The sequence below is a fragment of the Ranitomeya variabilis genome, chromosome 1, assembly GCF_051348905.1.
Source record: "Ranitomeya variabilis isolate aRanVar5 chromosome 1, aRanVar5.hap1, whole genome shotgun sequence".
Taxonomy (NCBI): Eukaryota; Metazoa; Chordata; class Amphibia; order Anura; family Dendrobatidae; genus Ranitomeya; species Ranitomeya variabilis.
In genome coordinates, this window is record NC_135232.1 from 277,789,296 (window position 1) to 277,861,384 (window position 72,089).

Genomic DNA, 72,089 nt, shown 5'->3' on the forward strand with positions numbered 1-72,089 from the left:
GACCAGATAAGTTATCTTGCTATATTCTGCTATTAGTAAGCTGGCCTCTCTTTGCTGAACCTGGTTCATTTCTGTGTTTGTCATTTCCTCTTACCTCACCGTTATTATTTGTGGGGGGCTTGTATCTTGCTTTGGGGTCCCTTTCTCTGGAGGCAAGAGAGGTCTTTGTTTTCTTCTCCTAGGGGTAGTTAGATTCTCCGGCTGGCGCGAGTCATCTAGCGTTCACCGTAGGCATGATCCCCGGCTACTTCTAGTGTTGGCGTTAGGAGTAGCTATTTGGTCAACCCAGTTACCACAGCCCTATGAGCTGGATTTTTGTATCTTGCAGACTTACACGTTCCTCTGAGACCCTGTCCACTGGGGTCATAACAGTATGCCAGGCCAGTATTAAATGTTTAATGCATTGCAGAAGTGGGATTATAAGAAAGAAAATTTTGAGGTTTTTTTTTTCCCTCTCTCATTTTTTTTTTTCTTTTCCCCTTTACCTCAGAGTGGCTTAAGCTTGCTGCAGACATGAATGTCCAGACCTTGATTACAAGTGTGGACCAGCTTGCCGCTCGTGTGCAGGGTATACAAGATTATGTTACCAGAAATCCTAGGTCTGAACCCAAGATTCCGATTCCTGAACTGTTTTCAGGAGACCGATTTAAGTTTAGGAATTTCAGGAATAATTGTAAATTATTTTTGTCCCTGAAACCTTGTTCGTCTGGAGACTCTGCTCAACAAGTAAAAATTGTTATTTCATTCTTACGGGGTGACCCTCAGGATTGGGCTTTTTCGTTGGCGCCAGGAGATCCGGCATTGGCTGATATTGATGCGTTTTTTATGGCGCTCGGTTTACTTTATGAGGAACCAAATCTTGAGATTCAGGCAGAGAAAGCCTTGCTGGCTATGTCTCAGGGCCAGGACGAGGCTGAGGTGTATTGCCAAAAATTTCGGAAATGGTCCGTGCTGACACATTGGAACGAGTGTGCACTGGCCGCTAATTTTAGAAATGGCCTTTCTGAGGCCATTAAGAATGTTATGGTGGGTTTTCCCATTCCCACAGGTCTGAATGATACCATGTCCCTGGCTATTCAAATTGACCGGCGGTTGCGGGAGCGCAAAACCGCAAATTCCCTCATGTTGTTGTCTGAACAGACACCTGATGTGATGCAATGTGATAGAAAAACCGCAAATTCCCTCATGGTGTTGTCTGAACGGACACCTGATTTGATGCAATGTGATAGAATCCTGACTAGAAATGAGAGGAAAATTCATAGACGCCGGAATGGCTTGTGCTACTACTGTGGTGATTCTACACATGTTATCTCAGCATGCTCTAAACGTATATCTAAGGTTGTTAGTCCTGTCACCGTTGGTAATTTGCATCCTAAGTTTATTCTGTCTGTAACTTTGATTTGCTCACTGTCATCTTATCCTGTCATGGCGTTTGTAGATTCAGGTGCTGCCCTGAGTCTTATGGATCTCTCATTTGCTAAGCGCTGTGGTTTTATTCTTGAACCATTAGAAAATCCTATCCCTCTTAGGGGTATTGATGCTACGCCATTGGCAGAAAATAAGCCGCAGTATTGGACACAGGTTACCATGTGCATGACTCCTGAACACCGCGAGGTGATACGTTTTCTCGTTCTACATAAAATGCATGATTTGGTTGTTTTGGGGCTGCCATGGTTACAGACCCATAATCCAGTCCTTGACTGGAAGGCTATGTCAGTGTCTAGTTGGGGCTGTCGTGGTATTCATGAGGATTCCCTGCCTGTGTCTATTGCTTCTTCTACGCCTTCGGAAGTTCCGGAGTACTTGTCTGATTATCAGGATGTCTTTAGCGAGTCCAGGTCCAGTGCATTGCCTCCTCATAGGGAATGTGACTGTGCAATAGATTTGATTCCAGGCAGTAAATTTCCTAAGGGAAGACTGTTTAATCTGTCGATACCTGAACATACCGCTATGCGTTCATATATCAAGGAGTCTCTGGAGAAAGGACACATCCGTCCGTCTTCTTCCCCTCTTGGTGCGGGATTCTTTTTTGTGGCTAAAAAGGACGGATCTTTGAGGCCTTGTATTGACTATCGGCTTTTAAATAAGATCACTGTCAAATTTCAGTATCCTTTGCCGCTGTTGTCTGACTTGTTTGCCCGGATTAAAGGTGCCAAGTGGTTTACCAAGATAGACCTTCGTGGTGCGTACAACCTTGTGCGCATTAAGCAAGGGGATGAATGGAAAACCGCATTCAATACGCCCGAAGGTCATTTTGAGTACTTGGTGATGCCTTTTGGGCTCTCTAATGCCCCTTCAGTTTTTCAGTCCTTTATGCATGACATTTTCCGGAACTATCTGGATAAATTTCTGATCGTTTATCTGGATGATATTCTGGTTTTTTCTGATAATTGGGACTCGCATGTGGAGCAGGTCAGGATGGTCTTTAAAATTTTGCGTGAAAATTCTTTGTTTGTCAAGGGCTCAAAGTGTCTTTTTCGTGTACAGAAGGTTCCCTTTTTGGGGTTCATTTTTTCCCCTTCTGCTGTGGAGATGGACCCAGTCAAGGTCCGAGCTATTCTTGATTGGACTCAGCCCTCGTCAGTTAAGAGTCTTCAGAAGTTCTTGGGTTTCGCTAACTTCTACCGTCGTTTTATCGCTAACTTTTCTAGCATTGTGAAACCTTTGACGGATATGACCAAGAAGGGCTCCGATGTGGTTAATTGGGCTCCTGCTGCCGTGGAGGCTTTCCAGGAGTTGAAACGTCGGTTTACTTCGGCGCCTGTTTTGTGCCAGCCTGATGTCTCGCTTCCCTTTCAAGTTGAGGTGGATGCTTCAGAGATTGGAGCAGGGGCCGTTTTGTCGCAGAGAGGCCCTGGTTGCTCTGTTATGAGACCTTGCGCCTTTTTCTCTAGGAAGTTTTCGCCTGCGGAGCGAAATTATGATGTGGGCAATCGGGAGTTGTTGGCCATGAAATGGGCATTTGAGGAGTGGCGTCATTGGCTCGAGGGTGCTAAGCATCGTGTGGTGGTCTTGACTGATCACAAAAATCTGATGTATCTCGAGTCTGCTAAATGCCTGAATCCTAGACAGGCCCGCTGGTCATTGTTTTTCTCCCGTTTTGACTTTGTTGTCTCGTATTTACCAGGTTCAAAGAATGTGAAGGCTGATGCTCTTTCCAGGAGCTTTGTGCCTGATGCTCCTGGAGTCGCTGAACCTGTTGGTATTCTTAAGGATGGTATTATCTTGTCAGCTATTTCTCCTGATCTGCGACGTGTGTTGCAGAGATTTCAGGCTGATAGGCCTGATTCTTGTCCACCTGACAGACTGTTTGTGCCTGATAAGTGGACCAGCAGAGTCATTTCCGAGGTTCATTCCTCGGTGTTGGCAGGTCACCCAGGAATTTTTGGCACCAGAGATCTGGTGGCCAGATCCTTTTGGTGGCCTTCCTTGTCTAGGGATGTGCGGTCATTTGTACAGTCCTGTGGGACTTGTGCTCGAGCTAAGCCTTGCTGTTCTCGTGCCAGCGGGTTGCTCTTGCCCTTGCTTGTCCCTAAGAGACCTTGGACACATATCTCCATGGATTTCATTTCTGATCTTCCGGTGTCTCAGGGCATGTCTGTTATCTGGGTGATATGTGATCGCTTCTCCAAGATGGTCCATTTGGTTCCTTTGCCTAAACTGCCTTCCTCTTCTGATCTGGTTCCTGTGTTTTTCCAGAACGTGGTTCGTTTGCACGGCATCCCTGAGAATATTGTGTCAGACAGAGGATCCCAGTTCGTTTCCAGATTCTGGCGATCCTTTTGTAGTAGGATGGGCATTGACTTGTCGTTTTCGTCTGCTTTCCATCCTCAGACTAATGGACAGACGGAGTGAACTAATCAGACTTTGGAGGCTTATTTGAGGTGTTTTGTCTCTGCTGATCAGGACGATTGGGTGACCTTCTTGCCGTTAGCTGAGTTTGCCCTTAATAATCGGGCTAGTTCCGCCACCTTGGTTTCGCCGTTTTTCTGCAACTCTGGTTTCCACCCTCGTTTTTCTTCGGGTCATGTGGAACCTTCTGACTGCCCTGGGGTGGATTCTGTGGTGGATAGGTTGCAGCGGATCTGGAATCTTGTGGTGGACAACTTGAAGTTGTCACAGGAGAGGGCTCAGCGCTTTGCCAACCGCCGTCGCGGTGTGGGTCCCCGACTACGTGTTGGGGATTTGGTGTGGCTTTCTTCCCGCTTTGTTCCTATGAAGGTTTCCTCTCCCAAATTTAAACCTCGTTTTATTGGTCCTTACAAGATATTGGAAATTCTTAATCCTGTATCCTTTCGCCTGGATCTACCTGTGTCGTTTGCTATCCACAACGTGTTTCATAGGTCCTTGTTGCGGCGGTACGTTGTGCCTGTGGTTCCTTCTGCTGAGCCTCCTGCTCCGGTGTTGGTTGAGGGCGAGTTGGAGTACGTGGTGGAGAAGATCTTGGATTCTCGTCTCTCCAGGCGGAGGCTTCAGTACCTGGTCAAGTGGAAGGGCTATGGTCAGGAAGATAATTCCTGGGTGGTCGCCTCTGATGTTCATGCGGCCGATTTAGTTCGTGCCTTTCATGCCGCTCATCCTGATTGCCCTGGTGGTCGTGGTGAGGGTTCGGTGACCCCTCACTAAGGGGGGGGTACTGTTGTGATTTTGCTTTTTGCTCCCTCTAGTGGTCATTAGTGATTTGACTCTGGAGCGTCTGTCTTTTCCTATATCCTCACCTGGGCCGTTAGTTCAGGGGCGTTGCTATATAAGCTCCCTGGACCTTCAGTTCAATGCCTGGCACCGTTGAAATCAGAGCTAATCTGTTGTGCTCTTGTCCTCTGATCCTGGTTCCTGTTTTTCAAGCTAAGTCTGCTTCTTTGCTTTTTGCTTTTGTTTTGTTTGGTATTTTTGTCCAGCTTGTTCCTATCTGTATCCTGACCTTTGCTGGAAGCTCTAGGGGGCTGGTGTTCTCCCCCCGGACCGTTAGACGGTTCGGGGGTTCTTGAATCTCCAGCGTGGATTTTTATAGGGTTTTTGTTGACCAGATAAGTTATCTTGCTATATTCTGCTATTAGTAAGCTGGCCTCTCTTTGCTGAACCTGGTTCATTTCTGTGTTTGTCATTTCCTCTTACCTCACCGTTATTATTTGTGGGGGGCTTGTATCTTGCTTTGGGGTCCCTTTCTCTGGAGGCAAGAGAGGTCTTTGTTTTCTTCTCCTAGGGGTAGTTAGATTCTCCGGCTGGCGCGAGTCATCTAGCGTTCACCGTAGGCATGATCCCCGGCTACTTCTAGTGTTGGCGTTAGGAGTAGCTATTTGGTCAACCCAGTTACCACAGCCCTATGAGCTGGATTTTTGTATCTTGCAGACTTACACGTTCCTCTGAGACCCTGTCCACTGGGGTCATAACACGATCCGCTGCGGATCCGCGGCCGATCCGCTGCGGATCCGCGGCCGATCAGCTGCCGATCCGCTGCCGATCCGCTGCGGATCCGTGGCCGATCCGCTCTGTGTGCACATGCCATAACCCTACCCCTATCCCTAACCCTACCCGTAACCCTAACCCTACCCCTAACCCTACCCCTAGTTCTAACCCTAGTGGAAAAAGAAAAAAAAATATTTTCTTTATTTTATTATTGTCCCTACCTATGGGGGTGATAAAGGGGGGGGTTATTTATTATTTTTTTATTTTGATCGCTGTGATAGAACCTACCACAGCGATCAAAATGTACTTTGCCGGCCGGCAGATGCGGCGGGCGCACTGCGCATGCGCCCGCCATTTTGGAAGATGGCGGCGCCCAGCCAGGAGGCGTACGGACACCGGGAGGATCGGTAAGTATGAAGGGGTGGTGGGGGGGTGGATTGGAGCACATGGGGGGTGATTGGAGCACAGGGGGGGTGATCGGAGCACAGGGGGAGCGGACAGCAGGACGGGGGAGCCGGCAGGCGGACGGAGGGGACCGGAGGACTAACGGAGGACTGGGAGGGGCGATCGGTGGGTGTGGGGGGGTGACTTCAGGTTTTCCAGCCATGGCCGATGATATTGCAGCATCGGCCATGGCTGGATTGTAATATTTCACCAGTTTTTTAGGTGAAATATTACAAATCGCTCTGATTGGCAGTTTCACTTTCAACAGCCAATCAGAGCGATCGTAGCCACGGGGGGGTGAAGCCACCCCCCCTGGGCTGAAGCACCACTCCCCCTCTCCCTGCAGATCGGGTAAAATAGGAGTTAACCCTTTCACCCGATCTGCAGGGACGCGATCATTCCATGACGCCACATAGGCGTCATGGGTCGGATTGGCACGGGTTTTCATGACGCCTACGTGGCGTCATGGGTCGGGAAGGGGTTAAAATAGGGTACCCTAAAAAAATGATGTATGGTCCCCCAATAATTAACCCCTTTTCCCCCAAGGGTGGTTTGCATGTTAATGACCAGGCCAATTTTTACAATTCTGACCACTGTCCATTTGAGGTTATATCACTGGAACACTTCAACAGATCCCGATGATTCTGACAAAGTTTTCTCATGACATATTGTACTTTATTATAGTGGTAAAATTTATTTGATATGACTTATGTTTATTTGTGAAAAAAATGGAAATTTGGCAAAAATTTTGAAAATTTCACAATTTTCCAACTTTGAATTTTTATGCCCTTAAATCACACAGATATGTCACACAAAATACTTAATAAGTAACATTTCCCACATGTATACTTTACATCAGCACAATTTTGGGACCAACATTTTTTTTGTTAGGGAGTTATAAGGGTTAAAAGTTGACCAGCGATTTCTCATTTTTACAACACCATTTTTAATTAAGGACCACATCACATTTGAAGTCACTTTGAGGGGTGTATATGATAGAAAATACCCTAAAGTGACACCATTCTAAAAACTACACCCCTGAAGGTGCTCAAAACCACATTCAAGAAATTTCAAGTGCTTCACAGGAATTTTTGGAATGTTTAAAAAAAAAAGTTAACTTTTTCTCACATAAAATTTACTTCAGATCCAATTTGTTTTATTTTACTAAAGGTAGCAGGAGAAAATGGATGGCAGATGTTGTTGTGCAATTTGTCCTGAGTACACTGATACCCCATATGTTGGGGTAAACCACTGGTTGGGCTCATGGCAGAGCTCGGAAGGGAAGGAGCACTGTTTGACTTTTCAACGCAAAATTGTCTGGAATTGAGATCGGACGCCGTGTCGCGTTTGGAGAGCTCCAGATTTGCCTAAGCAGTGGAAACCCCCCACAAGTGACACCACTTTGACCCCCTAAGGAACTTATCTAGATGTGTGGTGAGTACTTTGAACCCCCAGTCACTTCACAGAAGTATATAATGTAGAGCCGTAAAAATAAAAAATAATATTTTTTTCACAAAAATGATCTTTTTGCCCCCAATTTTAAATTTTCCCAAACGTAAAAGGAGAAATTGGACCCCAAAAGTTGTTGTGTAATTTGTCCTGAGTATGCTGATACCCCATATGTGGGAGTATGTAAGATGGGGGAGCCAGGGCTGCTGTCATGGCCGATGACAATCCCCTTATCACTCTCTGGCCTTCCCCCTCCATACAAACATGTGTAACTTTCTGAGTACCCCGATGCTGTTCCTCAACGCCATCTGGACTTGCCCTGTATTGGGATGTATTTCTCACAGACAGTTCCATAAAATAAAAGTCACAGTCTGGTTTCAACTTTTCAACCTCAACTCTTTTACTCAGCACTTCATCCAGGGCATATTCAATACACACACAGGAATCCTTATCAGGCAATGCTTCCACTTTCCCTTGCCTTCTCTCACGTATGCTATGCTTGTCCCCGGGATGGACCTCATCCTTCGGTCTCTTAACGTACTCACTGTCCTGTATTCTTGCCTCCTGTGGGGGGGTTCTCCATCGTTTCACCCCAGATCTGAAAACCACTACCCAGGCAAAAATCTGCCACATTTCGGGTGACCAGGTCTTGTGCTGCTTAGCTTTTCTTTCTGATGACAACTGCAGACCCACTAATTCTGCACTGTCAATGCTGCTGCTGTGTATGTTGTAACTCTCTAGCCCCTGAACCCTGTCAGCTGGGTTCACACTTCTTAGAAGAACGTTGCGGGGCATGGTGTTGCCGTGGGCTAGCCAGCTCTGTGTTACACACGAGCGCCCCGGCCCCAACTGAGTTAAAACAGGAAGCCCTCACTATCTTATTCCCACCGTGCCCCTCCTATGCTAACTATTTTCTATGATGTCCCCATCTAGTGGCCAACTTGGGATACTACCCCCCTAACACTATACTGGCCCAGGGCACTAGCTTTCCTTAGCAAACAGTGTGCAAATACATGGCAAAACATATTATGCATTAGACAGAGCACTACACATAAGGTGTAGTAGTACTCATATACACAGTGGTAATACGCTTTATGCGGAGCAGTACCACCATGTGTGAAACATATGCAAAACATGAAAAACATGGTAAAGATATACAATATATACAAATGGGTTGGAATGAAAAAGGAACACTGTAAATACCACATCCCCTACAAGTAAACCACTGTTAGGGCTCATGGCAGAGCTCAGAAGGGAAGGAGCACCGTTTGACTTTTTCAACGCAGAATTGGTTGGAATTGAGATCAGACACCATGTCGCATTTGGAGAGTCCCTGATGTGCCTAAACACTGGAAACCCCCCACAAGTGACCCCATTTTGGAAATTAGACCACAAAAGGAACTTATCTAGATGTGTGGTGAGCACTTTGAACCCCCAATTGTTTCACAGAAGTATATAATGTAGAGCTGTGAAAAAAAACAAAAAATTTTTTACACAAAAATGATATTCTAGCCCACAATTTTTTATTTTCCCAAGGATATCTGGAGAAATTGAACCCCAAAGGTTGTTGTGCAATTTGTCCTCAGTACTCTGATACCCCATATCTGGGGGGAACTACCGGTTGGGCACATGGCAGAGCTTGGAAGAGAAGGAGTGCCGTTTTTAAATGCAGACTTTGATGGAATGGTCTGAGGGTGTCATGTTGCAGTTGCAGAGCCCCTGATGTACCTAAACAGTAGAAACCTCCTACGAGTGACCCCATATTGGAAACTAAACTAGACTAGACTAGATTTGTTATAGATCAACTTGGCACACACGTGATGAAATGCAAGGGAGGTTTAATTAAGGAGAGTACATACAATAGACGTTTCGGTCATAGACCTTCATCAATGTACCTCTCTCAGAGAGATAACTTGTAAGTGGATTTAAGGGGATTAACCCCGTTTGGTCGTCTGGTACAATTCAGTGCAGTAAAAACGCCTAATGTGGCACTACAAGTGTGGTGTCTGGACGCGGTGTCCACCGCTCGTCCTGAGTGACGAGCGGTGGACACCGCGTCCAGACACCACACTTGTAGTGCCACATTAGGCGTTTATACTGCACTGAATTGTACCAGACGACCAAACGGGTTTAATCCCCTTAAATCCACTTACAAGTTATCTCTCTGAGAGAGGTACATTGATGAAGGTGTATGACCGAAACGTCTATTGTATGTACTCTCCTTAATTAAACCTCACTTGCATTTCATCACGTGTGTGCCAAGTTGATCTATAATGATATATGGTTTGGGCACCTACTTGCGCACCACTCCTAATAGTAGTGCCTATGGCTATCTTTCATAGACTAGATTTGTTGTGAGAACTTTGAACCCATAAGTGTTTCACTAAAGTTTATAACGCAGAGCCGTGAAAATAAAAAATCATTTTTTTTCCAATTTGTCCTGAGTATGCTGATACCCCATATGTGGGAGAAAACTACTGTTTGGGCACACGTTGGGGCTCGGAAGGGAAGTAGTGACGTTTTAGAATACAGACTTTGATGGAATGTTTTGTGGGTGTCATGTTGCGTTTGCAGAGCCACTGATGTGCCTAAACAGTAGAAACCCCCCACAAGTGACATTATTTTGGAAACTAGACCTCCCAAGAAACTTACCTAGATGTGTTGAGAGAACTTTGAACCCCCAAGTGTTTCACTAAACTTTATAATGCAGAGCCGTGAAAATAAAAAATATTTTTTTCCCACAAAAATGAGTTTTTAGCCCCAAATTCTTATTTTCACAAGGGTAAAAGGAGACATTGGACCACAAAAGTTGTTGTGCATTTGTCCTCAGTACGCTGATACCCTATATGTGGGGGTAAACCACTGTTTGGCCGCACGGCAGAGCTCAGAATTGAAGAAGCACAGTTTGACTTTTCAATGCAAAATTGTCTGGAATTGAGATCGGATGCCATGTCGCATTTGGAAGCCCCTTATGTGCCTAAACAGTGGAAACCCCCCCAATTTTAACTCCAACCCTACCCCAACACACCCCTAAACCTAATTCAAACCCTAACCACACCCATAACCTGAACACACCCTTAATACCAATCACAACCCTAACCACAACCCTAAGCCCAACACAACCCTGACCCCAACACACCCCTAACCCTAATCCCAACCCTAACCATAACCCTAGCCACACCCCTAACCTTGACACTCCCCTAACCCTAATCCCATCCCTAACTCTAATCCCAATCATAAACCTAATTCCAACCCTAACCCTAATCCAAACCCTATCCCTAACTTTAGCCCCAACCCTAACCCTAATGGGAAAATGGAAATAAATACATTTCTTTATTTATTATTTTTCCCTAACTAAGGGGATGATAAAGGGAGGTTTGATTTACTATTTATAGTGGGTTTTTATATCGGTTTTTATGTTTGGCAGCTGTCACACGCTAAAAGACACTTTTTATTGCAAAAAATATTTTTAGCATTACCATATTTTGAGAGCTATAATTTTTCCATATCTTGGCCCACAGAGTCGTGTAAGGTCTTGTTTTTTGCGGGACAAGTTGACATTTTTGTTGGTACCTTTTAGAGGCACACAACGTTTTTTGATTGCTTTTTATTCCGATTTTTGTGAGGCAGAATTAACAAAAATCAGCAATTCATGAATTTCTTTTGGGTGGGGCCTTTATACCGTTCCTTGTGTGGTAAAATTGATAAGGCAATTTTATTCTTCGGGTCAGTTCCGATTACAGCGATAACTCATTTATATCTTTTTTTATGTTTTGGCGCTTTATACAATAAAAAATATATTACATAAAAAATAATTGTTTTTGCATCAATTTATTCTGAGAGCTATAGCTTTTTTATTTTTTTGCTGATGACACTGTATGGCAGCTCATTTTTTGTGGGACAAGATGATGTTTTCAGCGGTACCATGTTTATTTATATCCGTCTTTTTGATCGCATGTTATTCCACTTTTTGTTCAGCAGTATGATGATAAAGCATTTTTTTTGCCTCTTTTTTTTACGGTGTTCACTGAAAGGGTTAACTAGTGAGACAGTTTTATATGTTGGGTCGTTACAGACACGGCGATACTAAATATGTGTACTTTTATTGTTTTTTTTGTATTTACATAAAGAAATGTATTTATTGGAAAAATATTTATTTACCGTATATACTCGAGTATAAGCCGACCCGAGTATAAGCCGACCCCCCTAATTTTGCCACAAAAAACTGGGAAAACTTATTGACTCGAGTATAAGCCTAGGGTGGAAAATGCAGCAGCTACCGGTGAATTTCAAAAATAAAAATAGATGCTCCGTACCATTCATTATGGCCCCATAGCTGTACCATAGAAGGCTGTGCCATATAGTGCTCTGCACCGTTCATTATTGCCCCATAGCTATGCCATATAGTGCTCTGCACTGTTCATTATTGCCCCATAGCTGTGCCATATAGTACTCTGCACCGTTCATTATTGCCCCATAGCTGTGCCATATAGTGCTCTGCAGCATTCATAATTGCCCCAACGCTGTGCCATATAGTGCTCTGCACCATTCATAATTGCCCCATAGCTGTGCCATATAGTGCGCTGCACCGTTCATTATTGCCCCATAGCTGTGCCATATAGTGCTCTGCACCGTTCATAATTGCAACATAGCTGTGCCATATAGTGCTCTGCACCGTTCAGAATTGCCCCATAGCTGTGCCATATAGTGCTCTGCACCATTCAGAATTGCCCCATAGCTGTGCCATATAGTGCTCTGCACCATTCATTATTGCCCCATAGCTGTGCCATATAGTGCTCTGCACCATTCATTATTGCCCCATAGCTGTGCCATATAGTGCTCTGCACCGTTCAGAATTGCCCCATAGATGTGCCATAGAAAGCTGTGCCATAAAAAGCTGTGCTGCTGCAATAAAAATAATAAACGACATACTCACCTCTCTTGCTTGCAGCTCCTCAGCGTCCCGTCCCGGCTAGGGTTGAGCGAAACGGGTCGGCCATTTTCAGAAGTCGCCGACTTTTGGCAAAGTCGGGTTTCATGAAACCCGACCCCTGTGTGGGGTCGGCCATGAGGTCGGCGATCTTCTGAATCTGGGATCGGAATTCCGATACCGAGTTCCGATATGTTTGCGATATCGGAACTCGGTATCGGAATCCACATTTAAGTGTAAAATAAAGAATTAAAATAAAAAATATTGATATACTCACCTCTCCGACGCAGCTTGGACATCGCCGCTGGTAACCGGCATCTTCCGTTCCTAAGAATGGCGCTTGAAAGACCTTTCGATGACGTCACGGCTTGTGATTGGTCGCGGCGGCCCACGTGACCGCTGAGCGACCAATCACAACAAGCCGTGACGTAATTCTCAGGTCCTAAATTCCTCATTCTAGGAATTTAGGCCATGAGAATTACGTCACGGCTTGTGATTGGTCGCTGAGCGGTCACGTGGGCCGCCGTGACCAATCACAAGCCGTGACGTCATCGAAAGGTCCTTCACGCGCTGATTCTTAAGAAGGAAGGCTGCTGGAAAGAAGCAGGGTGCGTCCGAGGGTGAGTATATACCTAATAGGAATATACTCACCCTCGGCTTCTTTCCGGCAGCCTTCCTTCTTAAGAATGAGCGCGTGAAGGACCTTTCGATGACATCACGGCTTGTGATTGGTCGCGGCGGCCCACGTGACCGCTCAGCGACCAATCACAAGCCGTGACGTAATTCTCATGGCCTAAATTCCTAGAATGAGGAATTTAGGACCTGAGAATTACGTCACGGCTTGTTGTGATTGGTCGCTCAGCGGTCACGTGGGCCGCCGCAACCAATCACAAGCCGTGATGTCATCAAAAGGTCTTTCAAGCGCCATTCTTAGGAACGGAAGATGCCAATTACTACCAGGGTGCTTCAGAGGGTGAGTATATCAATATTTTTTATTTTAATTCTTTATTTTACACTTAAATATGGATCCCAGGGCCTGAAGGAGAGTTTCCTCTCCTTCAGACCTTGGGAACCATAGTATCCCATTGCACTGCATTGGGTTTCGCGTTTCGGCCGACCCCGACCCCGACTTTTTTATAGGATCGGCCGATTTCACTCGATCCGACTTTTGAGAAAGTCGGGTTTCGTGAAACCCGACCCGATCCTATAAAAATAAAAGTCGCTCAACCCTAGTCCCGGCGTCTCTCTGCACTGACTGATCAGGCAGAGGGCGGCGCGCACACTATATGCGTCATCGCGCCCTCTGACCTGCACAGTCAGTGCGGAGAAAGAGACGCCGGGAAGATGGAGCGGCGCCCGGCGTGTGGAACGGGGACAGGTGAATATGACATACTTACCTGCTCCCGGCGTCCCGCTCCTTCCCCCGGACAGCTGGTCTTCGGTGCCGCAGCTCTTCCTCTGTCAGCGGTCACCGGCACCGCTGATTAGAGAAATGAATAGGCGGCTCCGCCCCTATGGGAGTGGAGTCCATATTCATTTCTCTAATGAGCGGTCCCACGTGACCGCTGACAGAGGAAGAGCTGCGGCACCCGGAGACCGTGGGACGGGCAGGGGGAGCGCCAGGAGCCCCGGAAGCAGGTAGGTATGCCTCAGCACCCTCTCCCCCTCACCCGCCGACCCTGCCGCCGACCGTGACTCGAGTATAAGCTGAGAGGGGCACTTTCAGCCCAAAAATTTGGGCTGAAAATCTCGGCTTATACTCGAGTATATACGGTATATTTTTTTCTTTATTTAAGAATTTTTAAAAAATATTTTTACATTGTCCCAGGAGGGACATCACTGTATGAAGTCAGATCGCTGATCTAACACTTTGCAAAGCACTGTGTCACAACAGGAAAGAAATATATCTTGGTACTGTGTTAGCCAGTAGATAGAAAAATATTTAGAATTGAGAGTCCTCAGTGGTTGATACCTTTTAATGGCTAACTGAAAAGATGGTAACAAATTGCAAGCTTTCGAGACTACATACGTCTCTTCATCAGGCAAAGACTAAAACAAATTCTGAAGAATCACATATTTATGCACAACATAGTATAGGAAAAAAAAAAAAAGGGGGAGAGGGGAAAAAAAACCATGGATAAGCCAGGTGACACGAAGCAGAATTACCATGGGTGATAAACAGTTACGTCCATAAATATTGGGCCAATTCTTACATAAGGATTGTTTTATTGTCCTGTTATTAGGGTCTGTTGTGATGACCCCACATGGTCTGATGGGCAAGTTCCTTAGTTGTAGTTAGTTGATGTAAAAAGACATAAATCCGTGTGACACATTCATTCCTGCATTTAGAGTGTCAAAGGTCGTCATCAGTTTATATTCCCAGACTCTCCTGTCTTTCTGCGATTTGAAGTTACCCTTTAATACAAGTAATTTCATGTCCATAATGTTATGATCCGGGAGACAGAAATGTATTGCCACAGGTAGATCCATTCTTTTTTCTCTTATTGTATGGCGATGAGAGTTCATCCTTGTTCTCAGTTTCTGCCCTGTCTCCCCCACATACAGACCCCCAGTTGGACATTTAGTACAAATAATTAGGTACACCACATTAGAAGTGACGCAGCTGAAAGTACCTGGTATCTTATAGTCCTGATGTGAATTGGGGATCTTTATCTTGTCCGTGGTCATTATAAATGGACAGGTTTTACATTTTTTCTGTTTGCAAGGAAAGGTACCTGCAGCTGTTGGAGAGGACAAGGAGCTCTTGACAATGATGCTTCTTAGATTTGGGGGCTGCCTAAAACACAGTAGTGGGGGGTCTGGAAAAATTGCTTGTAGTCGGGCATCTTTTTGCAGTAAAGGTTGTAATTTCTGTGCAGCTCCCCTTAGCGCCTCCAGATTTGGATTGTAGGTAACTAGTAGAGGTACATCAACTAACTACAACTAAGGAACTTGCCCATCAGACCCTAATCACAGGACAATAAAACAATCCTTATCTAAGAATTGGCCCAATATTTATGGACGTCACCCATGGTAATTCTGCTTCATGTCACCTGGCTTATCCATGTTTTTTTTCCCCTCTCCCCCTTTTTTTTTTTTTTTCCTATACTATGTTGTGCATAAATATGTGATTCTTCAGAATTTGTTTTAGTCTTTGCCTGATGAAGAGACGTATGTAGTCTCGAAAGCTTGCAATTTGTTACCATCTTTTCAGTTAGCCATTAAAAGGTATCAACCACTGAGGACTCTCAATTCTAAATATTTTTTTGTGTCACAACAGTGATCTGACAGGCAGTAAAAGAGGCTTCTCAGGTCCTGGTCTCAGCAGGCTCTGAGAAGCCACCTCCATGCAGGACCTGGAAGGATCCTGTGACCATCTTGGATTCAGGGGCCTGCAGGCAGGGAGAAACTCAGAACAATGCGATCACATGACGTTGTTTTGAGGGTCTGAGGGAAGCACACAGGGAGCCCCCTCCCTGCGTGATGCTGCTCTAGGTCACCAGAATGCTGCGATCTTCTTTGATCACAGTATTCCTGGGATTAAAATGCCGGAAGCAATCTGTCACCGCTCCTGGCACTTAGTGCCGGGTGTCAGCTGTGAGAATCAGCTGACACCAGGCCAGGATCAGCTGTGCTCCCCCTGTGAGCGTGGCTCATCGCACGTGATGTACTATTTCGTCCATGGGGACTAAGTCCCAGGTCACATTGACGGAATAGTACATTGGATGGCAGAAAGGGGTTAATAACCAGCAAAGGCTTTGCAGACAGCTTTGGGTTGATATTAATAGCCTAGGAAGGGGTCATGGATACTGCCCCCCAGGCTAAAAGCATCAACACTCAGCCACCCCAGAAAAGGCAGGGTCATAGTTGGGGCATTGATGTCACCTTTGTCTTGTCAGGGCCTGAGGTTAGTAATGGAGATTCATCAATAAGATGCCCCCATTACTAACCCCATAGCCACATTGTATAAAAACACAGAGAATCTTAATTAAACCATACTTGGGACCTCGCCTATTCCCCCGATGGCCTTGTCATCTGCAAAAGAGGTATAAAAAAAACAACATTATTCCTCACCTTTCTGCCTAGATGCTTTTAATCAATTTGTCCCTCGATGGGTCCAGCTCTGCTACATCTAGATGGCAGACTGCATGGTTGCATCTAAGGCGCCTATCCATTGCTAATCCTATAGTTATATTGTAAAAAACACACAGCCAGACTGAAGTCCATTAATTGAAAAAATGACACAGACTCCTAGTCTAAATTAAACCATCCTCACATCATTGCCCAGTCCACAGAAGCCATGGTTTCCTGTAACAGAATTAAAATAATAAACCACAATACAGTGGGTATGGAAAGTATTCAGACCACTTTAAATGTTTTACTCTTTGTTCCAATGCAGCCCTTTGGTAAATTCAAAAAAGTATATTTTTTCACATTAATGTACACTCTGAACCCCATCTTGACTGAAAAAAAACAGAAATGTAGAAATTTTTGAACATTTAATAAAAAAGAAAAACTCATAAACAGCTGAAGGCCAGCCTAAGGCTGGGGTCTTATATTAATATTCTGGGAAGGAGACAATATTCCTAAGGTTCTCAGGCTATTAATATCAGCTCACAACTGTATGGTTAGCCTTTCTTGGTTAGTAAAATGGGTTAACTAAAAAAAAATTAAGTGGGGTTCACCTTTATTTTTGATAACCAGCCAGGCAAAGCTGACAGCTGCTGGCTGCAACCCTCAGCTGTCAGCTTCAGCAAGGTTGGTAATCAAGAATAGAGAGGTCCCCAAGTTGTATTTTTTAATTATGGAAACAAATAATTTAAGAAATGGTGTGGGGTCCCCCCAATTTGACAATCAGCCAAGATAAAGCAGACAGCTAGGGGCTGCTATTCTCAGGCTGATATGGGGCCATGGATATTGACCCCAGCCTAAAAAAAGCATGTCTGGGTTTAAACATTTTTCAACCTGGACGGAGCCAAGATGCGACTATCCATGCTGGGAACCACTGAGGAGAGAGCTGCTGTGAGCGCGACCTCAGTGACATCATCAGTGTAAGTGCTATTACATCTTTTCCCATAGAGCTCGCTGTAATGTCAGTGAGTTGAACTCCAAGGACCTTTCTGATGGCACTGCTAGCATGAGAACTTTCTCATTCTCGCGTTGACATCAGTCAGGTCATAGGATTTCACCATGACATAGATAGTTCACCACTAGTGTTGAGCGATACTTTCGAATATTGGGAAATATTGGGATCAGATTGGATCGTCCGATATCCCAAAAATATTGGATATCGCCGATACCGGAAACCGATGCAAGTCAATGGGACACAAATATCGGAATGAAAATAAGCCCTTTCTGTCCTTGTACATCCTGTTCCGGAGGGGGGTAGAGTGTGGGTGGTGCGTGGGTGGAGACTGCGTGTCTGTGTGGGACCGTGGGGGGTCTGTGCGGGCCTGCCGGGGATCTGCATGCGCCTCTCGGGGGTCTGTGCGGCCTATGGGGGGTCTGCACAGGCCTCTCGGGGGTCTGTGTGGCCTGCCGGGGGTCTGTGCGGCCTGCTGGGGGTCTGTTCGGGCCTCTCGGGGGTCTGTGCAGCCTGCCGGGGGTCTATGCGGCCTGCGGGGGGTCTGTAAGGGCCTCTCGAGGGTCTGTGCGGCCTGCCGGGGGTCTGTACGGGCCTCTCGGGGGTCTGTGCAGCCTGCCAGGGGTCTTTGTGTTTGTGTACAGGCATCGTCCGATAGGACTACAAGTCCCATCAGGCTATGCCTGCTACAATAACAGTGATTGACACATTAGCCAATGATGGGACAGTAGTAGTCCCATCATCCGGCTAATGTGTAGAATGTAAAAAAAAACACAAACATGCATACTACATACTATATACATACAACATACATACAACATACATACAACATACTACATACAAACTACATACATACATACAACATACTACATACATACTATGTACATACAACATACATACAACATACCACATACATACAACATGCATACAACATACTATATACTACATACATACATACAACATACATACATACAACATACATACAACATACTACATACATGCATACAACATCAAATTTTGTTTGAATGCAGAGTGCACATTTTCTGTTAGTACAATAAACCTCATTTCAAGGCAGAAACATTACTGTGTCCAACAGTTATTAGATATATGAAACTGAAATAGCTGTTGCAAAAAAAACAATTTGTATAAAACATTAGGCTTAAGATTAATAGGGGTGCCCAAACTTTTTCATATAACTGTACATACAACATACATACAACATTCTACATACATACAACATGCATACTACATACATACTACATACATAGTACATACTACATACATACATACTACATAAATACTACATACATATAACATACATACATACAACACACATACGACATACATACTACATACATACTACACACATACTTCATACATACATACAACATACATACTACATACATACTACATACATACATACAACATACATACTACATACATACTACATACATACATACAACATACATACAACATACATGCTACATACATACTACATACATGCAACATACTACATACATACTGCATACATACTACATATAATACATTCATACATTACATACAATACATATAGACATGCAGTACATATAACATAGAGTACATACTCACCATCACTTGTCACTTTGTTCCCCGAAGTCAGTGTCATCTGTAAAAAATATGAAAATAACAAACAAACAATATACTCCCTGATCCGCAGAAATCCACGAGTGTCCCACGACAATCTCCCGTGGAGAACGGCAGCATCAGCTGATGTGACCGCTCTCTAGGGGCTCCAGGAATACAATGACGGGAGGAAGGTATCCTTCCACACTGTATTCCTCCGCCGCTGTAAAAAAATAGTCCCTAGTCTCACTTTTGGCATTGCTGTGTGAGAAATTTTCCCACGCAGCAATTGCCATAAAGTGAGACTCTGAACTATAGTAACTTCTCAGTGATGCTCTGCAGGAGCCATTGTCTCCTGTCAGTGTGTCACTGAAGGTCCTATAGAGCAGTGACATCACCTGATGTCACTGTTCTATAGGGGAGATCATCGTGGGACACTCGTTATTAATTGGACTACGGCGGACAGGTAGTATACGGTTTATTATTTTACGTTTTTGCAGGCGCTGAAGTATGGTAAGTATGGTTAAATGAAGAATATTAAAATACTTTTCTCCTAATGTGTGTGTGTTTTATTAACCATTTACTAGTATTGGATTAATAATGGATAGGCGTCTTATTGATGCCTCTCCATTATTAACCCGGCTTAATGTCACCTTACAATAGCAAGGTGACATTAACCCCTTTTTACCCCATATCCCACCGCTACACGGGAGAGGGAAGAGAGGGGCTAAGTGCCGGAATTGGCGCATCTTACGGATGCGCCATTTCTGGGGCGGCTGCGGACTGCTATTTGTAGCCGGGGGGGCAATATCCATGGCCCCTCTCTAGGCTATGAATATCAGTCCGCACCTGTCTGCGTAGCCTTTCTGGCCCACTTCCCACTTGCCACCACAACAGGGCAAGTGGGAAGAGCCAGGTAATGCACTAGAATTGACGTGCCTAGTAGGAGTGCCTTTTCTGGGGCGGCTTTGGGCTGCTATTTTTAGGATGGGGGCTATATCCTTGGCCCCTTACCAGCCTGGGAATACCAGCCCCTAGGTTTCTGCAATAGCTTGGTTATTTTTCAGCTGTTTTTAAAAATGAGGGGGACACCATGCATTTTTTTTTAATTATTAAATAATTTAAAAATATGGCATGGGACCTATCTGTTCTTGATAACCAGTCTTGCTGACAGCTCAGGGTTGCAGCCCGCAGCTGTCAGTTTTGCCTGGCTGGTTATCAAAAATACAAGGGAACCCCACATAATTTTTATTATTATTTACTGTATTTGTTTACCTGTGCAGGACGTTTTGCATCACCAGGAACACTGACTTCTGACAGAGCCCTTAGTGAACTTGGTAATTTATCGAACTTTGGCCGACTTTTGCTGATTTTTTTGAAAAATGCTCGGGAATTTAAACACAAATCCAAATAAGCTAATCTCATGCCAAATTTGAAATTGGCAAAGTTTTTCAGAACAAGTTTGCTCATTTCTAATCATAACACTGCTTTAGACTATATCAGAACAAGAATAATACACAAGAACACACTGATGTTTGTGAATATATTAATTAGCTCTGTTGTATGTGTAGGAGTTGATCAACACAGGAGCACAAACAGTACATAAAAGAGATATGAGCAGTAGGGTTGAGCGACTTTTATTTTTATAGGATCGGGTCGGGTTTCACGAAACCCGACTTTCTCAAAAGTCGGGTCGAGTGAAATCGGCCGATCCTATAAAAAAGTCGGGGTCGGGTCGGCCGAAACACGAAACCCAATGCAGTGCAATGGGATACTATGGTTCCAAGGGTCTGAAGGAGAGGAAAATCTCCTTCAGGCCCTGGGATCCATATTAATGTGTAAAATAAAGAATTAAAATAAAAAATATTGATATACTCACCTCTCCGACGCAGCCTGGACCTTACCGCTGGTAACCGGCAGCCTTCTTTGCTTAAAATGAGCGCGTTCAGGGCCTTCCATGACGTCACGGCTTCTGATTGGTCGCGGCCGCCCATGTGACCGCCACGCGACCAATCACAAGCCGTGACGTAATTCTCAGGTCCTAAATTCCTAATTCTAGGAATTTAGGACCTGAGAATTACGTCACGGCTTGTGATTGGTCACGTGGCGGTCACATGGGCGGCCTCGACCAATCACAAGCCGTGACGTCATCTAAGGCCCTGAACGAGCTCATTCTCAGGAAGGAAGGCTGCTGGAAAGAAGCCGAGGGTGAGTATATTCCTATTAGGTATATACTCACCCTCGGACGCGCCCTGCTTCTTTCCGGCAGCCTTCCTTCTTAAGAATGAGCGCGTTCAGGGCCTTAGATGACGTCACGGCTTGTGATTGGTCGCGGCCGCCCATGTGACCGCCACGTGACCAATCACAAGCTGTGATGTAATTCTCAGGTCCTAAATTCCTAGAATTAGGAATTTAGGACCTGAGAATTACGTCACGGCTTGTGATTGGTCGCGTGGCGGTCACATGGGCAGCCGCAACCAATCAGAAGCCGTGACGTCATGGAAGGCCCTGAACGCGCTCATTTTAAGCAAAGAAGGCTGCCGGTTACCAGCGGCGATGTCCAGGGGCCTCCGGAGAGGTGAGTATATCAATATTTTTTATTTTTATTCTTTATTTTACACTTAAATGTGGATTCCGATACCGATTTCTGATATCGCAAACATATCGGAACTCGGTATCGGAATTCCGATACCAGATTCAGAAGATCGCCGACCTCATGGCCGACCCCACACAGGGGTCGGGTCGGGTTTCATGAAACCCGACTTTGCCAAAAGTCGGCGACTTCTGAAAATGGCCGACCCGTTTCGCTCAACCCTAATGAGCAGGGCTTAAAAAGACCATTGCCATCATTGCTTTGAAAGTAAATATAGTGTTTGGAACTTAGTACACTTGTAAGATTTTTTATGGTATAACATTTATATTACAAATAGGCTAATAGATTCACTCAGGGCTAGCTATCCATTGCTTGGTATTGAATTTATACTGCAGTGGTACATTTCAATATATGAAAGGTTGTAAAACATATATTTTGTAAGGGAAAATTTATTCCTTAACATTCCAGCAACAAGTGGTTCCCATTTTCTTGTGTGAAGGCTTAATGTAACAGTAAGAACTTGCTCACTCAAGCATTGATTCTCTCATGCTACAGAATCGGCTTGATCATGGTAATGACAATCCGATCAAACTCTGATCCAAGTTTGATCAGAGTGTAAGCTTGATGTGATCGTATCACAGTTGAGAAGATGGAGAAACTAATTTCTACTTCTAGTCTATTGGCTAAGTCCATGGATGTTGGATTGCCCTTGGTGATATCCGAGAGCAGTCCGACATTTTACAAGCACTCATAGCGTTGAATGGGTGCTTGTCACCCAATCTGAGGAGAAAATCACAGCGTGCTGTTATTTTTACACAGACAGATTTTGTCTCTGAAAAAAAGACAGTTTTGCATTGCCCATTATATAACATTGGTATGAGTACTATCTGATATAATATTGGATAACACTTGTCCAAGTTATATGCTCGTGTGAGCAAGCCCAAAATGGATAATTTAGGGAGTGTGCAATGTGTGTGAGACTGCAAGCTATGAAAATTGTTCTGTAGGTTGGACAACTTTTTGGGCTGCAGTAGATTATCACCTGTGCAATACAAGGAAATCCTGAAAACATGACCTGTTTGCGGCCCTCGAGGAACGCAGTTTGAGACCTTTGGTTTAAAGGCACCCATTTCCTGTACACCGTATAATACCTCTTTACCCCACCTATACATAATGTGATAACCTACGCAGTACACTTCCAATATAATGCCACAATGGCCTTATCCTCTTCACTGACTTCTCGGGCACATTGCTGAATTTAAATAAAACTAAGACTAGTGTCCAGTCCAAAGCAACCTCTGTTTTCTCATCCTCCTTGTTTTGCATGGGTGGCACGATTCAGTGATGTCATTCCACCACCCACAGTCTCCTGCATGGTGCTGACTTTCAATGGGCTTCAGACCATAAGCAGCCTGTGACCTGCAAGAGTAAGTGGGGGAGAATGGAGGATATGGGTTTCTGCTCTCCTACAGCTGCTAACAAGATCAGCCTCTTGAGGACACTGATACTGTTAAAAGTTTTGCAGGCCAAATATGGCCCAATGCCAGCGAGTCCCTACTCCTAGGGGGTGGCATGATGCCCATCTCACTTTGTGGCAGAAGCAGGTCCAAGTACATGAGTCCATTTCCAGAAAATAGATGCATCTGCAAACCTGTATAATTTATGGGACTTAAGAATCTGTTCACATTGTGTTTTTGAACATACTGCATGTGCCAAGATTGCTCCTGGGGCAGAAGATGAACAGAAGTCCTAATTCACCTCATAGATGACAAAATAGAAAGCTTTTGTTTTATGTCAGGTATGTCAGATTGTTTGATTTTCAATAGTAGAAAGGAATATGCGGACAATTTTGCTGCACTGCTAGTTAAGAAGATATCCAACGGAGATGATGATGGTGAATACAGCACAGTTTTATTAATAATCTTCGCATTTCAGAGTTTAACAAACTCTTTTATGAGGAAAAAACACAATGAGGACGCAGAGAGAGATTCTGAGGTTTGATTTATCCTTTTTATCCCTTTTTTCTTGCTTTATTGAACACAACCAGTAAACAATGAAAAGTGCCTGTGCACACTTTCAGGGGATGTGTTAATGCCACTTGGCTACAGTTTTTGGATTATTTAAACCCCTGCATCATTCTCTGTATCCTTATTGCAGAATGTTCCTGTTGAAGAAGTTTGTTCAATTCTGAAACGCGTAGAGTAATAAAACTGCTCTTTGCTCGACAACATCATCTCCATTGGATATCTTCTTGACCAGCAGTGCAGCAGAATTATCCATATATACTTTCTACTATCACATTTACTGATGGTTGTATTCCAGCATATGGAGCGTAACAGATGGTGTCTATATCTACGTAGGAGATGTGCCTGACACAACCCAGCCAAGTGAGAAATACCATGCTATCTGCAGCATTTATTGCAAGGGTGATGCCATGTTGTGCGCTTTTTGCCACTTTTTAGCTATACTACAAGATTGTTTTTTTGTATTCTATAACAAGGTAAAGCTGACTATGCTTTCACATGCAGAGATAGGAAGTAAAAACAATTATACATTAGAATTTTTGATCAACATATATTCTATTTCCGAAATGTAATAGGCAGCTCTTCAGAGTGTGGTGTTTTCTTCTTGGAAGAGCCTTATTTGCACACTTTCTCCCTAAGCCTACTGTATATGTCTTTCCACACAAGCTTGGTGCCCTCTTCTAAAAGAAAACTTTCCTCATTAGTAGTGTTGAGCATTCCGATACTGCAAGTATTGGGTATCGGCCGATATTTGCTGTATCGGAATTCCGATACCGAGTTCCGATATTTTTGCGATATCGGAAATCGGAAGTGTGCGGTGCATATGGTTCCCAGGGTCTGGAGGAGAGGAGACTCTCCTTCAGGCCCTGGGATCCATATTCATGTAAAAAATAAATAATAAAAATAAAAAATATTGATATTCTCACCCCTCCGGCGACCCTGGCTTGTGATTGGTCGCGTGAGCGGTCACATGAGCGGTCACGCGACCAATCACAAGCCGCGACGTCATCGAAGGTCCTTCACTCTGCATTCTTAGGTAACGGAGGCAGACGCTTGGACCGGTGAGAGCCGGGGCCGTCAGAGGGGTGAGTATATCAATATTTTTTATTTTTATTCTTTATTTTATACATGAATATGGATCCCAGGGCCTGAAGGAGAGTTTCCTCTCCTTCAGACCCTGGGAACCATTCCGATATTTTGTGTCCCATTGATATGCATTGGTATCGGGTATCGGTATCGGCGATATCCGATATTTTTTGGGTATCGGCCGATCCAATCCGATACCGATACCTTTGCATATCGGAAGGTATCGCTCAACACTACTCATTAGACTTCCCTACAAAGGATACTTACACAGGTAAATCAATCAACAGGATTTAATTTGGATTTTTCACCAGATTTCACAATCTAAGCAGCATATATAAATAAATAGATCTTTTAGACCAAATGAAGATTTGAAAATACAGGTCAGAATGGTTGTTCAACCCTTTTGAAAAGTTTCACTGTCTAATATTAAGGCACCATAAGCATTTTCTGAGTGCTAGACTCATAAAATGCTAGTTTTTATTTCACGATTATACAACCAGTCTGGCATGAACTTTCCGTACAAATATATGACTCTTCAGGTCTAAGAAATGTATTTAGTAATGGATTGGCAACATATTGTCTTTTAAAAAAAAAACAAATAAAAAAATGCAAATGACACTCCTGAATGTCCATAACATTATCTTTGATCAACCTGCGAATAAATATTAATAAAGTTATAAATTAAAACAAAAATCCATGATCCTTGGATAGCACATAAATAATATACATTATTACTCCTAAAGGAAACTGAAAAAGCTGTGATTCTGATTTCTTCTTTCTGTGGTTAGAGACAGATTATCAGCGTAAGATGAAAAATTTAATATCTGCCTGCAGGTTTCAGCAGGAACATACAACCAATCCGCCTGAAAAATAATCAGCAGAGCAGCAAGCAACAGAAAACAATTATTTATTATTTTACTACCTTTCCACTGGGACTTTACTGTACTCTTATCAGCCGTCTTCAGTAAGCTTATATTTCTAAGATCATAATGCGACTGTTGTGTTTCATACAAAATAACATTAGTTTACAAAACTGTCATAATAGATGGGGTTTGTGCTCCTTCAAAAGTGATCCTGTTAGCAATATGTGACATTTGAGCATACATATATATGCATCTGGCATCATCATAGTTTTTAATCTTTACATAGAACAAATATAACTAATATAGAAATAAGGAAGAAACAAAAGCTGCCACTAAAATAGAGTAGTTTAGGTAGGAAAAAATAGTTACATATTTCAACATGATATGAACAAATTCAACATGATGTGCACAATTTACTAAAGAGAAAATACACTAGTGATGAGCAAATTTTTTTGAATTTTGAAAAATAAAACTTCACCACCTGATATAACTAATTTAAAACAAGGACAAGTACTCCTGCGTCTGAGCAAATTACACGTTGACAGATCCATCGGCTCAGACAGCATTTATCCATGGATATTGAAAGAATTGAGCTCAATAATTGACAGACTGCTGTATCCCATATGCTAAGACTCTCTTGTCACAGGGTTGGTGCCACAGGATTGGAGGATTGCTCACGTGTTACTGATATTTAAGAAAGGTAAGAAGGTTAGTCCAGGAAACAATCATCCAGTAAGTCTGATATTATTAGTGTGAACAGTTTTTGAGGGCACTATAAGAAATGACCTTCATAAGTATATTGCATAAAGTAATATAATAAATGACAACCAGCATGGATTCATGAAGAATGAGTCAAGTCTAACCAACATGTTGGGTTTCGATGAGGAGGTAAGTGCAAATCTGGATGATGGTAATGCGGCTGATGGTATTTATCTGGACTTTGCAAAGGCATTTGATACTGTACCACATAACAGCCTTATACTGAAGCGACAGAAGCATGGAAAAAGGTAAGCAATATTCAAATGGATAAGGAATTGGCTAAATGACTGGAAACAAAGAGTCGTCATTATGGTATGTTCTCTAAATGGGATATAGTCAGCAATGGGGTGCTGCAGAGATTTCTACTAGGACCGAATCTCTTTAACATCTTTATTAATAACCTTGTGGATGAGATTAAGAGTAAAGTGTAAGTCTTTGCTGACCACATCAAACTATGTAGCATATGAAAATCTGGCCTTGACATTGCAATATTGCAAAACTATGTGGATAAGATGTCTGACAAATTAGATTTAATGGGGATCTCAATTCCAGCCAATTCTGTGTTGAAAAAGTCAAACGGCGCTCCTTCCCATCCGAGCTCTGCCATGCGCCCAAACAGTAGTTTACCCCCACATATGGGTATCAGCGTACTCAGGACAAATTGTGCAACAACTTTTGCTGTCCAATTTCTCCTGTTACCCTTGGGAAAATTAAAAATAGGGGGCAAAAAAAATCATTTTTGTGAAAAAAATATGATTTTTTATTTTTACGGCTCTACATTATAAACTTCTGTGAAGCACTTGGGGGTTCAAAGTGCTCACCACACATCTAGATAAGTTCCTCAGGGGGGTCTTCTTTCCAAAATGGTGTCATTTGTGGGGAGTTTCCACTGTTTAGGCACATCAGGGTCTCTCCAAACGCGACATGGCATCCTATCTCAATTCCAGCCAATTTTGCATTGAAAAGTTAAATGGCGCTCCTTCCCTTCCGAACTCTGCCATGCGCCCAAACAGGGGTTTACCCCCTCATATTGGGTATCAGCGTACTCAGGACAAATTGTACAACAACTTTTTGGGTCAAATTTATCCTACTACTCTTGGTAAAATAAAACAAATTGGATCTGAAGTAATTTTTTTGTGAAAAAAAGTTGTGTTCATTTTTTTTAAACATTCCAAAAATTCCTGTGAAGCACCTGAAGGGTTAATAAACTTCTTAAGGCCGGTTTCACACATCCTTCTTTTTCTGGTACCAGAGATATCCGTGTCCGTGTGTATACTCCGTGTGTCATCCGTGTGTCCTTGTTGAATTTACGTATGTCATCAGTATGTCATCCGTGAGCCATCCGTGTGGACACGTACCTGCAAGATTTTTTAAGTCTGCAATTAAAGGGTTGTGCCTGTAAATAAAGGGTTTGATGAGGGCAAGGTACACTAATTAGCAAATTTCCATTCTAAAGCCAATTTTCCACCTTCAGTATTTGGTCATTATTTTTTCTCAGTTGTGTAAGGCAAAACCAGGAGTGTAACAATATGAGGAAAAGTATAATAGAAACACGTCACCACTTCTGTATTTATCACCCACTCCTGGTTTTGGCTTACACAACTGAGAAAAAGTAATGACCAAATACTGAAGGTGGAAACGTGGCCTTAAGCTTACAAAATACCTTTATGTTTGCCATTTATCCTATTGCTTATGTTTTTCTTTTTTGTGGGTGTGTTTTTTTTTCCCGAGTCATTTTTTTTTTTACATTGTATTTTTTAAGTGACAGTTTTTTTTTAAATATCAATGTTTTTCCCCTACAAATCTATTTTTTTTCCCTTTGTTTATTCTTTTCAAATAAATTAATTTGGTTTGACCTGTGTTGTTATTTTTTATTCCGAATAACATTAATTTCCCTGTTTTTAATTTTGCTTTCATGCCAAACTTTTATTAATCCTAGGCAAAAAAAACTGTGTTTTAATGTTCAAACAACATATGATCAATAATGTGCATTCATGACATTGGTACATGCCACATATTTGCCAACAAATGTATTAAAACATTTTGAAAAATTAAAGATTTATGAAATCATCCTGAGTAGACACTGACTCTTCTGTAGTGTTTTCTGGGCCTACACCTTCCATGATAGCAGATTGTGGGGACATTTGAGATTGTGTTATTTGTGTCTGCAGTGGTGGATTATCGACGGATGTTCCAACATACATTTGTGGATATCCAGAGGTAGTAGTGTTGTAGCTTTGGGTTTCTAAGGAGGGGCCATAAAAGGGTTGTTGTTGGGGGAGTGGTTGTTGTTGGTAGTTTGCACTGACTGAGTATTGTCCAACCTGACCAACAGGTTGCATTTGCCTTTGTGGCCGTGAAATGTAACCTTGATATGTTTGGCCACTTGTTTGTTGTGTTGTTGGCAGAGGGTTTGGATGTCTAAATCTAGTTAGGCCAGGCGTGATTTGCCTTGGTGGCCTGGTGTACTGCTATTGCACTTGAAATGTGTGATCAACTTCACCCAGTGGCCTATGTTGGATCTGTTGGCTTGATGCAGGGGGTGGTTCATGGACATAATATGGTACTGCCATTTGTTGGTATTGTTGGCTGGTTGATGTTTGCCCATAAGAGGTTGCAGGCACCTGTTGCTCCTGTTGTGTTGACGCTGTAGTGGTCAACTGGGTCTGATTTTGGTCACTACACCACTGTTCTATGGGTGAAAGCACCTGGTTGGGCTCATTCTCTCCATGGCTGGCAGCAAGGAGAGTCAGCATAGCTGCCAGGACACGTTCTTGACGTTGTGTGGGTACTTTTGCCAGAGAGGGAGACAGTGAGCGGCAAAAACGATCAACATCTGATTCTGGTGTCATTGAGTTCAGGATATGCAGGACTCTTGCATCAATTGCTTCTGGCAACATCCTGATCTCCTCATGTCGCCTGCTCCGTCTTCCTCTCATGCTAGGTGGTATGTACCGCGGTGGAATGGTTGATGATGCTTGTGATGCCTGGGGTGCTGGTGCGCTTGATGCCTGTGATGGTTGTTCTGTTGTTATTTGGCTGCTTCCAATCATACCCTCAGTGGTTGTTTCACCAGCATCAGATGGCTGTTGTGTCTGTGTTGTTTGACTGGCCTCAGCTGTCTGATCCTTCTCTGATGCTGACGTACAAGGTGCTGAGGCAGCCGCTGTTGGTGACTCATCAGAATCATCCAAGTTGTCCACAGTCCTAGGATGAAATAAATGGACATTGTCGCTAAAGTTGACACTTAAACATGTTTACAAAATTCATTTGAAAAATTACCCTGACAAATTTTTCTTAGATAGCAGTAGGGGATGTAAGGTCACACCCTTCTACTTCAACTGTGAATTTTGCCAACCTTGGTATCTTTAGTCAACCATTTTTTGTCCCTTTATTTTTTTTTCAGGAGGATTCATCTGGAAACATATTTTTTAAAACAACAAAAATAGGCGTGTGTCAAGCCATTTTACATGTGCATGTACAATGTGGCTTACTTGAGTATTTACAGTGCCACATACATAGTTAGCCTCAAACAATATTGATGTTTTTAAAACAACATTTCAAATTTATCTAGTTGAAGCAGTACACTTACTGGTTGAGTTCCATGATTGGGCGCAGGAATTCTAAGTTCCAGAAATAAACATATTTGCGCTTTCTAGATGCCAAAGATGTGGAGGGAAGGGGATTATATTCCCGCCGGTACTGGTCCCTTGCTGAGCGCCAGCGTCGTTTCATCAAAGCCACTATTGACAAAGTTAAGAAAAAAATAAATAATCTGACAAATTACGCCTATGTAATATACGCTAACAGAATTTTGTTAAAAATCATATGCCTTTAATGGTAACTTTCTCAGTATGTTCCCAAAAGTAAACAGCAACTATGGCCTTACTATAGATCTAATTCTTGCCATGTCTTACCTCCTGGCATGCATAAAATTTACAACTGTAGCCAGCACCATAAAGTACACATTGCTAGGGTTCTTATCTTAAAAAAATCAGTTCAAGATTTATGTGTGTAGAGTAGTAAGTATACACAGCCTTTACAATGCCTGCCAGACACCTGTAAGGGCAGTATTGGTGTAAGATATTTGGTGGGGTTTGGGCAAAAAAACAACTACTACTGAAATGAACAAGTGAAGAAGAAAAAAGTGCCGTCTCCAAAAAAACATTGTTCTGACCAACACTGAACAGGGGACAGTCTACTTTGGGACTTGCAGAAGCATGGTTGTCCAGACGAGGCACAAAAGTAATGTGTGCTAACATTGTGAAACATCAATTTTACCATTTTTTGGGGGGATTTTAAAAACAATATTCGAAGGTACATCATGAAGTTTATGTTTGCCATTCAACAAGCACATTCAGAAGTCTAGGGACTATAATAGTGATATTATGCGATTTTGATGGCCTAAAAACAGAAACACTAACACATCAGCACGGTAAGCACTATTTGAAATATTAATTAAGTACAGTTTGTTATTACATAGGAACATCCATGGGTGCACTCACCATACTTTGCTTGCTTGGATGGGGAATATGTTGACCAACCACTACGTGTAAACAATGCTTCTGCTACTGCACGCCATCCACACTCTATATCCAGCCGGTCATGGTATCCTTCCACCCGAGTGTCCCAAAGTTCTGGGTGTTGTTCCACAAGAGTTATTAGGCGCTCAGTATCAACACGAGGTGCCATGATATCATCAAAATACAGGTGAAGAAATACACAAATGTGCCTGCACACACAACTAGTTCACCTCAGCAAAGAAAATACCAGAGTTTATTTTTTCAGTTTGCATCAAATTCAGTTAATGATTAGTGTTGAGCGATACTTTCCGATATCGGAAAGTATCGGTATCGGAAAATATCGGCCGATACCGTCAAAATATCGGATCTAATCCGATACCGATACCCGATCCCAATGCAAGTCAATGGGACGAAAATATCGGAATTAAAATAAACCCTTTATAAACTTGTAGGTTCATTCTACCTGAAGGAAAACAACTAAGAATAATGTAGGATGTATTGGGGGACGTGGCGGAGACATTAAAGGCACAGAGGTTTAGCCCAATGTAATAGAATAGCAGGATTTTGGTTTTTTTTATGACGTTCGGCGGTAGAAAGATTTTGACTATGTTAATTTTTTTTTTATTTTGTCAGATATTGATGTTTCACTACTTCCACGCCCTTCACCTTCTTTTTTACTTCTCCCACACTTTCTTCTTCATTATCCTCATCATCAGCTTCTTTGACATCAACTTCTTCACCTTATTCATCTTCTTCTTCATCTTCTACCTATTATTTTTTTGGTTACATTGTTCATATTCTTTTTATTTTACTATTATCTTCTTCATATTCTACTTCTTCATCATATTCTTATTTGTGACAGGCATTGCCGTAGTTGTTATCTATAAAAGTTTGAAGATTACACCTTCCGTTCTGCCTGTCACAAAACAGTTACATTTGTCCGCGTTCAGTTTGGCCTGCAGCATCAGGCTTTATCCAGGGGCACCACGAGGAGGAACGGACTCACCCCCATACACTGCTTAGTCTTCTTCTGCTTATAATTTAGATAATATTTTTTGCTCTGATATTTAGTGTTATGCTTAATGTTCTTCTGCTCTTTGTTCTGCAGCCTCTTGTTCTTCTGCTTCTTGGTCTTCCAGGTCGTCGTCGTCTCCAGGGTCGTCGTCTCCGGGGTCGTCGTCATCGGGGTGGTCTTCAGGGTCGTCGTCTCCGGGGTCGTCGTCATCGGGGTGGTCTTCAGGGTCATCGTCTCCAGGGTCGTCGTCATCACGGTGGTTGTCGTCTCTGGTGTCGTCGTCATCTTAGGGGTGGTCTTCCGGGTCATCGCGTTTAGTCTCTTGAACTTGGAAATGTAGCAGAAGGTACAAGAAGGCTGAGAAAATGCCGAGATGCAGCTGATGGAACTGGAACTCGGATGGCTACCCGAAGGTCCAAGAGCCAATGGAACTACCGAGGACCAGCTGACGTTACTGGAACCCGGTTACTAAGCAGGAGGTACCCATGCCTGAAAGCACTACCAAGGACCACCTGACGTTGGTGGAACTCGGATACCCAGAGGGAGGCACCTAAGCCAAAGGCTCTGCCCGGAACCAGCTGATGGTACTGGAACCAGGATGGGGAGCAGAAGGTACAAGAGCAAAAGACACTGCCGAGAACCAGCTGACGGTGCTGGAACCCGGATGGGTAGCCGAAGGTCCAAGAGCCAATGGAACTACCGAAGACCAGCTGACGTTACTGGAACCCGGTTACTAAGCAGGAGGTACCCGTGCCTGAAAGCACTACCAAGGACCACCTGACGTTGGTGGAACTCGGATACCCAGAGGGAGGCACCTAAGCCAAAGGCTCTGCCCAGAACCAGCTGACGGTACTGGAACCAGGATTGGGAGCAGAAGGTACAAGAGCAAGTGTCTGCGTGGCTTTTGCAGGACACGATGCCGGCTGCACAGCAGGGGAACAGCTGGCGGTGCTGAACCCCACTGACACATTGGCTGGTGTTTTTCTCTGTGCAGCTAGCAGTACCGGGCCCCAACTGGCGGTGTTAGAGCCCGGGGTCAGCAGGAGGAGGAGATGGAGCAGAGTGTAGGCCGAAGCCTGCACTGGCGGCAGCTTTGGGTCTGTTGTGCCTGCGTGGCTGTTGCAGGACACGTTGCCGGCTGCACAGCAGGGGAACAGCTGGCGGTGCTGAACCCCACTGACACATTGGCTGGTGTTTGGCTCTGTGCAGCTAGCAGTACCGGGCCCCAACTGGCGGTGTTGGAGCCCGGGCTCTGCAGGGGGAGCAGAGTGTAGGCCGAAGCCTACTTGAACCAATTTCAAAGGTAACCTTTAACCCCCCCTCAGGGGTTACAAAGTAGAAGAGCCACAGCTTATGCAGCAGTAGTGCTGCACAAGTCAAAGGTTGCTCTTTTAATTTTGCTCCTTGCACACGCTGAATGAAACACGTATAACATTTAGCCCTTTATACAGTCAAACTGTGTTGGAGGCGCGAGTACCCTTTGTAATGAGACGCAGCACAGATGTCAAGAATCCCACCTTGGTGCTGGGTGCAGCCTCCTGAGCGTTGTTATTTGCTGTACAGGAGTCTGCGCTGTCGTGTTATCCCCTGGCCTAGCGCTGTTAGCGCTGCCCATCTTCTGACCTCATTTAATGTCGGCCGCTGCGGTTCGCGATGACCATGAATCCCAGCCCCGCGGTGTCTTAACATTGTTAAAACACTGCGGGGCTGTGATTCATGGCCTGGCGCAGCACATATGTTCGCCTCTCGCACTCGGGTCCTTACACCCGCTGCAGACTGTGTGGCGTCAGCTGATCCCTTATCGCATGCCACGGCCATGAAGCCGCACAGTCTGAAGAAGGCGGAAGGAGATGAGGGACAGGCGAACTGATGCACTGCTCATGCCCATCAATCACACCCTCGCAGTCCCAAGAAATAAGACACCGAGGGGCGTTGTGTGGGTCAGGGCGGCCGCAGAGGCACAGGCAGCCAAACAATGATGCCAGAAGATGGGCAGCGCTACCAAGGGGGTTGCAGCGTGTCATTACAAAGGAAAGTCACACCCCCGGGACGGTTAAATGGTCACACAGAGGACACATTTCAGACGTGTTTTCAGTTCCACATGTGCGAGGAGAATACGTTTATGAGCCACCTTGCACACATGCAGCATTACCGCTGTACAAGGTGGCCTTAAAAACGTACAAACGCCTGGGGGAGGGGGGACAGGTTCCCTTCAATTTCAGTTCTTGTGTCTGCGTGGCTTTTGCAGGACACGATGCCGGCTGCACAGCAGGGGAACAGCTGGCGGTGCTGAACCCCACTGACACATTGGCTGGTGTTTTTCTCTGTGCAGCTAGCAGTACCGGGCCCCAACTGGCGGTGTTAGAGCCCGGGGTCAGCAGGAGGAGGAGATGGAGCAGAGTGTAGGCCGAAGCCTGCACTGGCGGCAGCTTTGGGTCTGTTGTGCCTGCGTGGCTGTTGCAGGACACGTTGCCGGCTGCACAGCAGGGGAACAGCTGGCGGTGCTGAACCCCACTGACACATTGGCTGGTGTTTGGCTCTGTGCAGCTAGCAGTACCGGGCCCCAACTGGCGGTGTTTGAGCCCGGGCTCTGCAGGGGGAGCAGAGTGTAGGCCGAAGCCTACTTGAACCAATTTCAAAGGTAACCTTTAACCCCCCCTCAGGGGTTACAAAGTAGAAGAGCCACAGCTTATGCAGCAGTAGTGCTGCACAAGTCAAAGGTTGCTCTTTTAATTTTGCTCCTTGCACACGCTGAATGAAACACGTATAACATTTAGCCCTTTATACAGTCAAACTGTGTTGGAGGCGCGAGTTTCCTTTGTAATGAGACGCAGCACAGATGTCAAGAATCCCACCTTGGTGCTGGGTGCAGCCTCCTGAGCGTTGTTATTTGCTGTACAGGAGTCTGCGCTGTCGTGTTATCCCCTGGCCTAGCGCTGTTAGCGCTGCCCATCTTCTGACCTCATTTAATGTCGGCCGCTGCGGTTCGCGATGACCATGAATCCCAGCCCCGCGGTGTCTTAACATTGTTAAAACACTGCGGGGCTGTGATTCATGGCCTGGCGCAGCACATATGTTCGCCTCTCGCACTCGGGTCCTTACACCCGCTGCAGACTGTGTGGCGTCAGCTGATCCCTTATCGCATGCCACGGCCATGAAGCCACACAGTCTGAAGAAGGCGGAAGGAGATGAGGGACAGGCGAACTGATGCACTGCTCATGCCCATCAATCACACCCTCGCAGTCCCAAGAAATAAGACACCGAGGGGCGTTGTGTGGGTCAGGGCGGCCGCAGAGGCACAGGCAGCCAAACAATGATGCCAGAAGATGGGCAGCGCTACCAAGGGGGTTGCAGCGTGTCATTACAAAGGAAAGTCACACCCCCGGGACGGTTAAATGGTCACACAGAGGACACATTTCAGACGTGTTTTCAGTTCCACATGTGCGAGGAGAATACGTTTATGAGCCACCTTGCACACATGCAGCATTACCGCTGTACAAGGTGGCCTTAAAAACGTACAAACGCCTGGGGGAGGGGGGACAGGTTCCCTTCAATTTCAGTTCTTGTGTCTGCGTGGCTTTTGCAGGACACGATGCCGGCTGCACAGCAGGGGAACAGCTGGCGGTGCTGAACCCCACTGACACATTGGCTGGTGTTTTTCTCTGTGCAGCTAGCAGTACCGGGCCCCAACTGGCGGTGTTAGAGCCCGGGGTCAGCAGGAGGAGGAGATGTAGCAGAGTGTAGGCCGAAGCCTGCACTGGCGGCAGCTTTGGGTCTGTTGTGCCTGCGTGGCTGTTGCAGGACACGTTGCCGGCTGCACAGCAGGGGAACAGCTGGCGGTGCTGAACCCCACTGACACATTGGCTGGTGTTTGGCTCTGTGCAGCTAGCAGTACCGGGCCCCAACTGGCGGTGTTTGAGCCCGGGCTCTGCAGGGGGAGCAGAGTGTAGGCCGAAGCCTACTTGAACCAATTTCAAAGGTAACCTTTAACCCCCCCTCAGGGGTTACAAAGTAGAAGAGCCACAGCTTATGCAGCAGTAGTGCTGCACAAGTCAAAGGTTGCTCTTTTAATTTTGCTCCTTGCACACGCTGAATGAAACACGTATAACATTTAGCCCTTTATACAGTCAAACTGTGTTGGAGGCGCGAGTTTCCTTTGTAATGAGACGCAGCACAGATGTCAAGAATCCCACCTTGGTGCTGGGTGCAGCCTCCTGAGCGTTGTTATTTGCTGTACAGGAGTCTGCGCTGTCGTGTTATCCCCTGGCCTAGCGCTGTTAGCGCTGCCCATCTTCTGACCTCATTTAATGTCGGCCGCTGCGGTTCGCGATGACCATGAATCCCAGCCCCGCGGTGTCTTAACATTGTTAAAACACTGCGGGGCTGTGATTCATGGCCTGGCGCAGCACATATGTTCGCCTCTCGTACTCGGGTCCTTACACCCGCTGCAGACTGTGCGGCGTCAGCTGATCCCTTATCGCATGCCACAGCCATGAAGCCGCACAGTCTGAAGAAGGCGGAAGGAGATGAGGGACAGGCGAACTGATGCACTGCTCATGCCCATCAATCACACCCTCGCAGTCCCAAGAAATAAGACACCGAGGGGCGTTGTGTGGGTCAGGGCGGCCGCAGAGGCGCAGGCAGCCAAACAATGATGCCAGAAGACGGGCAGCGCTACCAAGGGGGTTGCAGCGTGTCATTACAAAGGAAAGTCACACCCCCGGGACGGTTAAATGGTCACACAGAGGACACATTTCAGACGTGTTTTCAGTTCCACATGTGCGAGGAGAATACGTTTATGAGCCACCATGCACACATGCAGCATTACCGCTGTACAAGGTGGCCTTAAAAACGTACAAACGCCTGGGGGAGGGGGGACAGGTTCCCTTCAATTTCAGTTCTTGTGTCTGCGTGGCTTTTGCAGGACACGATGCCGGCTGCACAGCAGGGGAACAGCTGGCGGTGCTAAACCCCACTGACACATTGGCTGGTGTTTTTCTCTGTGCAGCTAGCAGTACCGGGCCCCAACTGGCGGTGTTAGAGCCCGGGGTCAGCAGGAGGAGGAGATGGAGCAGAGTGTAGGCCGAAGCCTGCACTGGCGGCAGCTTTGGGTCTGTTGTGCCTGCGTGGCTGTTGCAGGACACGTTGCCGGCTGCACAGCAGGGGAACAGCTGGCGGTGCTGAACCCCACTGACACATTGGCTGGTGTTTTTCTCTGTGCAGCTAGCAGTACCGGGCCCCAACTGGCGGTGTTAGAGCCCGGGGTCAGCAGGAGGAGGAGATGGAGCAGAGTGTAGGCCGAAGCCTGCACTGGCGGCAGCTTTGGGTCTGTTGTGCCTGCGTGGCTGTTGCAGGACACGTTGCCGGCTGCACAGCAGGGGAACAGCTGGCGGTGCTGAACCCCACTGACACATTGGCTGGTGTTTGGCTCTGTGCAGCTAGCAGTACCGGGCCCCAACTGGCGTTGTTGGAGCCCGGGCTCTGCAGGGGGAGCAGAGTGTAGGCCGAAGCCTACTTGAACCAATTTCAAAGGTAACCTTTAACCCCCCCTCAGGGGTTACAAAGTAGAAGAGCCACAGCTTATGCAGCAGTAGTGCTGCACAAGTCAAAGGTTGCTCTTTTAATTTTGCTCCTTGCACACGCTGAAAGGAACACGTATAACATTTAGGCCCTTACACAGTCAAACTGATTTTGAGGCGTGAGTTCCCTTCATAAAGAGACGCAGTACAGCTGGCAAAAATGCCACCTTGGTGCTTTGCGCGGCCTCCTGAGCATCGTTATTTGTTGCACAGGAGTCTGCGCTTTTGTGTTATCCCTTGGCCTTGGGCTGTTAGCGCTGACCATCCTCTGACATCATGTTATGTCGGCTGTTGCGGTTTGCGATGCCCATGCATCCCAGCCCCCCAGTGTGTTAACATTGTTAAACACTGCGGGGCTGGGATTCATGGCCTGGCGCAGTACATATGTTCGCCTCTCACACTCGGGTCCTTACACCCGCTTCAGACTGTGCGGCCTCAGCTGATCCCTTATCGCATGCCGCGGCCATGAAGCCGCACAGTCTGAGGAAGGCGGAAGGAGATGAGGGACAGGCGAAGAAATGCACCGTTCATGCCCATCAATCACACCCTCGCAGTCCAAATAAATAAGACACCGAGGGCCGTTGTGTGGGGCAAGGCGGCCGCAGAGGCGCAGCCAGCCAAACAATGATGCCAGAAGACGGGCAGCGCTACCAAGGAGCTTGTTGCGTGTCAATACAAAGGAAAATCACACCTGAGGGACGTTTTAATGGTCGCAGAGGACTCATTTTTAGACGTGTTCACTTCAACATGGGCAAGGAGATTAAGTTTCTGAGCCACCTTGCACACATGCAGCATTACTGTCGTACAAGGTGGCTGTAAAACGTAAAAACGCCTGGGGGAGGGGGGACAGGTTTCCTTCAATTTCAGTTCTTGTGTCTGCGTGGCTGTTGCAGGACACGTTGCTGGCTACACAGCAGGGGAACAGCTGGCGGTGCTGAACCCCACTGACACATTGGCTGGTGTTTGGCTCTGTGCAGCTAGCACATCTGGGCCCCAACTGGCGGTGTTAGAGCCCAGGGTCAGCAGGAGGAGGAGAGGGAGCAGAGTGTAGGCCGAAGCCTGCACTGGAGCAAGTTGAAAGGGAAACTTTAACCCCCCCCCCAGGCGTTTGTAGCTGAAAGAGCCATCGTGTACAGCACTAATGCTGGAAAAGGTAAACTTAGCTCTTTTAATTATGGTCCTTGCACATGCTGAACCTAACACTTATAAAAAGTGTCCCCTCCTACCGTGATACCGTCCGGTAGGTGGAACTTTCTTTGTGATGTGACGCAGCACAGCCGTCATTCTTACCCCCTTGGCGCCGTGCGCCGCCTCCTCAGCGTTGTTTGAATCAGTCCCGGAGCCTGCGCTGTTAGGTTAGCCCTTGGCCATGCACACATTTTGCGCTGCCCGTCTTCTGACATCATTTGGTGTCAGGCTGGCTGCGCCTGTGCGGCCGCGCTGGCCGAGAGCCCGCCTCGTACTGTCTTCTGATTTAATCCCACTGGGGGCCTGAGATCCATGGACATGCGCAGTGCATATCTGAACCTCCACCTATCACTCATCTCCCTACGGCTTCTTCTGACTGTGCGGTGTCACGGCCGTGGCATGCTATTAGGGACCAGCTGACACCGCACAGTTTGAATAAGCCGTAGGGAGATGAGTGAGAGGTGGAGGATCAGATATGCGCTGCGCATGTCCATGGATCTCTGGCCCCCAGTGGGATTAAATCAGAAGACAGTACGAGGCGGGCTCTCGGCCAGCGCGGCCGCACAGGCGCAGCCAGCCTGACACCAAATGATGTCAGAAGACGGGCAGCGCAAAATGTGTGCATGGCCAAGGGCTAACCTAACAGCGCAGGCTCCGGGACTGATTCAAACAACGCTGAGGAGGCGGCGCACGGCGCCAAGGGGGTAAGAATGACTGCTGTGCTGCGTCACATCACAAAGGAAAGTTCCACCAACCGGACGGTATCACGGTAGGAGGGGACACTTTTCATAAGTGTTAGGATCAGCATGTGCAAGGAGCACCACGAAAAGAGGCACTTTTTACCTTTGCATCATTACTGCTGCACAAGGTGGCTCCTTCAGTAACAAACGCCTGGGGGGGGGGACAGGTTCCCTTAAATTTAACTTGTTGTGCCTGCGTGGCGGTCGCAGTACACGTTGCCGGCTGCACAGCAGGGGAACAGCTGGCGGTGCTGAACCCCACTAACACATTGGTGAGGTGTTTGGCTCTGTGCGGACAGCACTTCTGGATGGCAACTGGCGGTGTTGGAGCCCAGGGACAGGTGGAGGAGGAGGAGGTAGGAGGAGGTAGGAGGGATTGCCACACACACAGCAGGGGAACAGCTGACATTACTGAACCCCAATAACAGAGGAGGGACTGTTGGGACTGTGCGTACAGCACTACCAGGCAACAACTAGCGGTGTTGGAGCCCAGGGACAGGTGGAGGAGGAGGAGGTGGAGGAGGTAGGAGGGATTGCCACACACACAGCAGGGGAACAGCTGACGTTACTGAACCCCAATAACAGAGGAGGGACTGTTGACTGTGCGTACAGCACTTCTGGACGGCAACTGACGGTGTTGGAGCCCAGGGACAGGTGGAGGAGGAGGAGGTGGAGGAGGTAGGAGGGATTGCCACACACACAGCAGGGGAACAGCTGACGTTACTGAACCCAAATAACAGAGGAGGGACTGTTGACTGTGCGTACAGCACTTCTGGACGGCAACTGGCGGTGTTGGAGCCCAGGGACAGGTGGAGGAGGAGGAGGTGGAGGAGGTAGGAGGGATTGCCACACACACAGCAGGGGAACAGCTGACGTTACTGAACCCCAATAACAGAGGAGGGACTGTTGACTGTGCGTACAGCACTTCTGGACGGCAACTGGCGGTGTTGGAGCCCAGGGACAGGTGGAGGAGGAGGAGGTAGGAGGAGGTAGGAGGGATTGCCACACACACAGCAGGGGAACAGCTGACATTACTGAACCCCAATAACAGAGGAGGGACTGTTGGGACTGTGCGTACAGCACTACCAGGCAACAACTAGCGGTGTTGGAGCCCAGGGACAGGTGGAGGAGGAGGAGGTGGAGGAGGTAGGAGGGATTGCCACACACACAGCAGGGGAACAGCTGACGTTACTGAACCCCAATAACAGAGGAGGGACTGTTGACTGTGCGTACAGCACTTCTGGACGGCAACTGGCGGTGTTGGAGCCCAGGGACAGGTGGAGGAGGAGGAGGTGGAGGAGGTAGGAGGGATTGCCACACACACAGCAGGGGAACAGCTGACGTTACTGAACCCCAATAACAGAGGAGGGACTGTTGACTGTGCGTACAGCACTTCTGGACGGCAACTGGTGGTGTTGGAGCCCAGGGACAGGTGGAGGAGGAGGAGGTGGAGGAGGTAGGAGGGATTGCCACACACACAGCAGGGGAACAGCTGACATTACTGAACCCCAATAACAGAGGAGGGACTGTTGACTGTGCGTACAGCACTTCTGGACGGCAATTGGCGGTGTTGGAGCCCAGGGACAGGTGGAGGAGGAGGAGGTAGGAGGAGGTAGGAGGGATTGCCACACACACAGCAGGGGAACAGCTGACGTTACTGAACCCCAATAACAGAGGAGGGACTGTTGGGACTGTGCGTACAGCACTACCAGGCAACAACTAGCGGTGTTGGAGCCCAGGGACAGGTGGAGGAGGAGGAGGTGGAGGAGGTAGGAGGGATTGCCACACACACAGCAGGGGAACAGCTGATGTTACTGAACCCCAATAACAGAGGAGGGACTGTTGACTGTGCGTACAGCACTTCTGGACGGCAACTGGCGGTGTTAGAGCCCAGGGACAGGTGGAGGAGGAGGAGGTGGAGGAGGTAGGAGGGATTGCCACACACACAGCAAGGGAACAGCTGACGTTACTGAACCCCAATAACAGAGGAGGGACTGTTGACTGTGCGTACAGCACTTCTGGACGGCAACTGGCGGTGTTGGAGCCCAGGGACAGGTGGAGGAGGAGGAGGTGGAGGAGGTAGGAGGGATTGCCACACACACAGCAGGGGAACAGCTGACGTTACTGAACCCCAATAACAGAGGAGGGACTGTTGACTGTGCGTACAGCACTTCTGGACGGCAACTGGCGGTGTTGGAGCCCAGGGACAGGTGGAGCAGGAGGAGGTAGGAGGAGGTAGGAGGGATTGCCACACACACAGCAGGGGAACAGCTGACGTTACTGAACCCCAATAACAGAGGAGGGACTGTTGACTGTGCGTACAGCACTTCTGGACGGCAACTGGCGGTGTTGGAGCCCAGGGACAGGTGGAGGAGGAGGAGGTAGGAGGAGGTAGGAGGGATTGCCACACACACAGCAGGGGAACAGCTGACGTTACTGAACCCCAATAACAGAGAAGGGACTGTTGACTGTGCGTAGAGCACTTCTGGATGGCAACTGGCGGTGTTGGAGCCCAGGGACAGGTGGAGGAGGAGGAGGTAGGAGGAGGTAGGAGGGATTGCCACACACACAGCAGGGGAACAGCTGACGTTACTGAACCCCAATAACAGAGGAGGGACTGTTAACTGTGAGTACAGCACTTCTGGATGGCAACTGGCGGTGTTGGAGCCCAGGGACAGGTGGAGTAGGAGGAGGTAGGAGGAGGTAGGAGGGATTGCCACACACACAGCAGGGGAACAGCTGACGTTATTGAACCCCAATAACAGAGGAGGGACTGTTGACTGTGCGTACAGCACTTCTGGACGGCAACTGGCGGTGTTGGAGCCCAGGGACAGGTGGAGGAGGAGGAGGTAGGAGGAGGTAGGAGGGATTGCCACACACACAGCAGGGGAACAGCTGACGTTACTGAACCCCAATAACAGAGGAGGGACTGTTGACTGTGCGTACAGCACTTCTGGACGGCAACTGGCGGTGTTGGAGCCCAGGGACAGGTGGAGGAGGAGGAGGTAGGAGGAGGTAGGAGGGATTGCCACACACACAGCAGGGGAACAGCTGACGTTACTGAACCCCAATAACAGAGGAGGGACTGTTGACTGTGCGTACAGCACTTCTGGACGGCAACTGGCGGTGTTGGAGCCCAGGGACAGGTGGAGGAGGAGGAGGTAGGAGGAGGTAGGAGGGATTGCCACACACACAGCAGGGGAACAGCTGACGTTACTGAACCCCAATAACAGAGGAGGGACTGTTGACTGTGCGTACAGCACTTCTGGACGGCAACTGGCGGTGTTGGAGCCCAGGGACAGGTGGAGGAGGAGGAGGTAGGAGGAGGTAGGAGGGATTGCCACACACACAGCAGGGGAACAGCTGACGTTACTGAACCCCAATAACAGAGGAGGGACTGTTGACTGTGCGTACAGCACTTCTGGACGGCAACTGGCGGTGTTGGAGCCCAGGGACAGGTGGAGGAGGAGGAGGTAGGAGGAGGTAGGAGGGATTGCCACACACACAGCAGGGGAACAGCTGACGTTACTGAACCCCAATAACAGAGGAGGGACTGTTGACTGTGCGTACAGCACTTCTGGACGGCAACTGGCGGTGTTGGAGCCCAGGGACAGGTGGAGGAGGAGGAGGTAGGAGGAGGTAGGAGGGATTGCCACACACACAGCAGGGGAACAGCTGACGTTACTGAACCCCAATAACAGAGGAGGGACTGTTGACTGTGCGTACAGCACTTCTGGACGGCAACTGGCGGTGTTGGAGCCCAGGGACAGGTGGAGGAGGAGGAGGTAGGAGGAGGTAGGAGGGATTGCCACACACACAGCTGGGGAACAGCTGACGTTACTGAACCCCAATAACAGAGGAGCGACTGTTGGGACTGTGCGGACAGCACTTCTGGACGGCAACTGGTGGTGTTGGAGCCCAGGGACAGGTGGAGGAGGAGGAGGTAGGAGGAGGTAGGAGGGATTGCCACACACACAGCTGGGGAACAGCTGACGTTACTGAACCCCAATAACAGAGGAGCGACTGTTGGGACTGTGCGGACAGCACTTCTGGACGGCAACTGGCGGTGTTGGAGCCCAGGGACAGGTGGAGGAGGAGGAGGTAGGAGGAGGTAGGAGGGATTGCCACACACACAGCTGGGGAACAGCTGACGTTACTGAACCCCAATAACAGAGGAGCGACTGTTGGGACTGTGCGGACAGCACTTCTGGACGGCAACTAGTGGTGTTGGAGCCCAGGGACAGGTGGAAAAGCAGAGGAACACAATGTAGGCCGAAGCCTGAGAAAGTCGAAAGGGAACCTTTAACCCCCCCCCAAGGCGTTTGTAGCTGAAAGAGCCAGCTTGTGCAGCACAAAAGATGCAAAAGGAAAAGGTGGCTCTTTTCATCACGCTCCTTGCAAACACAGAACTAAACACTTATAAAATGTGTCCCCTGAAACCGTGAAACCGTCCCGGAGGTGGGACTTTCCTTCGTAATATGACGCAGCACAGCCGTCATTCCTACCCCCCCGGCGCCGCGCCCCGGCTCCTCAGCGTTGTTTGATTCCGTCCCGGAGCCTGCGCTGTTATGTTATCCCTTGGCCAGGCACACTTAGCGCTGCCCATCTTCTGACATCATTTGGTGTCAGGCTGGCTGCGCCTGTGCGGCCGCGCTGGCCGAGAGCCCGCCTCGCAGTGTCTTCTGATTTTATCCCACTGGGGGCCTGGGATCCATGGCCATGCGCAGTGCATATCCTCGCCTCTCACTCCCCTCCCTACGGCTTCTTAAGACTGTGCGGTGTCACGGCCGTGGCATGCTATTAGGGACCAGCTGACACCGAACAGTCTGAAGAAGCCATAGGGAGATGAGTGAGAGGTGGAGGTTCAGATATGCACTGCGCATGTCCATGGATCCCAGGCCCCCAGTGGGATTAAATCAGAAGACACTGCGAGGCGGGCTCTCGGCCAGCGCAGCCGCACAGGCGCAGCCATCTTGACACCAAATGATGCCAGAAGACGGGCAGCGCTAAGTGTGCCTGGCCACGGGATAACATAACAGCGCAGGCTCCGGGACGGAATCAAACAACGCTGAGGAGCCGGGGCGCGGCGCCGGGGGGGTAGGAATGACGGCTGTGCTGCGTCATATTACGAAGGAAAGTCCCACCTCCGGGACGGTTTTACGGTATCAGTGGACACATTTTATAAGTGTTAAGTTCTGCGTGTGCAAGGAGCTAAAACAAAATAGCTACCTTTTCCTTGTGCAGCATTACTGCTGCACAAGGTGGCTCTTTCAGTAACAAACGCCTTGGGGGGGGACAGATTCCCTTACATTTCAGTTGTTGTGTCAGCGTGGCGGTCGCATGACACATTGCCGGCTACACAGCTGGGGATCAGCTGACATTACTGAAACCCAATAACACTGGGTCGTATGTTTTGACTGTGCAGACGGCACTTCTGAGCCTCAACTGGCGGTGTTGGAGCCCAGGAATTTAAGTTCAGGTGGTAGAAAGATGAACACAACAGGAGACCTGGATAATGTATACTGTGACCTAATTATTTAATCAGGAGGAGGAGTGGCAAATTCCTGCGAGATCCAGGCCTTGTTCATTTTCAGGAAAGTAAGCCGGTCAACGTTATCGGAGGATAGTCGCATGCGACAGTCAGTTAGTACACCACCTGCAGCACTAAAGACATGTTCCGATAATACACTGGCCGCAGGGCAAGACAGCACCTCCAATGCATACTGGCTTAGCTCTGGCCATGTATCCAGCTTTGAGACCCAAAACTTGAAAGGGGAAGAGCCGTCTGGGAGTACAGCAAGAGGGCAAGACATGTAGTCTGTCACCATCTGACGGAACCGTTGCCTCCTGCTGACTGGAGCCGTCTGTGATGGTGTAGACTTTTGTGGGGGGCACAGAAAACTGTGCCACAGTTGGGCCATACTGGTCTTGCCTTGGGCAGAGGCACTGCTTCTGCTCCCTCTTTGTGCAGAGCCTCCACCACTGCCTGGACGCACTGAGCTGCTTTGGAATGCACTAGCAGCACTTCTCTCAGTTGGAATGGAGAAGATGATGGAATTGACCAGTGTGTCTTGGTACTCCCGCATTTTTCGCTCCCGGTTCAACGGTGTGATGAGGCTTTCTACGTTGTCCCGGTAGCGAGGATCGAGGAGGGTGAACACCCAATAATCAGACATGTTGAGAATGTGGGCGATGCGGCGGTCGTTTCTCAGGCACTGCAGCATGTAATCCACCATGTGCTGCAGACTGCCAACTGCCCAAGAAACGCTGTCCCCTGCTGGAGGCGTGATCTCTGCCTGCTCGTCATCACCCCACCCTCGCTGTACACACTGAGTACTGGACAATTCGGTAACTCCCTCCTCTGGACGGATGTCTTCCTCCTCCATTGACTCCTCCTCATCCTCCTCACAAACTGTCCCCTGCCTACGCGTTTGTGAGGAACCACGTGGCGCTGACTGTCCAGAAGATGATGGAAATGGTGAATCCTCATCCTCCACCTCTTCCACAACATCATCCCTTAGCGCTTGCAGTGATTTTTCAAGCAGGCAGATAAGGGGGAAAGTCATGCTGACTAGTGCATCATCTGCACTCGCCATCCGCGTGGAATAATCAAAGGGACGCAAAACCTGGCAGACGTCATTCATAGTGGCCCACTCTGTGGTTGTGAAGTCTGTACGGCGCTGACTGCGACTTCTTTGCGCCTGAAGCAGCTGGTACTCCATTACAGCTTGCTGCTGCTCACACAACTGCTCCAACATATGTAACGTGGAATTCCACCTGGTAGGTAGGTCACATATGATGCGATGTTCCGGCAGGCGGTGTCGGCGCTGCAGAGCCGCAATGCGCGCTTTTGCCGTGCTGGAACGCCGCAAGTGAGCACACTCTAGGCGGACCTTGTGCAGCAGTGCATCAAGATCCGGATAGTCCCTCAAAAAGCTCTGCACGACCAAATTGAGCACATGTGCCAGACATGGGATGTGAGTGAGGTTGCCGAGGCCCAGAGCTGCCACCAGATTCCTGCAATCCTTGGAGTGGGCAGGACACGTCCTGCGCCACTCGCACGGTCTGTACCCGGCTCAACGACATTAACCCAATGGGCAGTGAGGGAAAGGTATTGCCCCTGTCCATGTTGACTGGTCCACGCATCGGTGGTGAGGTGGACCTTGCTACTGACGGCGTTCAGTAGCGCGTGTTTTATGTGTCCCTCCACATGCTTGTGCAGGGCAGGGACGGCTTGCCTGCTGAAGTAAAAGCGGCTGGGCACATTGTACTGTGGGACTGCCAATGACATCAAGTCACGGAAGCTGTCAGTCTCCACCAGCCTGAATGACAGCATTTCCAGTGAAAGAAGTTTGGCAATGCCTGCAGTCAGAGCCTGTGCTCGTGGGTGGTTTGACGAGAAAGGCCGCCTTTTCTCCCATGCCTGTACTACCGATGGCTGTAGACTGGGCTGGGAGTGTGTGGATGACTGGGAAAGTGGTGCTGCGGGTGGAATTACAGCAGGTCTCTGGACAACAGGGCCAGAGGTTCTTCCACGGCGATCCTGGGAGGAAGCCGAACCAGCTGCGTGTGAGCTAGAGGAAGAGGCAACACGAGCTGAAGAGGTGGTAGCTGCCGCTGTTGGTTGGCCTAGCTCTTCAGTGTGTTTTTCTAACTCCGCCGGGTGCCTGTTGCGCACATGTTTCCACATGTTGGAGGTATTGAGGTTGCTGACATTTTTCCCTCTTTTGACTTTTTGATGACACACCTTGCATCTGACATAGCAAATGTCATCTGCAACTGTGTCAAAAAAGGACCAGGCACTGCAAGTCTTGGGAGCGCCCTTTTTGGCTTTTGGAAGAGACATGCTCCTAACGGGTGCCAAAGCGGAGGCTGCAGGATCCGCAGTCTTCCCCCTCCCTCTCCCTCTTTGGGCCGTACGGGGAATCTCTTCGTCAGAGCTGCTCCCACCACCTTCCTGTCCCTCACGCCAAGATGGGTCAAGGACCTCATCATCTACACTACCCTCTGCCCCCAACTGCTCCTCCTGGGTAGTCTCAGCAGCAGAGCACGCACCAGTAAGTGGCACCTGAGTGTCATCATCAGCTGATGCGGCCTGCGATGTGGTGACCGGAGCCACTGGCCCACCCGCCTCTTCAGAGGAAGAGAGAAAAAGCTGTTGGGCATCACTGCACCCTGCCTCTTCTTCCATTTCTCCAATGCTGCTTGGCTGGCCCCCTGTTTCCAAGCCAAGAGATTCAGAGAACAGAAGTAGAGACGGCTCCTGTCCTGGGCTCTCTGTCTGCCTGGGCAATTTGGCAGGTGGTGAAGAGACAGATGGCTGCTCTCTAGTGCTCTGTGTCTGAGAGGATGTGGCACTAATTGAAGTTGATGCATTAGCTGCCATCCATCCGACAATGGCTTCAATTTGTTCTTCACGCAGCAGTGGTGTACGGCGCTCTGACACAAAGCTGCGCATGAACGACTGTTGCCTGGTGAAAGTGGGTGCTGATGAGACACCGGTGCCCGCAGCAGGCACAGAATCCCCACGTCCCCTCCCTGCTCCGCGCCCACGCCCACGCCCACGTGCCTTACTCACTGCCTTCTTCATCTTGGTTGACTGATAAAGATAAGCAGAAAAGTACTAACGGCTTTGTGTGCTTATTCCTGAGCAACTCCTCCTAACAGGTATAAGAAACACTAATTTTCTAAAGTGTGGACTAGACTTTAATATGAGCTAATGTGGCCTACACAAATGTAAAGTGGTGTAACTGGTGTGTTTGGTGAACTTTATTATTTATTTATTTTTTGGGGGCTGAACTGACAACGGATAGAGCTGCAGTCACACGGAGACCGTGCAGACAGACGTAAACGGCGCTGCAAGGCCCAAAAACCCTCCTCTACGTTATCCTATGTAGTGTTTTTCCACAAGTTAGCTGGAGACGGGTGGAAAGACACTAATAGGATTTTTTTGAAAAAATGTGCAGCAGCCTGCACTACTTAAAACAAAATGAAAATTGATTTGGCGGTATGACGCAGTGAAGAACCCTGAGCTGGAGACAACCAGGCTATGGCTGCTCACAGACTACAGGGCGAGCTGCAGTCACACGGAGACCGTGCAGACAGCCGTAAAAGGCGCTGCAAGGCCCAAAAACCCTCCTCTACGTTATCCTATGTAGTGTTTTTCCACAAATTAGCTGGAGACGGGTGGAAAGACACTAATAGGAATTTTTTGAAAAAATGTGCAGCAGCCTGCACTACTTAAAACAAAATGAAAATTGATTTGGCGGTATGACGCAGTGAACAACCCTGAGCTGGAGACAACCAGGCTATGGCTGCTCACAGACTACAGGGCGAGCTGCAGTCACACGGAGACCGTGCAGACAGCCGTAAACGGCGCTGCAAGGCCCAAAAACCCTCCTCTACGTTATGCTATGTAGTGTTTTTCCACAAATTAGCTGGATACAGGTGGAAAGACACTAATAGGATTTTTTTGAATAAATTAGCAGCAGACTACACTACTAAAAAAAAAGAACAGTATGAGGCAATGAACCACCCTCCCTGAACTGAATACAGCCAGCTATGGATGGCCTATGTGGCTGCACTCAGACTAGAGAGTGGGCTGCACTCACACACACACACACACACACAGACCTTGCAGATCGCTGTGAAAACAGCGCTACAAGGCAAAAGCAAGGTGAATAGTAGATGAACACAGCGGTTGCTAAATTAGCCTTTGGAAAGCACAAAGAAGCAAATCGCTATCTCTAAACTGTCCCTCAGTCAGCAAACAGCGTCCTGTCACTAACTGAATTCACAGCAGAGTGATCGCAAAATGGCGCCAGCGACTTTTAAACTGCATCATGACATCATTTCAGCAGCCAATCACAGCCTTGCCAGTAGTTTCATGCCCTCCATGCTAAACAGGATGTGCCCACACTTGGAATCATTCTCATTGGCTGAATTTCTGCATTTTGAATCTTGGAACTTCCGATTCCGGTATCCGATACGCGGCAAGTATCGGAATCCCGGTATCGGAATTCCGATACCGCAAGTATCGGCCGATACCCGATACTTGCGGTATCGGAATGCTCAACATTATTAATGATACAATGTTCACAAAAACGCACACGGACAGCACACGGATGCTCATCCGTATGCACGTGTGCTGTCTGTATTGTGGTACGTGCTTCCGTTAAAAAGTGGACATGTCAACGTGTTTTGCACACGGACACATGGTCCATTTGAAAACATGTACAGAGACACTTAGATTCTAATGGGTGTACATGTGTGTACGTGTCTCTGGTATGTGTGAAAACTGTCACTACATGTACTGGAGACACTGACGTGTGAAAGAGGCTTAAATGTGGTTTTGAGCACCTTGATTGGTGCAGTTTTTAGAATAGTGTCACTTTTTGGTGTTTTCTATCATATAGACCCCTCAAAGTGACTTCAAATGTGATGTGGTCCCTAAAAAAAATGATGTAAAAATGAGAAATTGCTGGTCAATTTTAACCCTTATAACTCCCTAACAAAAAAAATGTTGCTTCCAAAATTGTGCCGATGTAACGTAGACATATGGGAAATGTTACTTATTAAGTATTTTGTGTAACATATCTCTGTGATTTAAGGGCATGAAAATTCGAATTTGGAAAATTGCTAAATTTTCGCCAAATTCCTTTTTTTTCACAAATAAATGCACGTAATATCAAAGAAATGTTACCACTATCGTGAAGTACAATATGTCAAGAGAAAACATTGTCAAAATCACCGGGATCCTTTAAAGCGTTCCAGAGTTATAACCTCATAAACGGACAGTGGTCAGAATTGTAAAAATTGGTCATTAACATGCAAACCACCCTTGGGAGTAAAGGGGTTAAAACTGTGGTTTGTCCATCACACGGATCAGAGATAAAAATTACGCTCAGAATTCTGCCATTTCTGGCCTTTCTTTAAATTTTGTTGCTGTGTGTTTTAACGAAGTTCTTGACACCAGTTTGCTAGTAAAAATAGTTACCTATAGGCCAGCTACTTACAACTGTGGTTTGTCCGTCACACGGATCAGAGATAACATTGTGCTCAAAATTCTGAGATTTCTGGCCTCCCTTTAAATTTTGTTGCTGTGTGTTAGCGAAGTTCTTGACACCAGTTTGCTGGTGAAAATTGTTACCTAAAGGCCAGTTATTTACAACTGTGATTTGTCCGTCACACGGATCAGAGATAAAATTGTGCTCAAAATTCTGCCATTTCTGGCCTCCCTTTAAATTTTGTTGCAGTTTGTTAGCAAAGTTCTGGACACCAGTTTGCTGGTAAATATAGTTACATACAGGGCAAGTGGGAATCGCCAGGAAAAGTGCCAGAATTGGTGCATCTTTTAGATTTGCCTTTTTTGGAGAGGCTGCAGCCTTCAATTTTTAGGCTGGGATAGGTCAATATCCATGGCACCCTTACCAGCCTTAAAATATCAACCGCCAGCAGTCTGCTTTAGCTTCGCTGGATGTCAAAAATGGGAGGGACCCCAGACCATTATTTTAAATTAATTAATTAAATAACTTAAAAACATGTCGTGGGGACCCCTTTATTTTTGATAACAAAGCTGACAGCTGAGGGCTGCAGCCTGCAGCTGTCAGTTTTGCCATGCTGGTTATCAAAATAGAAGAGACCCTTCTTCATTTTTAAAATTTATTTTTTTATAGCACAGGCGCTGGCTGATGAATACTCCCATCAGTGGCCTCTGCTATCAGCAACAGCAGGCGTAGGCAGATAGGAATAGTAATTACATCATATGCCTCTGTAACTGATGGTAAACTTTTTACCACCAGCCACAGCTGCTGGCTCACGCTATCATCTTACAGCTTGGGACCACAGCTCTCTGACAGGAGGTAATAATCTTACATCCGATCATAGACATTGTTGCCATGACAGCATAGCAAACAGTGGGTGTTCAGGCCCCCCCATTCATCTGAATGGGGTCTGGGTTCGGGTGCTGTTCTAGTACCGGAACCAATATTTTTTAAAATGTTTGGCCAAACCTGCAGGATCCGAACATACAGGGGATCGCCCTTCCCCACTCATTAGGTGGCATATACTGTACTTTGATTGCTAAAATCTTTGCTTTAGACAAGTGAAATTAACTTAAAAATATAATTATTCCACTCTGCTGCCACTATTACAATGTGTGTCCATCGTCTTACAATGTCTTATTGATTTGAAAGTGACCAAATATAATAGAAACAGATAGTAACCTAGTAGTAACCAGCAACTATTTAGGAACACAGAGCACTAACAGATTTGTCATGTTTTTAAAATAAAAAGAAGTCCAAAAATAATTATAAAAAATTGTAGATGACTCAGGAGGTGGATTCTTGTGACAGATATCCTTTCAAAATCCATAGGAAAATTAAAAAAACAGCTATTTAGCAGATGACTATTATGAATGGACCAAATAAACAGTTTGGTGAAATAGGTAAAGTTATGAAGGTTGAAAGTGTTTATATAATACAACAGAAGAGGCCGCTGAGCATTCGAACCATAGGGAGAATACTCCATTATCACCTTAGCTACACTTAGCTACACTGTACTTCCTATTATAATTGAGTTGTTCCTCTTTAAAGAAGGTGCCAACAGTTTTCCTGTAGTTTGTTTTTTTGTGAAATTAAGCTTAAATAGTAATTAAAATGTATTAATGCAATGTTTACACTGTTTGCAAAGATTTCTATATGAAAAATATTATATATTTTCTTACAAATACATATTTACCACTAGGGGGAGCATTTTCTGTTTTAGACCTCAAGCAGCTATAGTAAAACTTACCAGCTGTACTGTTAGGCTTCTTTCACACTTGCATCGATACGGGTCCGTCGCTATGCATCGGGCCGACGTACCGATGCACATTGTGAAATTTCTGCATGACATGGGCAGTGGATGCAGTTTTTCAACGCATCCGCTGCCCTTTCTGAAGTCCGGGGAGGAAGGGGCGGAGTTTCGGCCACGCATGCGCGGTAGAAAATGGTGGACGTGACGGACAAAAAAGTTACATCGAACTTTTTTTGTGATGACGCATGATGGATGGGACGTGTGGCCATCCGTCGCTAATGCAAGTCTATGGGCAAAAAACGCATCCTGCGAGCACATTTGCAGGATCCGTTTTTGCCCAAAACTACGGATTGCGACGGATTGCAAAAAACACGAGTGTGAAAGTAGCCTTAGCAACAAAATTGGGGCAGTAACTGCTGACATCACCATTTCACTCCACTTTTGGGTGGTCTAGTATCTCTGGGGCAGAATGAAGAGTAGCATCACATGGCAGTGCCATTTTGTAGGTGACTGCCCTGTGATCTGCTATCACTAGCAGTTACTGTTTCTCTATCCCATCAGTCTCTCTCACCAAGATGACATGATTCTCTCACCCCCCTCCACAATGCCTGGTGATTCACTGCAGACCCACAGCTCCTTATCTTATCTTACTCAGGGATGAATCACAACTCCTGCCCAGCAGCTGACAGCTCCTGTTCTAATAAAGGTACCGTTACACTAAACGACTTACCAACGATCACGACCAGCGATGCGATCGTTGGTAAGTCGTTGTGTGGTCGCTGGGGAGCTGTCACACAGACAGCTCTCTCCAGCGACCAACGATCAGGGGAACGACTTCGGCATCGTTGAAACTGTCTTCAACGATTCCGAAGTCCCCCTGCAGCACCCGGGTAACCAGGGTAAACATCGGGTTACTAAGTGCAGGGCCGCGCGTCCACAGGGTTACGCGCTGCTGCTCAGAGCTTCCTGCACTGACTGAATGTGTCAGCGCCGGCAGCAGCGGTGATGTCACTGCTGTGCTCTGCTTTACGGCCGGCCGGCACTGACACATTCAGTGCAGGGAAGCCGCCGGCGGGGGACGTGACAGACATCAGAAGGTGAGTATGTAGTGTTTTTTTTTTACTTTTACAATGGTGACCAGGGTAAATATTGGGCTACTAAGCGCGGCCCTGCGCTTAGTAACCCGATATTTACCCTGGTTACAAGTGAACACATCGCTAGATCGGTGTCACAGCGACGAAATAAAGTTCTGGACTTCTAGCTCCAACCAGCGATATCACAGCGGGATCCAGATCGCTACTGCATGTCAAACACAACGAGATCGCTATCCAGGACGCTGCAACGTCACGGATCGTCGTCGTTCTCGCTGCAAAGTCGCTTAGTGTGAAGGTACCTTAATGCTAATGGTACACTGTTCCTCCTTGATTTCTCTTCTATTCTGACTGTACTTTTCTCCTGCACTTTACTCCCCTCAGCAGTCAATCTAGGATCTGTTCTGCTGGAAGCTTTTGTCTACCACATGAGTCAGCAGCTGAAATGAAGATATGGCTATAAGTTATTCCCATCTACTTAAGCTGTTCCACAAACCTTTCATGTGCTTTTCACTTTCTCCAACATACGAATAGCAGATTTTTACATTCCTGATTCAGAGAGGAAATGTATTAGGCATGACCAATCTAACAACATTGTTATGTGAAGCAATTCTAGTTATTTTTATACTGAATGTGCCAGTATACTTTTAAGGAATACACTTCAATGTAATTTCGGATTGTAGGGCTACAGTATCAATTATTTGTCCAATATCAACAACAAGAGTGTTTGAAATTTCATATTTCTTACTTAAATTATTGCAATACTAATGAATAAAATCGTTGGTGACATTGTTAGTATTTAAAATATTATTAAAGGTTCTCAAAATAGCACTTCCAGATTTTTGTTGTTCACAAATTTGTGTGTAAAAGTTTCAAGCAGGTGTGTACAAAATTCTGCAAAGGAAAAATGATTTGAGAAATAGAAGTGCTCATTTATTTTTTATCAAACAAAAAAGGTAAAGTGAATGAACAAAAGAAAAATCTAAATCAAATCAATACTTGATGTGACCACCTTTTCCCTTCAAATTGTTCCAAAAATCTTGGAAAATTAACTAAACTGTAGATCGTCTATGGATATAGACTTGCACAAGTTCTTTTGCCTCTTCATTTAATCCCAGATAGATTTGATGATGTTGAGATCAGGGCTCTGTGGTCCATATCATCATTTCCGGGACTTCTTGTTCTTCTTTATACTAAAGATAGTTATTGGCTGTTTGTGGTCATTATCCTGACTCAGAATAAATTGGAAACCAGTCAGATGCCTGCCTGATAGTATTGCTTAATTAATAAGTAGTGGCCTATATGTCTCAGCATTGACAGCACCATTATTCTGACCAAGTCCGGTACTCCATTTGCTAAAATGCAGCCTCAAACTTACAAGGAATCTCCACCATGATTCACTGTTGCCTGCAGATGCTCATTATTGTACCACTCTCCAGCCCTTTCTGAGCAAACAGCCTTCTGATATAGCCAAATATTTCAAAGTTTGACTCATCAGTCCAGTGCATCTGCTGCCATTTTTTCTGCACCCCAGTTTCCATGTTTTTATACATAGTTGAGTTGCTAAGCCTTGTTTACATCCTAAAGGTAGGGATTTTAGCCACATCTTCCATGAAGACTACTTCTGGCCTAAGTTATCTAAAGTGTAGATGGGTATAGCTGGAACCACTGGTTGCTGCCAATTCTGAGCTGATGTCTCTGCTGGACATCTAATTTTGAAGGGAATAATGCATGATGTATATAACAAAAAAAGTGAAGTAGCATACAAAGGCATTCAGTCAAGATATAAAAAATATATTGATGATATAATAAAACCAAAGTGAGGGGATAAATATTGTGTGATTCTGCATAATAATGTCTTATTATCCAGTATAGCCTTTTTTATTATCATGGGGCATGATCCTATAGTAAATCACAATTGTAGCAATAATTTATACACATGATTCCTGTAATACAATTTAACATAAGTGCATCAAACGCATGCGTACGCAAAGACATGTGTACGCATGCGTTCCCATAGATAGTAATGCGTTTTTTTGCCGCATTCCTTGCGCTAACAACCGCATACGTTTCTAGGCGGCAAATTGACGCCTCTAAAATTACTGCATGTTGCGTTTACCGCGCCAAACCTCAGACGAAATGACGCATGCGTCATCAAACGCGGTAAAATCCAACCGATCGCAGACTCATGCGTCCCTAATGTTAAATATAGGAAAACACAACGCATGCGGATATTTGCGGAAGAAATGCTGTGGACACAACCACAAATGTGAAACCGGCCTAAAAGCAGTAAGGTATGCACATACCTTTTAGATTAGGGCTCATACTCACCACCGTAAAAAAACAGTCCTATATCGGTCCATAAAAGTGGGACGAGTGTCATGTGATTTTCTTGAGAGTACTATGCGATTTTTATCACCTAACATCCGAATGACATTCCATTTACATGCAAATGCGATCCAATTGCAATCTGACATTATATAGAGTAATTCTCTGTCATTTACACATAGATTTCAAAGGAAATACTATTTTATATATATATATATATATATATATATATACTGTATATATTTTTATATATATACTATGAAACCTAGAAATATAAAATGTGTGGGTCAAACACTCAGCCGTGGTGTAAGTATCTCACACATTGAATAAACGGGATCACTCCATTAATATATGAAAAAATTGGAGGGTAAAGAGTTATACGAATGCATATAAAATAATTTATTAATTGCACAAACACAACATTTATAATCATACAGTAGATAATAAATAAAGTGCAAAAAAGATATACAAGTGAATTAACCAGTAAGAGGTCCTTCAAACATGCCCCAAGGGTTTACCCACAAGTGGAGAATGGTATATGTGTTAGCCACCTAAGTCAATGGGGTTTGTCAATAGTGTACCAAGACATAATGAGTTCACAGGGCTAAATGTACCACTTACTGGAGAGGCAAGGAAGGACCCAGTCTGGAAGAGAGGAAAGAGCTGAAAGGACTGTTTGTAGCTTTCTCAAGAGGATACAAACAGTGATGCAGGAAGGACCTTAAGAAAACTATGATCCCGGTCACATGCACATCACGTGTCTAGAGGTGGGCAGAAATAGCGCTCATATTGGTGCATGCACATCACACCAGTCGTGCCCAGCAGTGACATCACGGCCGTCAGACCTGAGGTGCGCACGCTTGGGAGCATGTACTCAACGATGCTCCAGAGCATGCGCACCAGGCATAAAGATGTCAGGACCAGCAGCCAGAACACGTCAAATAAACCCTTTAATTTCTCTTCTTTCCTCTGATTTAATAATGGTACTTCAGCAATCCTATTGCTTTTCTCATCCTTATGTTGCAGAGCTTTAATGTTTTTAATTTATTGCTTATTTCCTTTAATGCATCTTAAACATTTTCACTTGTAAAAATTACTATATATATTGATGACAGGAGGCACTTTGTTTAACCCTCTCTGTCCTTTACATCTTCCTACACCTGGGTGTATCTGGACACTTTTATAAGGCTACCTAACTTCATAATGAAAGCATTAGATTTTGGACCACTTCATCATCTGCCATTGACGCCACGATAATTACTGGAGTAAATTGTTATTGATGTTAAATACTCATCTCTTATTTAGTGTCAAATCCATGGTATTTATTGCCATGTTTCCATACATGTGCAGTGCGCATGCCCGCTGTGCTGCCTTGTTCTGGCTGCTGGTCCCAGCATCTTTACACCTGGTGTGCAGCTCTGGAGCCTCTTTGAGCACACACTCCCATGTGTGCGCATCTCAGGTTTGACAGCCATGGTATCACTGCTAGGCGCGACTGGTGCGGTGTGCATACGCTGATAATTGCGTTATTACTGGCTGCAGGTAGACACGTGACGTGCACATTACCAGGGTCATAGGGTTCTTTAGGTCCTTCCTGCATCACTGTATGTATGTATGTATCCCCTTGAGAAAGCTACATACATCGCACACGAAAAACACTTTCGGGGTTCCTTTCAGCTCTAGCTTCTCTGCCAACCTGGTTCCTTCCTTGCCTCTCCAGTAACTGGTACATTTGCCCCTGTGCACTCGTTATGTCTTGGCACACTATTGCAAAACTCCCTTGACTTAGGTGGCTAACACATATACCATACTCCACTCGTGTTTAAACTCTTGGGATATGTAAGTGAGATATATAATGAATGCTTTGCTGGTATAGCTTTCTTTACATGTATTTTATCAATAAATAAATTATTTAAAAAAAAATGGCTTGGGATCCCCAAAGTTTTGCAACCAGCAGAGGGGAAAACGGACAGCTGGGGTCAGATGTTTATAGTCTGGAAAGAGGATAATACCCAGTGAGCTTCCCAGGCTATTAATATCAGCTCAAAGCTGTATACTTAGCTTTTACTGGTTACTGAAATGAGGACCCCCCAAAAAAATGATGTAGGGCTCCCCTATAAACAATAACCTGCAAAGAATAGGCAGACAGCTGCAGGCTGATATTAATGGTCTAGGAAGGGGCCATGGATATCGGCCCCATCCTAGACATCAGGTCGCAGCCATCCCAGAAATGGCGCATCTGTTGGGGCACACTGGATGCGTGTGTTCTCATCTTAATTGTCCGCTGCCAAATTGTATGTGAAGCTTATGGCCAGAGAAATCACAGTATACAGTGCTTTGTGTCTCAGATGATTCCTGTTTATTCCAGGGAATACAGGGGGGTTTTATTGAGAAAAAACAAGGTGTTTGCCAAAACAACGTTATCTCATCGTCTTATTGTTAAGAACAATGGCTTTTTGGTCACTGGGACATTTCTTCTCTGTCCTAGCTATAGGTCAAGCGTAGCTAACTAAATAGCAAGCCATAATGTGTCCCTGAGGTTGATTACATTCATACCCACTACAGGTCGAGTGTGGCTAACTAAATAGCAAGCCATAATGTGTTAGCAAACTTAATTTCCCAAATTCCACAATACTATATATATATATATATATATATATATATATATATATATATATATATATGTTGTGAAATTGGATTCTGGGCTCCCCCGGTGGCCACTGGTGGAATTGAACTTGTGTTCATCATCCTCTCTGTTCACCTGTTCCCATCAGGATGTGGGAGTCTCTATATAACCTTGCTCCTCTGTCAGTTTCATGCCGGTCAACAATGTAATCAGAAGCCTTTCTTTGCATGTTCCTGCTACTAGACAACTCCCAGCTAAGTTGGACTTTCGTCCTTGTTTGTTTTTGCATTTTGTTCCAGTTCACAGCTGCTGTTTCGTTACTGTGTCTGGAAAGCTCTTGTGATCTGAAATTGCCACTCTGGTGTTATGAGTTAATACTAGAGTCTTAAAGTAATTTCTGGATGGTGTTTTGATAGGGTTTTCAGCTGACCATGAAAGTGCCCTTTCTGTCTTCCTGCTATCTAGTAAGCGGACCTCGATTTTGCTAAACCTATTTTCATACTACGTTTGTCATTTCATCTAAAATCACCGCCAATATATGTGGGGGCCTCTGTCTGCCTTTTGGGGAAATTTCTCTAGAGGTGAGCCAGGACTGTATTTTCCTCTGCTAGGATTAGTTAGTCCTCCGGCTGGCGCTGGGCGTCTAGGGATAAAACGTAGGCACGCTACCCGGCCACTGTTAATTGTGCGGCAGGTTTAGTTCATGGTCAGTTTAGATTCCATCTTCCAAGAGCTAGTTCTTATATATGCTGGGCTATGTTCTCTAGCCATTGAGAATCATGACAGTTTGACCGGCCCAAAAAGGGTTAAATTATTGGCTGAGAAAGGAGAGAAAAAAGAAGTCTGCTGAAAATTTTATTTTTTTTTCTCTAGTTCTGAGTGTGCTCATAATTGAATCACTTGCTAGTCTGCCTATACTGCAGCCTTCCTCTCTTTCTCTCCTTCTAATCCTTGAATGGCTCTGTGTTCACCTGTTTGAAATGGATCTTCAGAGTGTAGCTACAGGTTTGAATAATCTCGCCACGAAGGTACAAAATTTGCAAGATTTTGTTGTTCATGCACCTATGTCTGAACCTAGAATTCCTTTGCCTGAATTTTTCTCGGGGAATAGATCTTGCTTTCAAAATTTTAAAAATAATTGCAAATTGTTTTTGTCCCTGAAGTCTCGCTCTGCCGGAGATCCTGCACAGCAGGTCAGGATTGTAATTTCCTTGCTCCGGGGCGACCCTCAAGATTGGGCTTTTGCATTGACACCAGGGGATCCTGCGTTGCTCAATGTGGATGCGTTTTTTCTGGCCTTGGGGTTGCTTTATGAGGAACCTCATTTAGAGCTTCAGGCGGAAAAAGCTTTGATGTCCCTATCTCAGGGGCAAGATGAAGCTGAAATATACTGCCAAAAATTCCGTAAATGGTCTGTGCTTACTCAGTGGAATGAGTGCGCCCTGGCGGCGATTTTCAGAGAAGGTCTCTCTGATGCCATTAAGGATGTTATGGTGGGGTTCCCTGTGCCTGCGGGTCTGAATGAGTCCATGACAATGGCTATTCAGATCGATAGGCGTCTGCGGGAGCGCAAACCTGTGCACCATTTGGCGGTGTCTACTGAGAAGACGCCAGAAAATATGCAATGTGATAGAATTCTGTCCAGAAGCGAGCGGCAGAATTTTAGACGAAAAAATGGGTTGTGCTTCTATTGTGGTGATTCAACTCATGTTATATCAGCATGCTCTAAGCGTACTAAGAAGCTTGACAAGTCTGTTTCAATTAGCACTTTACAGTCTAAGTTTATTCTATCTGTGACCCTGATTTGTTCTTTATCATCTATTACCGCGGACGCCTATGTCGACTCTGGCGCCGCTTTGAGTCTTATGGATTGGTCCTTTGCCAAACGCTGTGGGTATGATTTGGAGCCTTTGGAAGCTCCTATACCTCTGAAGGGGATTGACTCCACCCCATTGGCTAGTAATAAACCACAATACTGGACACAAGTAACTATGCGTATTAATCCGGATCACCAGGAGATTATTCGCTTTCTGGTGCTGTATAATCTACATGATGTTTTGGTGCTAGGATTGCCATGGCTGCAATCTCATAACCCAGTCCTCGACTGGAAAGCTATGTTTGTGTTAAGCTGGGGATGTAAAGGGACTCATGGGGACGTACCTTTGGTTTCCATTTCATCATCTATTCCCTCTGAGATTCCTGAATTCTTGTCTGACTATCGTGACGTTTGTAAAGAACCCAAGCTTGGTTCACTACCTCCGCACCGGGAGTGCGATTGTGCCATAGATTTGATTCCGGGTAGTAAATACCCTAAGGGTCGTTTATTTAATCTGTCTGTGCCTGAACACGCTGCTATGCGAGAATATATAAAGGAGTCCTTGGAAAAGGGACATATTCGTCCTTCGTCATCTCCCTTAGGAGCCGGTTTTTTCTTTGTGTCTAAGAAAGATGGCTCTTTGAGGCCGTGTATTGATTATCGGCTTTTGAATAAAATCACGGTTAAATATCAATATCCGTTACCACTGCTGACTGATTTGTTTGCTCGTATAAAGGGGGCCAAGTGGTTCTCTAAGATTGATCTCCGTGGGGCGTATAATTTGGTGCGAATCAAGCAGGGGGATGAGTGGAAAACCGCATTTAATACGCCCGAGGGCCACTTTGAGTATTTGGTGATGCCTTTTGGTCTTTCAAATGCCCCTTCAGTCTTCCAGTCCTTTATGCATGACATTTTCCGCGATTATTTGGATAAATTTATGATTGTGTATCTGGATGATATTCTGATTTTTTCGGATGACTGGGACTCTCATGTCCAGCAGGTCAGGAGGGTTTTTCAGGTTTTGCGGTCTAATTCCTTGTGTGTGAAGGGTTCTAAGTGCGTTTTTGGGGTTCAAAAGATTTCCTTCTTGGGATACATTTTTTCCCCCTCTTCCATCGAGATGGATCCTGTCAAGGTTCAGGCTATTTGTGATTGGACGCAACCCTCTTCTCTTAAGAGTCTTCAGAAATTTTTGGGCTTTGCTAACTTTTATCGTCGATTTATTGCTGGTTTTTCTGATGTTGTTAAACCATTGAGTGATTTGACTAAGAAGGGTGCTGATGTTGCTGATTGGTCCCCTGATGCTGTGGAGGCCTTTCGGGAGCTTAAGCGCCGCTTTTCTTCCGCCCCTGTGTTGCGTCAGCCTGATGTTGCTCTTCCTTTTCAGGTTGAGGTCGACGCTTCTGAAATCGGAGCTGGGGCGGTGTTGTCGCAGAGAAGTTCCGACTGCCCCGTGATGAGACCTTGTGCTTTTTTTTCCCGTAAATTTTCGCCCGCCGAGCGGAATTATGATATTGGGAATCGGGAGCTTTTGGCCATGAAGTGGGCTTTTGAGGAGTGGCGTCACTGGCTTGAGGGGGCCAGACATCAGGTGGTGGTATTGACTGACCACAAAAATTTAATTTACCTTGAGTCTGCCAGGCGCCTGAATCCTAGACAGGCGCGCTGGTCGTTGTTTTTCTCTCGGTTTAATTTTGTGGTGTCATACCTACCGGGTTCTAAGAATGTTAAGGCGGATGCCCTTTCTAGGAGTTTTGAGCCTGACTCCCCTGGTAATTCTGAGCCCACAGGTATCCTTAAGGATGGAGTGATATTGTCTGCCGTTTCTCCAGACCTGCGGCGGGCCTTGCAGGAGTCTCAGGCGGATAGACCGGATCGTTGCCCACCTGGTAGACTGTTTGTTCCTGATGATTGGACCAGTAGAGTCATCTCTGAGGTTCATTCTTCTGCGTTGGCGGGTCATCCTGGAATCTTTGGTACCAGGGATTTGGTGGCAAGGTCCTTCTGGTGGCCTTCCCTGTCACGAGATGTGCGAGGCTTTGTGCAGTCTTGTGACGTTTGTGCTCGGGCCAAGCCTTGTTGTTCTCGGGCTAGTGGATTGTTGTTGCCCTTGCCTGTTCCGAAGAGGCCTTGGACGCACATCTCGATGGATTTTATTTCGGATCTGCCTGTTTCTCAGAAGATGTCTGTCATCTGGGTGGTGTGTGACCGTTTCTCTAAGATGGTCCATTTGGTTCCCTTGCCTAAGTTGCCTTCTTCTTCCGAGTTGGTTCCTCTGTTTTTTCAAAATGTTGTTCGTTTGCATGGTATTCCGGAGAATATCGTTTCTGACAGAGGGACCCAATTCGTGTCTAGATTTTGGCGGGCATTCTGTGCTAGGATGGGCATAGATTTGTCTTTTTCGTCTGCTTTCCATCCTCAGACTAATGGCCAGACCGAGCGGACTAATCAGACCTTGGAGACATATTTGAGGTGTTTTGTGTCTGCGGATCAGGATGATTGGGTTGCTTTTTTGCCATTGGCGGAGTTCGCCCTCAATAATCGGGCCAGCTCTGCCACCTTGGTGTCCCCGTTTTTCTGTAATTCGGGATTTCATCCTCGATTTTCCTCCGGTCAGGTGGAATCTTCGGATTGTCCTGGAGTGGATGCTGTGGTGGAGAGGTTGCATCAGATTTGGGGGCAGGTAGTGGACAATTTGAAGTTGTCCCAGGAGAAGACTCAGCTTTTTGCCAACCGCCGTCGTCGTGTTGGTCCTCGGCTTTGTGTTGGGGACTTGGTGTGGTTGTCTTCTCGTTTTGTCCCTATGAGGGTTTCTTCTCCTAAGTTTAAGCCTCGGTTCATCGGCCCGTACAAGATATTGGAGATTCTTAACCCTGTGTCCTTCCGTTTGGACCTCCCTGCATCTTTTTCTATTCATAATGTTTTTCATCGGTCATTATTGCGCAGGTATGAGGTACCGGTTGTGCCTTCCGTTGAGCCTCCTGCTCCGGTGTTGGTTGAGGGTGAGTTGGAGTACGTTGTGGAAAAGATCTTAGACTCCCGTGTTTCCAGACGGAAACTCCAGTATCTGGTCAAATGGAAGGGATACGGTCAGGAGGATAATTCTTGGGTGACTGCCTCTGATGTTCATGCCTCCGATCTTGTCCGTGCCTTTCATAGGGCTCATCCTGATCGCCATGGTGGTTCTGGTGAGGGTTCGGTGCCCCCTCCTTGAGGGGGGGGTACTGTTGTGAAATTGGATTCTGGGCTCCCCCGGTGGCCACTGGTGGAATTGAACTTGTGTTCATCATCCTCTCTGTTCACCTGTTCCCATCAGGATGTGGGAGTCTCTATATAACCTTGCTCCTCTGTCAGTTTCATGCCAGTCAACAATGTAATCAGAAGCCTTTCTTTGCATGTTCCTGCTACTAGACAACTCCCAGCTAAGTTGGACTTTCGTCCTTGTTTGTTTTTGCATTTTGTTCCAGTTCACAGCTGCTGTTTCGTTACTGTGTCTGGAAAGCTCTTGTGATCTGAAATTGCCACTCTGGTGTTATGAGTTAATACTAGAGTCTTAAAGTAATTTCTGGATGGTGTTTTGATAGGGTTTTCAGCTGACCATGAAAGTGCCCTTTCTGTCTTCCTGCTATCTAGTAAGCGGACCTCGATTTTGCTAAACCTATTTTCATACTACGTTTGTCATTTCATCTAAAATCACCGCCAATATATGTGTGGGCCTCTGTCTGCCTTTTGGGGAAATTTCTCTAGAGGTGAGCCAGGACTGTATTTTCCTCTGCTAGGATTAGTTAGTCTTCCGGCTGGCGCTGGGCGTCTAGGGATAAAACGTAGGCACGCTACCCGGCCACTGTTAATTGTGCGGCAGGTTTAGTTCATGGTCAGTTTAGATTCCATCTTCCAAGAGCTAGTTCTTATATATGCTGGGCTATGTTCTCTAGCCATTGAGAATCATGACATATATATATATATATATATATATATATATATATATATATATATATATATATATATACTAGATTGTGGCCCGATTCTAACGCATCGGGTATTCTAGAGTATGCATGTCCCCGTAGTATATGGACAATGATGATTCCAGAATTCGCGGCAGACTGTGCCCGTCGCTGATTGGTTGAGGCAACCTTTATGACATCATCGTCGCCATGGCAACCATTATGACATCTAGGTCGATACTGTGCCCGTCGCTGATTGTTCGAGGCCTGGCAGCCTCGACCAATCAGAGACGTGGGATTTCCATTATGACATCATCGTCGCCATGCTGTGCCAGTCTCTGATTGGTCGAGGCCTGGCGGCCTCGACCAATCAGAGATGTGGGATTTCCAGGACAGACAGACAGACAGAAAGACAGACAGACAGACAGACAGACAGACAGACGGAAAAACCCTTAGACAATTATAGATATATATATATATATATATATATATATATATATATATATATATATATATATATGTGTGTGTATGAAGTGTGTCTGTTAGGGCTGGCATTGATATATGCAGCAAAGAATTAAGGCTAATACAATCAGAACACAAAGAATAGCTATTGCTAATTTAAGGGATCAATAAGAGCCTTTGTGGCATCCTCAGTGCATTCTATAAACCGTTGCTGATTATAGTATAGGTAGTTTATCCATTTTACATTCTTATTTACCCCAATTATGGGGATAATGGATTCAAACCCAACTGCTGTCTTGTTCCTGGCTTCAAATCTACCAGGTACCCCTTGTGTGCCCCTGCTGGTATCTATGCTTCTTAGCCAAAATTACCTATTTTGTCACCATTCTCCCTCCCAAGTTTAGTACTTGAGCCTAGTACATATAATCCTTGATCATTCTCTGAGGGGTTGTCAATGGTGAGGTACAGAACTTTGCTTCCCTCCTTGGGGCAATGAGTGGCAGGGATGGGGAGTATTGAACCCTGAAGGCCCCTCTGGCCCTTAAAGGAGTCTTTGGACAGGGTCATGTGGGTCAATAGGCTGGTTCCCCATTTGTCTCTGCGTTGCAGGGCCTGAACTGGTTTGCATCCCCAGTCACTTTCACCAGTGGGCCACCCAAAAAGCCACCAATCCTCACAGTTTGAACCTTCTCCTGTTTCAACAGTGGTGACACAGATGAATTGTGTGCCTAACCAGATGTCATACTGTGCCATGGGGCCTGGGCATTCTATGAGGCAATAATCAAATTGGTATGTTACTCTTTGGGTGGAGACATTATACCAGTAGGTCACTATACCCTTCTCATAAGTGACTACCCCTTGGTGACTGGCTACCCCTTTGGCTAGGTAAAGGATAAGTGTCAGACGTTCCTAAGAATGCAGTGAGTGAAGGACCTTCAATGACGTCGTGGTCACGTGAGCGGTCACATGAGCGGTCACGCGACCAATCACAAGACCGCGATGTCATCGCAGGTCCTGTACACTCACTGCATTCTTAGGAACGGAGGCTACCGGTTGCACCGCTAAGGTCCAGGGTCCGTCGGAGGGGTGAGTATATCCATATTTTTTATTTGTATTCTTTATTTTTTACATGAATATGGATCCCAGGGCCTGAAGGAGAGTCTCCTCTCCTCCAGACCCTGGGAACCATACACTGGGAACTTACGATTCCGATTTCCGATATCACAAAAATATCGGAACTCGGTATCGGAATTCCGATAAAGCGAATATTGTCCGATACCCGATATTTGCAGTATCGGAATGCTCAACACTAATCATAACTATATGGGTAACAATCATGTTGCCGATAGTGCTGCAAGAAGGCTCTCATGGGTTGTCAAACATCTGATATTGTCATAGAAGTTTGTTACTGGCTGAACATTTATTTTAGTAATTCAAACAAGCCCATTCAAATGGGTGACTGGTGACAGGTTGTGTTTGCTGCAAGAAAATATGCTCTTTTTTAAAAGTTCTTCATATTGTTTAGTAGGACACGTAAAATGCAATTTTTAATTGACTGATTATCATACTGCTTAATAGTAAACACAGAAGATAATCTTCATTTCATAAATGTACCTAAGTTTATAATTTTTCTGAATTATTGTTATTGTAATTGTGAAAATTCAGAATACTATTTTACATTTTTTTGCATTGCCCCAGAACTCTTTATATTTTATTGCTTTTTTCCTTGTTTAATTATGGGAGAAAGTCATAAGTACTATAAGAAAATATCATCATGCATGTTCTAGTGCATATGATATGATGAGTCACTATGGTCCCTATTGAAATGATCTTTAAATAGTCATAGCTTGGGCAAGCAGAAAAAACACTAGTAAGCAAATCCTACAGTCCATCATTTGACATTGTGTATGTTACTAATCACCAGTGAATCCTTTTTTTAATGTGGAAAAAGCATTGTATATTTAAATGAACATGACAGAAATAGGCCATATTAGTAGCTGCCAAGAAAAAGAAATGATATTTAATACACGAGCTAAATAGACACAATCAATCACATTACCAATCAGGGATTATAAGATATATATATATATATATATATATATATATATATATATAGAGAGAGAGAGAGAGAGAGAGAGAGAGAGAGAAAGATAGAGAGATAATTAAAAAGAAGTGATGTATTTTCAAACTTTGACTTTTCAGTATGACTGCTATATATGAAATTAATTTATAGCTAGCGATTTGTAGACCAATTAGTTATTGCATGTAAAAAAAGATAGTTGTTATATTTGTGATTTTCTCATAATTGCTTACATCTAAGAATCATTTGTAGAAAAGGTTAAGATTAGTGATGAGCGAGTATGCTCGTTACTCGAGTTTCTCCGAGCATGCTCTTGTGGTCTCCGAGTATTTTGTCCTGCTCGGAGATTTAGTTTATTTCGACGTAGCTTCATGAATTGCGGCTGCTAGACAGCTTGAATACATGTGGGGGTTACCTGTCTGTTAGGGAATCCCCACATGTATTCAAGCTGTCTAGCAGCCGCAAATCATGCAGCTGTGTAGACACAAACTAAATCTCCGAGCACGCCGAAATACTCGGATACCACCCGAGCATGCTCGGCGACACTCGAGTAACGAGCCTACTCGCTCATCACTAGTTAAGATTCATCCCTGTGAACAAGGGACTGGCACCACTAATACATAGAGTTTCTGTGCCGCACACCCATAAAAACAGAAGAACTGAGAAGAGGAGAATAGGTGTAGGCAGGCACTAAGAGCCCCAAATAAAGGAAAAAAGCAGTCTGCATGCAAAAAAAAGTGAAATATTTATTAAATACATAAAGTGAACCAAAGAACATAAAAAACATTTAAAAACAAAAAAGGGGGGACTTTTTTTTGCACAAAAATAAATCCCCATTACTATGAATACAAGTTCCCTATAAACCAAAATTGTGGCTAGACAAATATAAATGGAAGGGCTGCAAAATAATAAGCCAAACATAACATCTATACAGACAAAAGCAAAAATGCAAGTGGAAATATGTAATGGCTATGATAAACCAACAGGTCATAAGCATATAATAAATGGAGGGTGAAAATAAATATAAATATAGATGTAAATACCAGTAACTAGTGTTGAGCATTCCGATATTGCAAGTATCGGCCGATATTTGCTGTATCGGAATTCCGATACCGAGATCCGATACTTTTGTGTTATCGGGAATCGGTATTGGAATCGATATTAATGTGTAAAATAAAGAATAAAAATAAAAAAATATTGATATACTCACCTCTCCGACGCAGCCTGGACCTTACCGATGTAACCGGCAGCTTCCGTTTCTAAGAATGAGCGCTTGAAAGACCTTAGATGACGTCGCGGCTTGTGATTGGTCGCGTGGCGGTCACATGACCGCTCACGCGACCAATCACAGGCCGCGACGTCATCTAAGGTCTTTCAAGCGCTCATTCTTAGGAACGGAAGCTGCCAGTTACAGCGGTAAGGTCCAGGTTGCGTCGGAGAGGTGAGTATATAAATATTTTTTATTTTTATTCTTTATTTTACACATTAATATGGATCCCAGGGCCTGAAGGGGAGTTTCCTCTCCTTCAGACCCTGGGAACCATACAGGATACCTTCCGATACTTGGTGTCCCATTGACTTGTATTGGTATCGGGTATCAGTATCGGCGATATCCGATACTTTTCAGGTATCAGCCGATACTATCCGATACCGATACTTTCAAGTATCGGACGGTATCGCTCAACACTACCAGTAACCCTATAAGGTAAAGAGAAAAAACATGTATGACAGCAATACATCAATAGTAACTATATATAGAGAATGCTTAATTGTTTAACATGCAAACTAATAAAAATTTAAATACATAAATGAAGAGTATGAAGAGCAGCAGGTGGAGATGTTCACTTTGGTTGAGCTCGTGCTGGCGTGTGTGTCACAATTAGAGATGAGTGAGCGTGTTCAGAAAATGTTTGCCAATCTCAAAATCAGCACGAACGTAGCACATTCAGATTCGTGTTTGCTTTCACAAGCATTTTAACTCAAAGTTGGCAAAATCCGGTCAGTAAATCATTGAGTTTCCACTAATGCTTTTGTTGTTACTTTGGTTAGGATAGTGGTGCTGTATGATGAGCGGGGGGATGAGGTGATGTGATTGATGAGGGGAGGGGAGGGGATGTGGAAAGGCTAGAGGAGCGTGTGGAGAGATTACAGGAGCTGCGTGCTTTTGTTTTTTTTCCCGTAACTTTGTGTGTTGATTTCAGCAACCAATCAGGGCGCAGAAACATCCACAAGGTCCTCTGTGATTGGCTGCCAAAGTCACATGTCCCTGGCCATATAAAAATCGGACATCTTGTTTTGCTGATGCCATTTGCTCATTGTCACAGTGCAGAGAGGTGCTGAAAGTGAACTTGTCAAATAGATAGGATCCTGTCCTTTGTGAAACTGATCTTCTAATATCGAAGCACATTGTGCAAAAACTGCTCAGCAGTGTACGGATGTCCTATTTGCTTCTCCAAATACTTCGTGCTAAAACGGTGTTTCAGAGGTAAATCAGGAAGCCATATTTCCACTTAAAAATTATTAAACCTAATATTGGGGTGCAGCCTGGAAGGCCAGTTAGCTACTTCATATTCGTTTGTGATAAAACTGTGTTTCAGTGGCAAATCAGAAGGCCATATTTCCACTTAAAAATTGTTAGGCCTAATATTGGAATGCAGCCTGGAAGGCCAATTAGCTACTCCAAATCGTTTGTGATGAAACTGTTTCAGTGGCAAATCAGAAGGCCAGATTTCCACTTAAAAATCATTAGGCCTAATATCGTGGTGCAGCCACAATGTCCAGTTAGCTGCTCCACATTGTTTGTGATAAAACTGTGCTTCAGAGGCAAATCAGAAGGCCAGATTTCCACTTAAAAATCATTTAGACTAATATTGGTTTGTAGCCTGGAGGGCCAATTAGCTACTCCAAATAGTTTGTGCTAAAACTGTGTTTCAGAGACATATCAGAAGGCCAGATTTCCACTTAAAAATCGTTAGGTTGAACAGTGTTGTTCAGGCACACTATCTACGAAAATAAATAGTGGTTGTGAAACAGCAGGTTACAAGAGCAGACGGCTACTTAAAACATGAATGGGAAAAAGCGAGGTTGTGGTGGAAGGTGGAATACGCTTGGTGTTCGATGTTTAGGTGGATTAGGTGTTGAATGAAAGTTCAACTGAACAAACACCATCTCATCCTGTCCAAAGACCACTGACAAAATTTGTTACACCTTTCTTTGGTAGCCGCAAAGTGGTATGCATTACAGATGAGGCTTGGAAAAAGCATGTGCTCCAGTAGATGGCAAGTGCTGCATCAAGTGTCCTCTCCTCTTCTTCCTACACTTAACATTACACACAGTACAATCCTCAGAGGTGGCACCCCAGTCAACTTTGTTTACCCTACGCATTAAAAATGTACAAATGCCAAACTGACTGTAGGGAACCTCAAAGTGGCCATTCTGCGGAGCTGCTCACACATTCTATTCCATGGACATCAGAGGTCTGATCCGAAAAACCACAGAATTCAGAGGAGGAAAGCATCTACACCGATAACCAAAATTTCGGATCCGGAGCCTGGCAAAGTAGGGTCCGAGCAGAATCCAAACCCTGATCACCAGACATTAGCCACCAAAGGTGGAAGTGATCCTGATGAGATTCAGATACAAGAAGTGCACACAGACTGCACTGCGGTATCAGGGCAGAAAGATGAGGAGGGTGACTTTCAGGGTGAGGAGTGTGAGAACAGGGAGGATGACGATGAGGTTGTAAATCCCAGCTGAGTAGCTCAGCAGAGCAGTTGAAGGAGGAGGAAGATGGGAAGGTTACGTTACGGTTTTCCACAGAGGCACAAAGTGATGCAACCACAACAAGCACTGCATCCTCAACCCTGACTCTGGCTGTGGCCAGCAACGGTCACGAGTGTGCAGCTCTGGGGCTTAATTCCCAGTGACGGGATAGTACGTCATATGCGATCGGCTGCGCTCACGAGGGGAGTGCGGCCGATCACGGCTGGGTGTCAGCTGACTATCACAGCTGATGTCCGGCACTATGTGCCAGGAGCAGTCACGGACCACCCCTAGCACATTAACCCCTGGAACACTGTGATCAAACATGATCGCAGCATTTCGGCGGTACAGGGAAGCATCGCGCAGGGAGGGGGCTCCCTGCGTGCTTCCCTGAGACCCTCGGTACAAGGTGATGTGCTCACCTTGTATCGAGCGTCTCCTGTTTGCAGGCCCCAGATCCAAAATGGCCACAGGGCTACATCCGGGTCCTGCAGGGAGGTGGCTTACCAGCGCCTGCTCAGAGCAAGCGCTGGTATCCCTGCAGCCCTGCATGTCAGATCGCTGATCTGACTCAGTGCTCTGTAAAGTGTCAGATCAGCGATCTGACATTACAACATGAAGCCCTCCTGGGGCAATGTTATAAAGTAAAAAAAAAATATTCACATGTGTAAAAAAAAAAAATCCTAAATAAAGAAAAAAAAATATTGTTCCCATAAATACATTTCTTTATCTAAATAGTAAAAAAAAACAATAAAAGTACACATATTTAGTATCGCCGCATCCGTAACGACCCCTATAAAACTGTCCCGCTAGTTAACCCCTTAAGAGAATGCGGAAAAGAAAGAAAGAGGCAAAAAACAACGCTTTATTATCATACCGCCGAACAAAAAGTGGAATAACACGTGATCAAAAAGGCAGATATTAATAACCATGGTACCACTGAAAACGTCATCTTGTCCAACAAAAAATGAGCTGCAACACAGCATCATCAGCGAAAAAATAAAAAAGTTATAGGCCTCAGAATAAAGCGATGCAAAAATAATTATTTTTCGTATAAAATATTTTTTATCGTATAAAAGTGTGAAAACATAAAAAAAGATATAAATGAGGTATCGCTGTAATCATACTGACCCAAAGAATAAAACTGCTTTATCAATTTTACCAAACTTGGAATGGTATAAACGCCCCCCAAAAAGAAATTCATGAATAGCTGGTTTTGGTCATTCTGCCTCACAAAAATCAGAATAAAAAGCGATCAAAAAATGTCACGTGCCTGAAAATGTTACCAATAAAAACGTCAACTCATCCCGCAAAAAACAACACCTACATGACTCTGTGGACCAAAATATGGAAAAATTATAGCTCTCAAAATGTGGAGACGCAAAAACTATTTTTTTGCAATAAAAAGCGTCTTTTAGTCTGTGACGGCTGTCAATCATAAAAATCCGCTAAAAAGCTCTATAAATGGTAAATCAAACCCCCCTTCATCATCCCCTTAGTTAGGGAAAAATAATAAAATTAAATAAAATGCATTTATTTCCATTTTCCCATTAGGTTAGGGTTAGGGTTAGGGCTAGGGTTAGTGCTAGGGTTAGGGCTAGGGTTAGGGTTAGGGCTGGGGTTAGGATTAGGGCTAGGATTAGGATTAGGGCTAGGTTTTGGGGTAGGGTTAAGGCTAGGGTTAGGGCTAGGTTTAAGGCTAGTGCTAGGGTTAAGGTTTGGGCTAGGGTTAGGGTTAGGGCTAGGGTTAGGGCTAGTGTTGGGGATAGGGTTAGGGCTAAGTTTGGGGCTGGGGTTAGGGTTGGGGCTAGGGTTTCATGTAAGAATTGGGGGTTTCCACTGTTTAGGCACATCAGGGGCTCTCTAAACGCGACATGGCATCTGATCTCAATTCCAGCCAA